This window comes from Colletotrichum higginsianum, chromosome 10 (assembly GCF_001672515.1).
Source record: "Colletotrichum higginsianum IMI 349063 chromosome 10, whole genome shotgun sequence".
Classification (NCBI taxonomy): Eukaryota; Fungi; Ascomycota; class Sordariomycetes; order Glomerellales; family Glomerellaceae; genus Colletotrichum; species Colletotrichum higginsianum.
In genome coordinates, this window is record NC_030962.1 from 2,383,125 (window position 1) to 2,445,076 (window position 61,952).

The 61,952-nt window shown below is 55.7% G+C and overlaps 15 protein-coding genes across 15 annotated transcripts; 6 read left to right on the top strand and 9 right to left on the bottom strand.

Annotated features, from left to right (window-relative positions):
• Positions 1–1,763: 1,763 nt before the first annotated feature.
• Positions 1,764–6,171, top strand: CH63R_14176 (Multidrug resistance protein; the record flags this gene model as incomplete). Its single annotated transcript, XM_018309150.1, is given in 7 exon segments — positions 1,764–2,191; positions 2,265–2,748; positions 2,949–3,060; positions 3,074–3,387; positions 3,448–5,415; positions 5,456–5,916; positions 5,964–6,171. The coding sequence occupies 7 exon segments, from the start codon at positions 1,764–1,766 to the stop codon at positions 6,169–6,171; spliced, it is 3,975 nt and encodes a 1,324-aa protein (XP_018151468.1).
• Positions 6,172–6,379: 208 nt separating this feature from the next.
• CH63R_14177 (Duf757 domain-containing protein) lies at positions 6,380–7,076 on the bottom strand (the record flags this gene model as incomplete). Its single annotated transcript, XM_018309151.1, has 4 exons — positions 6,380–6,480; positions 6,548–6,832; positions 6,912–6,936; positions 7,020–7,076. The coding sequence occupies 4 exons, from the start codon at positions 7,074–7,076 to the stop codon at positions 6,380–6,382; spliced, it is 468 nt and encodes a 155-aa protein (XP_018151469.1).
• Positions 7,077–8,413: 1,337 nt separating this feature from the next.
• On the bottom strand, positions 8,414–10,139 carry CH63R_14178 (Pyruvate kinase; the record flags this gene model as incomplete). The annotated part of the gene is made up of 3 exons (XM_018309152.1): positions 8,414–9,581; positions 9,662–9,879; positions 9,942–10,139. 3 exons carry the CDS (start codon positions 10,137–10,139, stop codon positions 8,414–8,416), a joined length of 1,584 nt encoding a protein of 527 aa, XP_018151470.1.
• Positions 10,140–14,433: 4,294 nt separating this feature from the next.
• Positions 14,434–15,726, bottom strand: CH63R_14179 (Autophagy-related protein 28; the record flags this gene model as incomplete). The annotated part of the gene is made up of 1 exon (XM_018309153.1): positions 14,434–15,726. One exon carries the CDS (start codon positions 15,724–15,726, stop codon positions 14,434–14,436), a length of 1,293 nt encoding a protein of 430 aa, XP_018151471.1.
• Positions 15,727–18,024: 2,298 nt separating this feature from the next.
• On the top strand, positions 18,025–20,979 carry CH63R_14180 (WD repeat domain-containing protein; the record flags this gene model as incomplete). Its single annotated transcript, XM_018309154.1, has 3 exons — positions 18,025–19,764; positions 19,825–20,422; positions 20,480–20,979. 3 exons carry the CDS (start codon positions 18,025–18,027, stop codon positions 20,977–20,979), a joined length of 2,838 nt encoding a protein of 945 aa, XP_018151472.1.
• Positions 20,980–21,555: 576 nt separating this feature from the next.
• On the bottom strand, positions 21,556–22,699 carry CH63R_14181 (Zeta-crystallin; the record flags this gene model as incomplete). Its single annotated transcript, XM_018309155.1, has 4 exons — positions 21,556–21,606; positions 21,679–22,332; positions 22,388–22,495; positions 22,652–22,699. 4 exons carry the CDS (start codon positions 22,697–22,699, stop codon positions 21,556–21,558), a joined length of 861 nt encoding a protein of 286 aa, XP_018151473.1.
• A 774-nt stretch (positions 22,700–23,473) lies between these two features.
• CH63R_14182 (Transcription elongation factor SPT5) lies at positions 23,474–26,833 on the top strand (the record flags this gene model as incomplete). Its single annotated transcript, XM_018309156.1, has 3 exons — positions 23,474–23,764; positions 23,910–26,142; positions 26,199–26,833. 3 exons carry the CDS (start codon positions 23,474–23,476, stop codon positions 26,831–26,833), a joined length of 3,159 nt encoding a protein of 1,052 aa, XP_018151474.1.
• A 913-nt stretch (positions 26,834–27,746) lies between these two features.
• Positions 27,747–29,726, bottom strand: CH63R_14183 (Oxidoreductase molybdopterin binding domain-containing protein; the record flags this gene model as incomplete). The annotated part of the gene is made up of 1 exon (XM_018309157.1): positions 27,747–29,726. The coding sequence occupies one exon, from the start codon at positions 29,724–29,726 to the stop codon at positions 27,747–27,749; it is 1,980 nt and encodes a 659-aa protein (XP_018151475.1).
• A 999-nt stretch (positions 29,727–30,725) lies between these two features.
• CH63R_14184 (uncharacterized protein) lies at positions 30,726–36,489 on the bottom strand (the record flags this gene model as incomplete). The annotated part of the gene is made up of 4 exons (XM_018309158.1): positions 30,726–31,478; positions 31,559–34,080; positions 34,146–35,957; positions 36,018–36,489. The coding sequence occupies 4 exons, from the start codon at positions 36,487–36,489 to the stop codon at positions 30,726–30,728; spliced, it is 5,559 nt and encodes a 1,852-aa protein (XP_018151476.1).
• Positions 36,490–38,414: 1,925 nt separating this feature from the next.
• CH63R_14185 (Transaldolase) lies at positions 38,415–39,724 on the top strand (the record flags this gene model as incomplete). Its single annotated transcript, XM_018309159.1, has 5 exons — positions 38,415–38,493; positions 38,577–38,770; positions 38,836–38,944; positions 39,021–39,252; positions 39,322–39,724. The coding sequence occupies 5 exons, from the start codon at positions 38,415–38,417 to the stop codon at positions 39,722–39,724; spliced, it is 1,017 nt and encodes a 338-aa protein (XP_018151477.1).
• A 1,110-nt stretch (positions 39,725–40,834) lies between these two features.
• On the top strand, positions 40,835–42,870 carry CH63R_14186 (NCS1 nucleoside transporter; the record flags this gene model as incomplete). The annotated part of the gene is made up of 5 exons (XM_018309160.1): positions 40,835–40,939; positions 41,012–41,457; positions 41,550–42,045; positions 42,140–42,434; positions 42,485–42,870. 5 exons carry the CDS (start codon positions 40,835–40,837, stop codon positions 42,868–42,870), a joined length of 1,728 nt encoding a protein of 575 aa, XP_018151478.1.
• A 663-nt stretch (positions 42,871–43,533) lies between these two features.
• Positions 43,534–47,111, bottom strand: CH63R_14187 (Proteasome/cyclosome; the record flags this gene model as incomplete). The annotated part of the gene is made up of 2 exons (XM_018309161.1): positions 43,534–46,900; positions 46,972–47,111. The coding sequence occupies 2 exons, from the start codon at positions 47,109–47,111 to the stop codon at positions 43,534–43,536; spliced, it is 3,507 nt and encodes a 1,168-aa protein (XP_018151479.1).
• Positions 47,112–49,556: 2,445 nt separating this feature from the next.
• On the top strand, positions 49,557–52,306 carry CH63R_14188 (mRNA-capping enzyme subunit beta; the record flags this gene model as incomplete). The annotated part of the gene is made up of 3 exons (XM_018309162.1): positions 49,557–51,524; positions 51,598–52,077; positions 52,133–52,306. The coding sequence occupies 3 exons, from the start codon at positions 49,557–49,559 to the stop codon at positions 52,304–52,306; spliced, it is 2,622 nt and encodes an 873-aa protein (XP_018151480.1).
• A 740-nt stretch (positions 52,307–53,046) lies between these two features.
• Positions 53,047–55,378, bottom strand: CH63R_14189 (Uracil-xanthine permease; the record flags this gene model as incomplete). Its single annotated transcript, XM_018309163.1, has 8 exons — positions 53,047–53,563; positions 53,626–53,690; positions 53,758–53,968; positions 54,019–54,136; positions 54,243–54,491; positions 54,564–54,671; positions 54,740–54,891; positions 54,966–55,378. The coding sequence occupies 8 exons, from the start codon at positions 55,376–55,378 to the stop codon at positions 53,047–53,049; spliced, it is 1,833 nt and encodes a 610-aa protein (XP_018151481.1).
• Positions 55,379–57,369: 1,991 nt separating this feature from the next.
• CH63R_14190 (uncharacterized protein) lies at positions 57,370–60,368 on the bottom strand (the record flags this gene model as incomplete). Its single annotated transcript, XM_018309164.1, has 7 exons — positions 57,370–58,573; positions 58,636–58,828; positions 58,890–59,026; positions 59,103–59,260; positions 59,319–59,778; positions 59,836–60,178; positions 60,275–60,368. 7 exons carry the CDS (start codon positions 60,366–60,368, stop codon positions 57,370–57,372), a joined length of 2,589 nt encoding a protein of 862 aa, XP_018151482.1.
• Positions 60,369–61,952: the final 1,584 nt, after the last annotated feature.

The window sequence follows — 61,952 nt, forward strand, 5'->3', positions numbered from 1 at the left end:
TGTCTGCAAGAAGAAGCGACAGCCAGCCAAGTTAGGCGATAGCCAACCCAAAATGTAGAGCAACGGGGGAAGCTGGGGAGTTGTACGTAGAAAACAGGTAAGAGGAGGAAGTCTGGGTAAGGTCGAGAAGAGACGAGGACCAGGGAGATGGACGAGTAAGAAAATAGAGAGAGGTATGAAGATGAGCAAGTCACAAGTGAGGCTTGGGCAGGAAGCAAACAGCCAAGGAGGGGGCAAAGTACGTCGATGTCGGATGAAAAACCACGACTTAAGGCAGGCACGATTCGGGAAGCAGGAGCATAGTGATTGCAACTTCCACGGCCGGTTCCTGTTCTCCCCCCTGATTTCTTCGTCTCGGGCAAACACTGACAATGTACACAAGCAGTACGTTGTGTTGTTCTACAGGGACATTTTGACGGTCTGGAGGACTTTTTCTGTTACACATACCTACATATGTATGCATAGGTCATGGAGAATATCACATCGAAAGCCCCCTACCATTCCGCTTCATGGCAATGCTCACCTGCTCCAGCTGGCCCTTGCTCTCCGTAAAGTTGGTCGGGAACAGCGAACTCGGCGTAACCTTTTGCTCCATTACATTAACCAAGGTCAATTATCCGCCAAGGTATTCAACAATAGAGGCTGAAGTACTCTTGGCCGATTTCCCCCTTTCAGAGCGAACTCATCACTGGCTCTCTGTCCCAGTTCCAAACACCTTCACGTCACCTATCCCGAATAGTTGCATATGATTGCAAGCACAAACGGCGGCAAGACTCACTCAGTCGACTTCCATGAGGCCTTATTGGTGATGAGTTGGGTTTTCTCTTCGCCTACCAAGAAGCTCGTGGCCTGCCCCGAAGGATGTTTGAGTTGGTCCAATCACAGACTAACGTAACGATGTTGGTCGGCCTGGCAGGTCCCCTGCGACAAGTCCCCTTGCCCGTCTATCGCAATATCAGTCTCAGTTCACGCCCTTTACTTCCCGTGAGATACGTCAGGTTTTGGCTGACCTAATACCCCGAGACTGTTGAGCGTGTCTCGTGCAAGACCAGTCAGTGCTGGTAGTGCAGCTCTCTAGCCACCCAGAACTCCTAGACCCCCGTCCATCTGCAGACAGCACTTCCTAATAATCACCCCTGCCTTTGGGAACCGCTCGAAAACAACTCGATTGATTTTCTCTGGCATATAGAAACGTGTGACAGGAAACGCCGGTCGAACCTCGCTTACGTCTTCTTTCAGGCGGCACAACTGTCTTTGAAACCCCAAAACCGACTCAATGGAACCTTTCAACCTCGACTCCTTATTGCACTCGGCCAGATCTTGTCCCTCTCTTGTTTCGTCGTCAGCTTCGAAAGGCATGCCGGAAAACCGAGCTTGGCACGTGCGAATGGCGCAATCAATCCTGGTTATAGGCCCAGCAAGACTTGCCAGTGTTCCCCGGCCCTCTTGCGCAGCGCTATTCCGGTCGGTAACATTCTATTCCTGTCCGCTGTATGCATGTCAAAGCAGTTTCTACTTGACAAAGAGGCACAGTAGTTACTTGAAGACGAGCACAGGACAGCGTCTTGACCGCAGGCCTTGCATCAGTCTCGACGTCACGCTGTTTGAACACCTGTCCCGTTTCTCCTTCATCCCCACGCTGCCTTGGATCATCTTCACAGGACACACTGCTCGTGAATGGAGACGCGGCTTCCACTGTTTCTACACCTCAGCCACTTCTGGTACCGACTGCTCCTCGATCCCATCATAGAGTAGTTGTCGTCATGAGAAAATCTCATTATTCGGTATCACATCGAAAACCATCATGGAAACGTCTCTTCGCATTCTCGAAGCTCCATCACCTCCCAACCCTCGTTGCCGGCATTTTTGCAACCTGTATGTGCGCTGATCTACGAACAGCGTTTGCCGTGGTCATCGGCCAGATGTTCCAGATCATTTCGAACTACGGCAGTGAAGTGTCTGGCTCGTCAGACACCATCACCCAAGCCTCGCAATTAAGTATTACCATCTGCTGCCTCGGAGCTGGCATTCTTGTAGGCAACGCCGTTGTCCTATCTAGCTGGGTAGTATTTGGGGAACTCCAAGCAAAAAGCGCGCGGACGAGTGTGTTTTCAAGGCTACTCGCTCACGAAATGAGCTGGTACGATATGCGTACGGACGGAATCCCCGGCCTCCTAGCAAGAACCGAAGCGTGAGCCATCCATTTCTAGCCCCCTGGCTTTCTCCCTCTAACCCGCAAAGACAAATACGGGAACTCCAGACAGCAACGTCCCAGGTCTTTGGGTTCCTTGTGGTCGACATTGCTACCTCGATTGCATCACTCGCCCTGGCCTTGAGTGTCACTTGGAAGTTGACACTCGTACTCGTTGCTCGGTCCCATTCGCCGCCGTGGCTCTATCCTTGACCAGTCGAGGACTCCATCCTGCAATTATGCAGCAAAAAGCGCATCTCGCCGATGCTTCCAAGCTAGTTCACGCCTGCGTCACAGGAATCGACCTAGTCAAGGTGTTCAACGGTTTCAGCCAGGAGATGCGGACATACAGCAAGTTCACGGATGGCTCTATGGAACTTCACCTGTTGCAAGCACGCTGCAACTCCATTCAGATGTCTGTGACTGGGTTCTGGGTATCAGCAATGTTCGCTGGGGGCTTCTGGTTCGGTCTCTGGCTCGTAACGAAAGGGGAGAACGCTTCAGCGATCCTCATCTCATTCTACGCAACTTTGACAGCTCTAGAGGCTATCTACAATGTGCTCCCACAATGGTTTGTGCTTGCCAAAGGCATGTCTGCGGGCTAAACACTCATGCAGATGATGGAAGGGCCATTGGCCGAGGGCCCGCAGGGAAAGTCTGCATGCGCTTTCAGCCCTGGATTTTGAGTTGGCGAGGTCCAAGTGAAACAATTGAGTAACCTTCAGACTACTAGAACCTGGCATGTTGACATCGTCAGGTGAGCTTCGCATATCCCTTTGAACCAACTCAGCTGGTTCTGAAGAGTTCGTCATTCCACTTCCCTGCCGGCGAGACGCGATTCGTCCTGGGGAGTAGCGGTTCTGGAAAGAGTACGTTGGGCAGTCTCCTGGTCAACTTTTACGGAGGCCCTTCTGGGCGAGATATTTATCGATGGACGGCCACTCAAGGCACTGGAAAAGGAGTGGCTGCGGAAGAACGTAACTCTCGTCCAGGAAGATAGCATGGTATTCAACAATACCTTGCTCTGGAACATTACCCTATACCAACAGGTAACAACGGACGATGTGAAAGCGGCTTGCGACATGTCGCTTCTACAGTCCACCCTCACATCACTCCCCTTCGGGACAGAGACCAGGATTGGTCCAGCTGGACACAGATTGAGCGGTGGGCAGGTACAGAGACTTGCTCTGGCACGGGTAAAACTGTGAAACCCCCCGATTCTGATATTGGATGAAATCACGAGCGGGCTGGACCAGGAAAGCAAGCTATTGGTTATGGACGCAGTCCGGGCTTGGCGAAGAGGCAAGACGACAATCATAATCACGCATGACGTCTCTCAATTTGGAAATAACGACTACGTGTATGTCATGGATCGTGGTCGTGTCATTCGAGAAGGCACCCGTGATGGTATATCCAAAGGTCTTGATGGCCGGTTTGCAAGTCTCATCACTTGCTCAGACGAAGCTGGCGGACAACAAAGAGCAAACGAAAATGTTTGTGGCAACGCCCCCAGCTCTTGCTCATTCAACTCAATTGTCGACCAAACAACCAACGCAATGCTACATCAGTCACGCTCGGGTGAAGGACGTCGAATCTCATTGGGGGTTTCACTCGGAGCAGCCCTCCTTTCGACAGACATTTGGGCGCAGAGTAAAGACCGCCAGAACACTGGCTTTAGAACTGAGGAGCCGGCCTTTCAGCACATAAGTCAAGGTGGGTTACAATCAAATCAGGTACCCGAGCCCCCTGTGTCTTCGGGAAGGACAAGTCTCGAGGCCATCCAGGCTGCAGGGCGTTTCGTACAGAGCACCAGGCAAAACAAACCTACACGTCGTCGGTGGCAGGTTGGTGGCCACGTGGAAGAGAGAGTCAATACGTGCAAGCGAGAGGAAAAGAGGACGATGAACGAACCGCCATATCTCGTCACCAAGTCTACATGGGCTGTCATCCAGACCGTATGGCCCAACTTGGCTAGCGAGAACAGAATCAGGCTCGTTATGGGCTTGGTGTTTTGCTATGTCGCTGGAAGATGTGCGCCTGCGTCATCGTTCTGCTTCGCTCAACTCCTTACTGTATTCTGGGCGACTGGAGATCGATTCACCGCAGGCCAAGAATGGGCCGTCTTTCTCATACTGGTTGCTGTCCTCAGTGGTGTATCTTTGTTCCTCGGACGATACTTCATGGAGCATGTTGGCCAGGTTTGGGCAAATACCCTTCGTTTGGAAGGAATGAAGCGTACTCTTCAACAACAAAGGCCATGGTTTCACGAGCCCGATAACTCGGCAAGGCACATTGTTGAGACGTTAGACAGACACGCGGAAGAGATGAGGAACTTGGTGTTACGGTTTGTGCCCATCTTTCTCATGATTATCGTCATAGTCACCATATCGACGGTATGGGCCTTGTTAATCTCGTGGAAACTCACGTTGGTCGCCCTGTCAAGGTTTCCGGTCGTAGTGGCTGCCCTTCCGGCTCTTTCGGTTGTCGACACCAAGTGGGAGGCGGTCTGCAATCGAGGGGCAGCAGAGACGGCATCTATTACGCAGGAGGCGCTCATCAACATCCGTGTCACTAGAGCTTTTACACTTGAGAAGTATTTCTGCACGCAGCATGCGCAGTCAGCAAAATCAACATACGGACTCGGGCTGCAGAGTGGACTACTCTTGAGGCCACTCTTTGGCTTCAGCCAGTCCATTGATTTCTTCGTTGTTGCACTCATTTGTTGGTACGGGATGTACCTGGTGGCGCACGAACTCGAGATGTCAGCCATCAATCTCCAGCAAGTCGCGAATCTGCTCCTCTTCTGTGTCGGCCAGACGGCCGCCTTGATTGGAATGATCCCCCGAGTATCGGCATCGCAAGCCGCCGCCACTCGCGTGCTCTTTCTCGCGACGTTCACAGATCAAAACGTCTTACCTACGGGGGGTTCCCGAAGGCCAACGTCCCTATTTCCGGTCAAGATGCGAAATGTTACCTTTGCCTATCCTTCGCAACTCACGCACCAAGTTCTGCGCAATGTGAACTTGTGTATTGGCAACGGGAAGTGTGTAGCAATGGTGGGACCAAGCGGATGTGGCAAGAGTACCATCATTTCGCTTCTTCTGAGGCTCTATGGGCAAATTTGGCTTGGTCCAACAGGCGGGACCAAATCGGGCCAACTCACTTTTGGGGGCATCGCCTCTGATCAAATCAACAAGGAGCAGTTCTGCTCACACATCTCCTATGTGCCGCAGGCCCCATTCCTTTTCCCTGCAACGATAGCAGAGAATATCGCTTACGGACTGCCAGAAACTTCGCCTTGGCGCCAAAGCACCAAACTTGATAAGGGCTGCCCGAAAGGCGGGAATCCACGAGTTCATCACATCCCTTTCGCAAGGCTACGATACGCTCGTCGGAGACGGTGGCCAGAGTCTCTCAGGAGGAGAGTCACAACAAGTATGCATAGCTAGGGCACTGGCAGGACGACCGCGGCTCGTGATACTAGATGAGCCGACAAGTGCTCTAGACAACGCATCGGCAGACCTGATCAGACGGACGATCATCGACATGCTGGCAAGCGCGGAGGATCGTGAGATGAGCGTTGTGGTCGCGACTCACTGCAGAGAAATGATGCGTATAGCTCAACGCATCGTCGTGCTAGAAGCTGGCCGCGTGGTAGGCGAGGGGACTTTTCACGAGCTGCAGTCTCACAACATGGCCTTCTCGGCCCTGGTAAACCAGGAATTGTAAGCAAGGAGACATTGTGTGAACAGGAGTGCTGTAACATTTATAGTATTCATCACATGCGTCGTGGGTCTGACGACATACGTCCTATGTATGATTTGTTGCCTGATGTGATGCTCCATCGGAGCGACATGATGTTGTCTGCCATCCAAGCCCGGGAAGTCCCACACTCGGCACGCGCTATAGACCTGTCATTTAGACGAGTACCATCTGCACAACGAGGCCAGTGGGGTCGTGCCATGCAGCCAACAGGGTGACCAAACCCGATCACCCCTTTCCCAGAATATTGGACTCTGGGTTCTGAACCACTCCATTCAATCGATCATGAGTCGGCTCGATGGCTCATGATCGATCGACCTCGGGCGAAGCACTTTCTGGCCGAGGGTGTACGTGAATTGCATCGCAAGTCGGGGCTGATTGGGTCGTCGTCACACAAACGAAGGGCTCGAGACAAGCGGGACAGGTTTAGCTAGAGCTCTTGGCAGCCTGTGCCTTCTCGTAAATCCAGTCGTTCAGACCCTTGCGGTTTCTGGCAATCTCGATGGCATAAAACTGCATCCGTGGGGCTAGGACAGGAATCAGTTGACGCTTTCACGGGAGAAAAGTAAGGATGAAAGAAGCGAGAGGACTAACCGAAGATGACCTCATTCTGGCCGTATTCGAACTTGGGGTTGGCGCGCACCATGGTGCCGAAGTTGTAGTCATCAACTTTCTTCTCGTAGGCCATCATAAACTTGCGCCAGCGCTCCTTGCCGTCCTTACTCTTCATCTCGTCCTCGTTGATGGTGGCGGCGGGGTCAAAATCAGGAAAGTCCTTCTGCAGGTGCTCGTAGATCTCGTCGTCAATCTTGGTCAGGCGCAGCGAGGAGCCTTTGACCTTCTCCAAGATGTTCCAGTAGGTCTCCATGTGCTGGACGACTGCAAGAATATGAGGCTGATTAGCTCCTAATCGAGTCCGAAATACCGCACTTGACGAGCAACAGCGTAGTATACACACCCTTGACGGCGAACTGCTTCTCGATCTATACGCCAGATGGGTCAGCGCGTTGTGTTGGCGGCCCATAGCGGGAGGCCGGAAGGGGGAACATGTAGCGTGATGGCTTACATCCTCAAGGTTGTCTGCATCCTGGGCGTCGAAGTTGCTGGGAACGGGAGCCGCCATTATGCCTGGTCCTCGTGGGCTTTGGGTGGTGGAGAGTTGTACAATGAATGGTTAGAGAAATGGGTTGGGCAAGGTGGTTACGAGGTCGCGATTGCGCTGTCGTGGATCATGGACGTATGACGCGGGGCTGAGGAAGCAAGACTTTTAGAAATTCCTGGCGGGGCTTGCAACCATAAGATCAGCACTGTGCGACGACGTTAGCATCGCGGGGTTGCTCTCCTAAAATTTTCTTGTTTTCGCGCTTCCATTCCATTCCCTCAGGTTGATAGGCGTTAGACACTGTGTGGGAACACAGTATGCAACAAACCATCCCGACTGTCTAAGCGTCACTTCTGCAATCATGGGCCGTTCTCACAATGGCTTCTTGTCGGATGAAGTCGTTCGGACACGTCGCTACCCCTAGGGTCACAAGTTGCCTCGAAAATGGTGCCCAAGGAATTAATAGAAGGAGCCGGCCGCATACCTACCGGTAGAACAGGGCGAGACTTTTGCGGGTTTCCGCTTTAACATATAAGCTCCGATAGAGATCTGTGGCCACCAATCAATCGATCGTTGTCAACGGTTCTCGTAGTTAGTCCATCTGTCTGCTTTTTCCTTGTTGGCGGTTTTCTCCTTTTTTCCCTCCCCCCTCTTATTCTTTCCTTTTGTTCTGGATGCTGGATATTTATCATCCCACCCACCACCCGTGCCAGGCCAAGTTTAGCTCCGGATCCGCGACCCACTCGCTCGCCGGACCGGCGAGTACGGGTCCGGGAGCCGGCGAAATTGACATGTTAGTTGGGGTTGCTCAGGGGTTTTAGTCGAGACCGAGGCGTGCTGTCCAATGTAACAAAAAAAAAAACCCCATCCTCCTAAACGTTCTTGTCAGGATTATCGACTAACGCCACGGCCGGCTAGGCACCCGAAGCAGTATTCGAAATCATCGAAAAATGCGAAAGATGCGAATTGTATCCCTTACTTTCTACTTTCAACCCCCCCCGGGGGGGGGGGGGCGCCTGAGCCCGTCATTCGTCCATGATTCGTTCGTTCCAGACGTTCCGTCTCAAGCTCGGAGAACAAGTTGTCAATACGCATTGTACGCGGCAGACCTGCTCTCCTGTCCAAACAATCACCCGTCGACTCATTTTCAGACGAATAAGTAAAATTGAATTGTCGGAAGCACACCGGCGACTCTTTGTCAAGATAAGGTTAATTTTATTCATTTGCAAATCATACTCGTGTCCTGGGCAAAGGGCCCGCCATCGTCTATCACAGTTAAACTAGGTACTTTGGTATCTCCCACATGCCGGCGGGCAGTCTTTTTTTTTTCTCCCACTCACCCACGAACTGCGGCTCATTTACAACGTTCCGATACCGAGGTGCTCAGGGTCGGCCTTGACAATACGCAGAGTGTTGGTGTTGCCCATGCCGCCCTTCCAGCCCTGGACAACGACGAGAGTGTCACCCTTGCTGACGACGTTAAGCTCCAGGGCGTGCTCGACGCCCCACTTGATGCGGCGATCGACATCCTCCTGCCAGTTGACCTTGCTGAAATCGGGCTTGGCCTCGGGAAACAGGAAGGGGTATACGCCGCGGTACAAGTGAGCGTAGCGAGACGCCGAGGCGTTTCTTGTGACCATGAAGATGGGGCAAACGGGGCGGTACTTGGATAACAGGCGTGCGGACTCTCCCGAGGTGGAGAGAACGATAATACCGCCGGCGTTGAGGTCGAGAGAGGCCCTGACAGCAGCCATGGCGCAAGACTCAACAACGCTGACGGGGCGCTTGACAAGGGTGCACATCTCCTCGAAGTGGGAGACGTAGGGAATGGTGTTCTCCGCCTTGAGGCAGGCCTCATGCATCTCAGAGACAGCCTCGTTGGGGTAGCTACCCTTGGCGGTCTCACCAGACAGCATAACACAGTCGGCGCCGTCGGTGATGGCGTTACCGACGTCGCTGATCTCGGCGCGGGTGGGGCGAGGGTTCTTGATCATTGACTCGAGCATCTGAGTGGCGCAGATGACAGGCTTGCCGGCCCTGTTGCAGAGGGCAATCATCTTCTTCTGGGCAGCGAATACCTCGGCGGCAGGAATCTCGATACCGAGATCGCCTCGGGCAACCATGACACCGTCCGTCTCGGCGAGGATCTCCTCGAAGTTGTTGAGACCTTGACGGTTCTCGATCTTGGCAATGATCTGAATGTGCTTGCCCTCCTCGCCAAGAATGGTGCGGATGTCCTTAATGTCCTGGCCACGGCGGATAAACGAGGCAAAGACCATGTCGACGTTGTTCTTTACGCCGAAGCGAAGGTCGTTCTGGTCCTTCTCGGACAAGGCAGGAAGGTCAACATCGGTGTTAGGCAAGTTGACACCCTTCTTGGAGGAGATGAAGCCGTTGTTGCGAGCACGGACCTCGACGGTCTTGTCATCCTTGACCTTGAGGACGTCGAAGGCAAGAACGCCGTCATCGACGTAGATGATGCGGCCAGGCTCAATGACCTTAGTGATGTTCTTGTAGTCAACGTACCTGTGAACGAAGGGAGGTTAGCGTACGAGGCGGGGGAGGCAGACAGCACGACAGGGGAGGGGGGGGGAGGGTTCATTTACATGTTGTCGGTGTCGCAAGCCGTGGCGTACTTCTCGTCGGTGGTGAAGTTCAGCACCTTGCCGGCGGCGATGGGGAGATCCTCATCATTCTTCGTGTTTCCGGTGCGGATTTCAGGGCCCTTGGTATCGAGTGCAATGGCAATCTGGCGGCCGGGCTGAGACTTCTCGGCAGCGCGGGCATTGTCGATAACGGACTGGTGGTACTCGTAGCTACCGTGCTGCACGATCGAGGGTCAACGAAATGCGGGATTTTGGGTTTGGATGATAGAATCGGCCTTACCGAGAAGTTCATGCGCACAACGTTCAGACCAGCCTTGCGCAGGCCGTTGATGGCCTCAACAGAGTTGGTCTTGGGGCCAATGGTACAGATGATGGAAGAACGGCGGTAGTTCTTCTCAGGCTGATAGGCGGTGTCGAGGCTGGAAAGCCAGGCAATCTTGCCGCCGACATCGAGGTGGTCCTTGGCAGTGGCAGCCATTGTGGGTGTCTGAAATGTGTTGGTGGTTTGGCGGAGATGGCAAGGGAGGAAAGGGAAGAAAAAGGTTGTCGTTAGGAGGAAGAACGTAAGCTTGGGAGGGATTTTTTTTTCTCTCTTTGCCTAACTGTTGGAGGTGGACGAGGCGGGACAAGGAGGGGGAGGGGTCGGTCTACTGCAGCTGTTGAATCCTGCTGAGAGAGTGGGGTGGCTGAGAAGGGATGCAGAGAGAATGAGAGTGCAAGAGGTAAGGTTGAAAAGTTGGGTAGACGGGGAGGATTTAATAAGAGATGGGAGAGAGGGAGAGATTAGAGATACGCACGCCAATAAAACAAGAAAGCCAACGACCAACGGGGCTGACAGGCGAATTCAAGCAGGACTCATGCAGAGACAGCAAGCCTCGGACAGGTATTTGTTGACGACCAAGACACGAGGCGGGAGGACGAGAAACAATTTGCTCCTGGTCCGAACGGGTGAAGCTACATCTTGGTGCCGGTGCCGGTGGTGGTGCAGCTGCGGTCGCTGGCGCGCTGGCGCGCTGGCTGTGGTACTTCCCACTTCTCGGCGGTCGTGTCGGTGTTTCTTTCTCTTCACTATTTTCTCTCTCCGCCCCTCCTCCTGGTAGCCCGCCGTTTTGCCCCTCGTTGAACTTCCCTGCTGCGGTGGGAAAGCTGCTGAGGGGACGTGGTCGCCCTTGCCCCTCCATTCAACACAGCGGTCTGTGCGTCAAGGTGAGGTATCCACAGTCTGGACTGAGTTCTCAATCCCAGTCCGCGGCAGGTGCGGGACATGCCCCCACCAGCATGAGGTGAGTGTGCTGAGAGCACCTCTCGTCGATTGCTCCTCACATTACCTCACCTCACTTCACCTTCACCTCACGTCTCACACATGACGAGAATGAAGAGGAAGAGGGACAGAGGCAGAGGCAGGGAGATAGGAAGGAGGCATCGCATCACGAAATACTCAACTCGCCTCGAATTTCGCCAAGCACATCCATCAGCTTCAAGCTGGAGCGGACGACCAACGGAAATAACCAGAGCCGTACAAGGTATACCGAAACAGAACAAGGTACATACATGTATGTCTGCATTTAGGTACACCAAGATATCACGAAACGTAGCTCAGGAGCACTGGGCCAGGCCAGAGAGATGACAGAACAAATAGAAACTTGTGAGAGACACTGGAAACAATAACAGAAACAGCAAGGGTAGATGCGACGCAACACAAACTAGCACTGACATCCGTTTGATCTACTCGCCTCAGTCGAGCTATCTATCGCCTTTCCAATGCTGAAGCGTGCCGATTGAGAGGGAAGAAGGGGTAGATCCGTTTTCCCCTTGACAACATTAGGCACCGATGACAGTAAAGTGAATGATGGGAGCTGCTGGCCCGTGCGAATGAGGAGGGATGTAGGACTTCCATCGAGCAATCAATTGCCTCATCAAGGTAAGGTATGTAGTCCGTTCTTTTCTTCGCCCTTTCTCTCTTCCTTATATCTCGTCATGCACTTGCACTCCAAGGTAGGTAGCTAGGTTCTCTGATACGGAGTCCCGGACTAGCTGCCGTGTTCCTTGGGCTCGGCGGGTTTTAGAGTGCCAAACGCTCAACAAGCCAGACGTCATGCTTTGAACACACACACAACCTGCATGTTATAATCTTTGCCTTTCGCAAGGCCAAGGAATGGTAGCGCCAAACCGGACCGCCAACCCCGAAAGGAAACGGGACGGAAAACCCTCCTCCCGCGGAACAGAAGGAGAAAAAAAGGAAGAAAAAAAGGGCGTTTACTGTTGGGTGGAGAGGTCCCTTAGCCCACTTGGCATGCGTGCTCTCATCAAAAACGGCAAATGGCAACAGTGCATTTGTGCATGACTCCCGCCCGCAAAAATCGACCGCTTAATCTGACATAGTCGCGAACGAAAATGCTGATGAAGCAGTGGTCGACCACTACAGGTAGGTGTAATGTCGGCCCTTCCAGCTCCCGTGCCGCGGAGGAGCAAAAGTCCAGCCAGCACAGATACCGTGGCTATGTAGCCAGCGATTGTGGGGTTGCGAAAAGTGTGGTGGTCCACCGTGCGCCCAGTCCCTTGACAATTGGCGTTGGTGCAAGCCAATCCGAGTTGTTGGTGACGCGAATCAAACTGTCTCGATAACTTAGACCCGAGTCGCATTCTAACATCCCCCATCCCTCCCGCCCTCTGTGCCTTATCAGGTCGAAGGGTCAGGGGGAGCGCAATCCCAATTAAGTGCTCAGGTATTATTCCCGCTCCAAAGGTACAGGTATATCTATGAGCAAAAGTGGATACCAGGCTCGAAAGAATTTGGTACACTCCTTTTCCACTCGGATCCGAAGCTTGATCAACAGCAAGCCGCTAAGTGTTGAAGCTTGGTTCCTACTGAGGCTACTGCTCCAGGCAGGTGAGATGGTGGGTAGATAGACCGGAACTTCAGCCACTTCGAGAGTCACCTGCCAATGTTTCTTATCGCTTATCGGGGATGATTTGCTGTTCGCGGCACGGTGGCAGCCTGAGGTTTGATAGGGAGGGGTGCACAGTCCACTTGGACCGCTGCTGGCAGCTGCACACACACTGGTGCTCCTTGTCAGTGGTCCGTGGCATGGGGTCCTCAGCCTTCGGTGCCCACCTCACCTCGCGTGTCCAGGCAAGCTTGTTCCATGACAATACCCAATCGACTTTCCGACCCTAGCCTCCTACGAGATCGACTGTCTCTTCGACACTGCCGCACTTTCGAACCACTCATCGATAAATAGCATCCCCTTGCGCGGGACGAAAACCAGAAAAGGAAAAAGACAGAACAAACCTTTCTCGGTCGACTTCCACCATGGTTGGTCCAGCCTGCCTCCTCTCGTCCGGCTGTTGGCGAGCCTGCTGTTGTGCTTCACTCGCTCGCTACTTAGCGCCGGCGTTGCTTTGCGCAGTCTTAACCTCGTCCTAGCTCCTTAATTTGCTGACTTTGTGCCTGTGGTCGAAGATTGGACGTTTGACACATTACGCATTCGATGCGGTGCTCTGTTGGTTTACCCTCTTTCTCCCGTGCTGCTGTGCTGTGTCGTGCGCATATCGACTTGTCAGCTAACACTCCATTTTCTCTCCAGTCTCTGCCTTTCTCGCTGGAATGAAGCGATCGACCGGCCTGACGTGAGTTGTCGTGCTCCTCGATGCGGATTTGCCCTCGAATGCAAGACAGACAAGATAGAGCGCGGCTGACATGTGCCCAATCTGGGAATCACCAGACCCAGTTTCAAGACGGACAGAGCTGCTGGCGAGAACAAGGACGTTTCGAAGTGGATCGACAAGTACCTCGGCGTTGGCGAGTGGGTGATGGATCAGTCGGTTGCCATCGCCGGCTCTAGCGGCTGGTTTGAACGTACGCGGTAAATCGACGTTGATGCAATACCCCGATTGACGAATTCCTCCGTCCTTTCATGGCGACGATTCGTTTTCGAAACCCTCCCCCCCCATCTCCGCACACGTCAACCTCGGTCTTCGCCGCAAGACAATGCTGGAATTGTTGGCGGCTGCTCGGAAGAAAGTGGTACAAGGACACCGCTCGGCGGTGTGATGTCTTTCGTCTTTGCACGTTGGGTGGCCTGGCTCTCGTGGGTTGGTTGGTCTGTTGCCGTTCTTGAACCTCCTGCTGTCTCGCTCTCGCTCTCTCTCTTTCTCTATTGGCGTTATGGGCGAAATTCGGACAATCTGTGGCTGCATTCTGTGGGTTACAAAGGAAATAAGAGTCGCCAGCCTGCAAGCTATTGGTTTTATCATTATCAGCAGCTTTTTTCGGCATAGGCCACAACTACGGTCTCCCCCGCGTGCTGCCCGTACAACCGGGGATTCTGGACTCCACTTTCGGGATCGTCTTCCGTGAGACATAGGCATAGCCGAGGTTACCGACCAATTCAGTGCGCCACAGTCACAGTTTCCTTGCGCTTTAGGCAACACACCTTTGATTACTTACCTCGCGACGACGTCCGTTACTGCAACGTGGGGAACAAGCCAGATCTGCATATGATCGTAAGTTTCGATTGACGCCGATTATCTGCGGGGTATCCTATCCCTGAGCTGCCGCTGCCGTGTGACTTTCCTGTTCCACCCTTCGATGCAACTGACTTGAGATTTTCCATGCAAATACGCGTTTAGTCACTAGCACATTGCCCATGCTCTCCTACCAATCCATGAGAGACTCGATACTTTTCACCTGCGCAATTTGCCACAACAGCGGTATCTTGGCCAACAATGCATTTGCCAAGACTGCACCAGTATTCGCCGGGCTAGTCAGTCTATGCGACGAAGTGGTCGTTGTGCTCCGCCAAGAACTCTGGCGGCACCTCATTGTAGCTGTCCCGTCTCGACGATGAGGTTTGTAGAGACCCGACATGGGAGTGACCATCCTTTTGCTCCTCCTGCCGCGACACTAGCAAATCGGCAGGAACCTCATTGTCACTCTCGTCGTGATGGCTCTCCACCATGCTTGTGCCACCATGCCCCGCTTGTGCCGTTGAATGCGGTTCACCATCAGCGTTATGCCAGGGTTCCTCGACATCTTCTATAGAAGCCGCTGCCTGGGGCTGTGGCAGACTCGCTCGAAGCAGACTCTGGGCTTCTTGGAAAGCCTCGAGCTCGGCCCCAATGGCACAAATCAAGAGATTCCAGCTCTTACGCTCGGCTGTCCTCAAATGTTCCCTCAGTTCCAGGATAACCTTCCCCATCCGTGGTAGCAGCGCCTGTACGCCTTCTTGCCGTGCTACCTGAGGTTGCTTGCCCACGGCTGCGGCACTGCCGCCGCCGCTCAATGTCCGGCGCAAATCGGCTTCAAATTCGGTGACAAGCTTGATCGTTTCCCGCCACAGCTCCATACCTTTGTCGAGCGCATCGTGATCCTTGTCGACCTGCGCCTTGCGCTTCTGCAAAAAGTCTACTTCGCTTTCCCACCAGTCCTTTGCCATGGCCAAAGTACGCCGCTCTGGTATCATACGGAAGAATTCGGCTCCTCCAGGGGGGTCCTTAGTGCCATTAGCTTTCCCAGATTCGCTGCGTGAGACGGCTTCGATAATTCCTAGATCCAGTGGCTCGATGGGAGGCCGGCGCAGGAGGGATGTAACTTCTCCTTCAACCTCTTTCAAAGCGCCCCTGTAGCCGCTTAGACCAGCCTCTCGGCGATTACGGACATCTTCCATTGTGCGCTCGAGCCACCGTTGACGGTTCCGCATGCCAACCAACTTCTCCTCCAGCTCGCAGATATCCCGGCCGATGGTGTTGTGTTGTTCCTCAAGGCCCCGGAGCTCCTTTGCCAGAGGCTCCTCTTCGTCGTCTGCCAAACCGTGGAGTTCGGCCGAAATGCTAGTCTTGCGAGTATCCATTTTATCCAGGTATGCAAGGGCCCTGTTCCTCTGGAAGAGGGACGACTCGATGTATTCGTTCTCCTCGGCTTTGAGATCGGCTAGAGCCGCCAACGCCCGTCGCAGCCCGCTACGGGCGGCATGGAGACCTTGCGGCCCTGGAGCCTTGGGCTGTCGCACAGGTATGATGTCGCCTCGAGAGGTGGCGCGCGCTGGCACGTCTAGGGATGCCATCATTCGTGATTTGGAAGTTGCCGTGGAGTAAAACGTGCCTGTTGGGGTGCTACTGCCAGAATCGCTCCATGTTTCAGGACCCCCAGTGCTGGAGTCGATATATTCACTGCCCGAGACCAATCCAGTGGCCTGCATGTCAAGCAAACGTTGGACTTCTTTCTGAAGAGACCGTTCTCGATGTTGCAAGCTGCGCCAAACCGAGTCCACGCGAGATGCGCTTGAATCATGAGAGCCGCGGTCGAACAAAATGCTCCCAAGCGTAACCCGGCCGGCCGCCATCGCCTTGGTGCTATAACTGGTATCTGTTGTTCGCGCCCGAGTACCGCGCCTGTTCTGCGAGGCAGACGGCTTTAGCAATACAGAGGCAGCTATAGGAGGAGGCGGACCGGCAAACAAGGCCTTGGGCTTCAACTTGGAGACGGAGCCGTCTGGGCTGAAGGGGCCATCGTCCCATGGATGTGTAGGGGAGGGAGAGCGTCGTTTGGACATGGTGATGGGCGGGTGTGGCGATTCTGGCAGCAACGGAGTTTCATCGGGTCTCGGGGAAAGGTCGTCAAGGTCGTAGTCATCGGAGCGTCGCGCGTGAGGCGTGTGTAACGGAAGAATGGGGTTTTGTTGACGTGTGGGCGAGAGTCGATCAAGAAAACTAGGGAAGCTGGGTGCCATCGGGAAGCGACAGAGCCGCTGATATAGCAGGCGGACGTGAGCAAATGTCAGCAAAGAGGTTGGCGAATAGATCACTGGTGCAAGGTTGAGTTCGGCTGTGGGAGAAAAAGGTCAACGATACGGCATCGAGATGAGTGCTGAGCACAAGAATACAGCGTGGCAGGGTGATACAGAAAACGGTTGAAATATTGATGCACACCCAGGTGAGAAATGGATGCAGGCAACTGATTCCTCCTAGGTTGGTAGGTAGGTACGTAGAAAAGGTGACGAGAAGTACACAAGTACCGCAGCGGACTACCAAGAGCTCACGAGCTTTGAGCATGTGCCGGCCGGCACGGGGCGGCACCTTAGGGGTAGAACAGAACTGGCCAATGCGAGACAGACGTCACCAGGCAGGGGGGGGTTTGGAAGCTGCTGACAAGCTGCTATCTACTTACCAGGTACAAACACATTCTACAGCATTTTTCATTGACAGTCTACTGTATAACGTACATACAGGTGTCTGTATTTTTCTACTCTTTCTCTTTCTAATCCTCTATATTCCATGTACAATGTCGCCAGTTCCTTGGCTTGCTTGATTCCCAGCGGTTGACTTAGTTTCCAGGCGTTTCTTCCTTTTAAGATCTACCGCGCCACATCGTGTTAGCCGGGGCACTCACTTGGTACAACTGAACGTATTCGTATGTATATAATGCACAGCGACGATTCTGCCGCCAATAGCCGGAACCTTTCTGTGTGTATTTATACACTCACGACACTAGTAGTGTAAGTTGAGGTGGCTGGCGATGGTGTGTATCGTGTCGAGGCCAAGGTCGGGCTGCTTGTTGCAAGATAACCAACATCTACGACAGGCGGCTATTTCCTACCCCCCTCCACCCCATGTCCTGCCCCGTGTATCCATGCTTCATCCCTGGCCGCGTTTGCACCCGCGTTTCCGTCTCGGTCCCTGCCCAGATCCACGTCCGCGCGTGTCCCAAATTCACCTCAGTCCCCAGTCCCAGACCCAGCCAGTCCTTGTTACAGTCCATTACCGTCCCCATCCCCATCCCCATCTCTATCAACCGGTTGGCTGTACATAGGGTAGTTGGTTGATTAGTGGCCATTAGTCAGGGCAATGCTTTAGAGTGGTTTTTCTTAGGTATGATGGAGACTCGGGGCATGTTGACCGCAGACAACAACAACATCAACAACAACAATACAGAGGGACAAGACAGCACGAGAGCCGGAGACAGAGAAGTCAAGCCGTACTCCTTCACACGGACGTCTTCGCTTCTCTGCATGCCGTCTTCTTTCGCATTGGAAAGGCTGCAAGTGACCCTGTCAAGGAGGATACAACGACGACGACGACGTCAACTATCTCCCGGCGGCACCGCGCTTCCCTTGACCTCCGTGAGCCGTTTGTTTCCAACCGTATCCTCACGCCTCTCTTTTTCTAGAACCCTTCTTCCCCATCCTCTCCCATCCTCTCCCCACCCTCTTCTTCTCGTGTTTTGTTTCTCAATCTAAACATCCCATCGTTGTTCGTCTGACCTTTAGCCAAATCATCTCAACCACGAGTGCTGCTGTGTTGTCTCGTCTCCTCGCGCTGTCCCCCGTCACCCGTGCACTCCGAAGCTCCGGCACAGAGAAAGAATGATGCACTTTCTGGGCCACCGGCGCTCGGCCTCGCAGCAGAGCATCGACCCAGAGACGCAGCAACAGCCGCAGCAGCAGTGGCGGCCTCATCACAAGCACCGGCTAAGCGCGTCGTCGGCGCTGTACCAGGCGGCACAGGCATTGGGCTCCATTGGCGTCCCTACTGCCGCCGCCACTGCCAACGCCGCCACTGCCAACGCCGCCACTGCCAGTGCCAGCCTCCCGGCGGATGCTGCCACTGCCAATTCAAACTCTTCCCACCCGCTGCTGCCCAATCCGGTGCCTTCGTCGTCTGCCGTGTCATCCCACTCTCAGTCTCAGCAGTCGTCGGCGTCGTCGCAGTACTCGCAGCCCTCGCCATCCTCTCCCCAGCAGCAGCGGCAGCACCACCGCCAGTCTGGGTACTTCCAGCCCAACCACAACCACAACCACAACCAACCTCCTCTTACTTCTGGCCCCGTTTCTTCTCCTCAAACCTCGTCTCTTCAATACACCCCAGGAGCCGCGAGTGCGACAAAACCCGCGACTGGGTCATCGCTTCCCAACGAACCCCCCGTCGCCAACTTCCGCTGGGACGACGAGTACTACAACACCAGGGACAGGGACGACACCGATAGAGACAGTAACCCGGCCGCTGCCACGACCGACTCCGCTTCCGTCCGCTCCCTCCAGCCTCACCAAGCCCATTCCTATTCCCATTCCCATTCGCACTCGTACGCCCACACGCATTCTCACATCTCCTCCAACAACACCCGCGCTCATTCTCGATCTCAGTCGTACTCTCAGCAGCAGCAGCGTGCCTCCATCCCCGCCGCTCTGCTTCCGGCCCATGGCCTGCAGCCGCACCGAGACTCAACCTACTCGCTGTCCGCACGCTCCACTGCGACTGAGACATCAGGGCCGCCGGGCCTTACCCCCTCCATCGCCTTGTTCCCGGACCACTCGTCTCCATCCCCATCGTCCTCTTCCGCTGCCGCTGCCATGAATCAACAACAGCAACAGCAGCAGTCGCCGCCACAATTTCAGTCCGGCACCCCGCGGCGCGCCGGCACCTACAGCTCCCAGCACGAAGAATTGCACATGCCAGCGGGCATGATGCAGCATGGTCAGCTGTCGCCCCGCGAATACTCATCCTCGTCCACCGCCCCCGCCGCTCCCCATATCAAGCTGGACCAGGCATCGCCAAATGTCCCCCAGTACCAAAACACATCGTCGGTGCCCAACGTCTTGCAACCTGGCGGCCCCGGTAACCGCCCGCCAGTCCTTACCGCCAACACGGCGCCTGCCTTGTCCACAATGCAGCCTCAACAGCCGCAAGACTACCAAACGCCTTCGAAGCCCCCGAGCTTGAGCTTATCCCACAGCTACTCCCGCTCCTCCCCCGCTGCCGGCTACGAAGGTGCCTCGACCTTTGCGCCCTACACCCCTACCACCCCAAGCGGTTCAGGATCCCAATTCATGTCTCCTCCAGACCAAAAGTATAATGCTCCCGGTTCGCAACGAAACATATCAAACACGCCCTTAGGCCTGGCCGATATCCGTCCCCGCGCCGATTCGAGCATGTCTGATGGCGTGCCGGGGAGCGTCGCCTACGAGCTCGCCAACGCCCAGCCGGGTACCAGCAATTACCTCGCTCCTTGGGCTCTCTACGCGTTTGACTGGTGCAAGTGGCCCCCACAAGGCCACGGTGCAGGGAAACTCGCCGTCGGCAGCTACCTAGAGGACGGCCACAACTACGTATGATGCCTTCTACATGCCGCTGCTTATTGGACCCCACTAACCCCTCTCTGCTTCCAGATCCAAATCCTCGATACCCAGATGGTGCCGACCCCCAACGATGTCTACCAACCAGGCACCCCCAAGTTCAACCTCGAATTTTCAAAGGTCGCAGAAGCCACGCATTCTTATCCCGTGACTCGCCTGCTCTGGGAACCACCCTCTTCTCAGAAACAGTCAACCGATCTTCTTGCGACGTCCGGCGACCACCTTCGCCTATGGTCTCTCCCCTCCGAGAGCCCCGTATCGCAGAGCAACTCGATCACCCGGCAGGGCAGAGATACCGCTGTCACGAAACTGACGCCTCTCGCGCTACTTTCCAACTCGAAGACACCTGATCATACGGCGCCGCTCACTTCGCTGGACTGGAATACGGTCTCCCCGAGTTTGATAATCACGTCTAGTATCGACACCACTTGCACGATCTGGGACATTCCGTCATTGACAGCCAAGACGCAATTGATTGCCCACGATAAAGAAGTGTACGATGTGCGCTTTTGCGCCAATAGCGTCGATGTATTTGTGAGCTGTGGACAAGACGGAAGCGTCCGTATGTTTGATCTGCGCAGCCTCGAGCATAGCACCATCATCTACGAACCTACCGGCAAGGATGATCGAGGTATGCCCCTCCCCATGTCGCCATATCGGATCTGATAAACTAACCTCATGTTACAAGACGCCAATGGCGGACGCATCAGCCCCACGCTCGCGCAACAAACCATGTCGAACCCTCCCCCCCTGTTGAGACTGGCAACCTCTCCTCATGATACCCATTTGCTGGCTACGTTCGCGCAAGATTCCAACGTTATTCGAATCCTCGACGTAAGGCATCCTGGGCAGGCGCTTCTTGAGCTGCGCGGTCATGGAGGCTCTCTCAATTCCATTGAGTGGTCGCCCACGAGGCGAGGAGTTCTAGCCTCAGGAGCAGACGACTGCCAGGTGCTGCTTTGGGACGTCTACAACAACAACCACTCGCTCAGCGGCGGCCCTCCTGCCAACGGTGCCGCCCAGCCGGATAACACGCGAAGCCCATATGCCAGCTGGCAGTGCGATTACGAGGTCGGAAACCTTGCCTGGGTCCCGCACCTCTCGAGCAACGACCAGGGGGAGTGGCTAGGAGTGAGTGCAGGCAGAGGCCTCTGGGGCGTCAAGACGTGTGGGCGGACCGGTGCCTGAGGGGCCCCGGGGAGGACAAGCAGCATTCGTCTGACCGTCTTGCTGCCCTGTTCATAGAGCTGGCGGGTTACTTGTGGTATATGCATCGCGAAGCCTGGCGTTTAGGGATGGACCCCCGGGCTGGCTGTAGGAGAAAACTATCTGCGAGTTCTGTGGAGTAGTCGGGGTGGGGGTTACTCAACGCCCTCCGAGACTCAATAGGGTTCCTCGGTCGGTGACGGGGGGGGAAAAACTGGGATGGTGGATGGCTATATCCGATGGAAATAGTAAGGAGACAAGAGTAACGGAATGCCGTAATCGTTGTGTGTTATTGGTGCCGCATCTAATCTATCTGGCTGGATATGTCATTCCTGACCTATCGAAGCATTCACCGCATTTGGCTCGGGCGTGGTCGTCCTAGATTCTGGCCCGAGATGTGCCTTCCATGCTGTTGCCCAGGGTGACGACTGCTTTGCCCCAAATCTTTCGGTTTGCCATGTCTTTGAGGGCACGAGGGACTTGGTCGAGCCCGTGATAGCTGGTTCTAAAAATAGCAGGCTGTATCTTGTTGCTCTCTATCAGAGAATGCAACTCATCCTAAATCATCTTTTGCTCGCCCGGGCATCGTCGCAGGCTCTCACCGTACCGCTGTCGGGCTAAGATTAATCGATAGAATGGGGTTTAGCAAGTGAGGCGGCGCCCGGTAGGGCGAGGACTTACATAACCAATGAGTGAGGCCTGTTTCAATAGTACTCTATTCATGGCGATGTGCTCCATCTTATCGTCTATACCGGCAAAATCTATGACTAGAACCTTGCCTCTGTGAGCAATGCACTTCAGGCTTCGATCGACGAGGCCAACGGGATCGAAGACGACGTCGACCCCATTATGTCCGGTCAGTTCCAGTACACGCTCCCACCAGACCGGTTCCTGGGTGTAGTTCAAACAGGGCTGGGCCCCGAACTCTGCGGCTACGGCGCACTTTTCCGAGGAGCTTGCCGTTCCGATGGCTCGGCACCCCATGGCCGTCGCAACCTGGACAGCCATTAGGCCGAGCCCACCTGCGGCTGCGTGCACAAGAACAGTCTGGCCAGGCTTGAGCCCTGTCCGGAGCAGCGATGCGTAAGAGACAGGGAGCGCGGCAGCTATTCCGGCGGCTTCGGGAAATGTCCAATGTGACGGGATGCGGTGCAGCGGTGACAAGGCGGGAAGAGATATCACTTCGCTATACGACCCCGGGAAAGCTCCGAAGACTCTTTCGCCGGCAAGGAAGTGCGCATGCGGCGGAGCAGAAAGGATGACCCCAGCGAACTCCAGGCCTAGGACGAAGGGCGGCCGCACTAGGGCTCGGTTGTTCTGGTGTCTTCCTTTGGCCTACGTCGTGGGCATTAGAGCTCTAGGTGTGACAGAAAGACTGGCCGTCTCTTACATAGAGAATATCTACAAAGTTTACCCCCGCAGCCTTCACTTGGATCAGGTACTCGTCTGAATTGGGGAGCGGTCGGTCGACCTCTGATACTTTGATTTCATCCAGGTCCTGATGGTATTGGTAAGCACATAGCTGATGGACAAAGTCAACCAGACACAGCACCTTGCTCTGTCGCCTTACGGTATGTATCATGGAATTCGGAGGGACTGACAAAGACTACGACGAAGCCGGTGATCGCGGGGAAGGAAAGGATCAAAGACTCACAGTGACGGATTTATGCATGATGATTGCCCTCGTCTTGTGTTCCGACATGTTTCAAGGCTGGGAATCGGAGTACACCGGTGAGTTTTGCTGTGTTCAAGAAAAACAACAGTCAACTTGAAGTAGATGTCCCCGGAAGCCAATGGCCCTGGCTATATCTGGAATCTGGGAAGAGCTTAGGTGAAGCATGCTTTTGATGGTGCAGCTAGAACGAGCCGAGGCATTCATTCGCCGGTTAGATATCCAACGTTTGGAGCAACAGTGGTCTAGGTGTCGCCGCAAGACAATACAGTGTCGTTTGACATCCTCCATATCTTTCCACCTCCAAACCAGAATTTCTTGATTGACGACAAGTTTTGATGGGGTTGACTCTATGCCTTCTGCTGAAAAGAATGAAAAACAAAAAGGAAACAAGACCCAAATAGCAGGCATTGCATCCATTCACTCCCCTGCAGAGCACTGACAGCTGGTGCCAGTTGATCGCTAAGGCTGGAGCCGCTAGTCCCGATACAGACGTCTTTCGCGTTAACCTTGGCCTTCTGGTCGTGGGTTTGGCTTGCCTGTATACCTATCCTAAGCTTTCTACTGACTATTCTCCATCCTACCTCATTTCATCAATCCTCCGACGCGGAAGGAACCCCCCCGTGGCTCCTTACATCTTGGTTTCTTTCTACTGATCAATTCGGGTCTATACCTTATTGGCCAAACCCTCGCAAGAGGCATTCCTATTTACATTCTTGCTTGCTGTTCCACCCTCTGTCAGATTCGCCTCGGACCAACATCAACTGCTAACAAATCTCGAATTGAAACCTCCACGTCTTCAAGATGGCTTCCAGCGATCACAATCGCTACGATGACTCGGAGGAAGAGGACGACTTCAACCCTGCCCCCGCCGATCTGTCCGACGAGGAACCCGACCACGACGCCACCAACAAGCACGCACGCGACAGCAGTCCCGTTGCCGACGACGACCACGATGCCCCTGCACCTTCGAAGTCGAGAATTCCAGACGATGACGACGAAGACGAGGAACAGGATGAAGATGATGCTATCCAAAATGACGATGAAGAAGACGAGGAAGAAGAGGATGATGAGGACGAGGACGATGTACAACAGGTAAGTTCCCTCTCCTGTTTGCGCCGTCTCATAGTCTCCGCGTACCCTCCCACACTGCACCAGAAAAACCTAGCTACAAGTCAGGCGCGACTCAGACCTCTCGAACTGTGCGAGTATGGACTGATTCTGACGTTGCAACCTCAAGGGACATCGCCGCAAGCGCAGAAAGGACCGCCGCGCTGCCTTCTTCGATATCGAAGCCGAGGTCGACGACGAAGAGGATGGCGAGGATGAGGAGAAAGACGGTGAGGAGATAGAGGACTTCATCGACAACGCCCATCCCGACGATATTGCCGAAAGCGGAGGTCTCGATGATGACAGACGTCACAGAGAACTCGACCGTCGCCGCGAGATGGAGGCGAGCATGGATGCTGAAAAGCAGGCCGAGATTCTTCGTCAGCGTTACGGCAACCGCCGCCCGAACAAGGGATTTGGAGATTCTGCCGTCGTTCCCAAGCGTTTGCTCATGCCCAGTGTCGATGATCCTACTATTTGGGCCGTCAGATGCAAGGAAGGGAAAGAGCGGGAGGTCGTTTTCTCCATCATGAAGCGTGTCGAGGAGAGGATGGGCACGAAGGATGAACTGGCCATCATCTCGGCATTCGAACGCGGTGGTCCAACTTCCGTTATGAAGGGTTACATCTACGTCGAAGCCAACCGTTCCACCGATATCATGGTGGCTCTTGATGGCATGTTCAACGTCTACCCCCGCTCCAAGATGATTCTGGTCGACATTAAGGATATGCCCGACTTGCTCCGTGTCACAAAGACACCCACCCTTGAGCCTGGCGCCTGGGTCAGACTTCGGAAGCCTGCCAAGCACGCCGGCGATCTTGCCCAAGTCATCGACGTTACCGAGAACGGCCTCGAGGCCAGAGTCCGCTTCATCCCCCGCCTTGACTACGGAATGAGAGACGACGCTCTCGCTTCCGCCCTCACCCTCGATGGCAAACGAAAACGACCCATTGGCATGGCCGGACCGCGGCCCCCTCAGCGTCTTTTCAACGAGACTGAGGCTCGCAAGCGGCACCCCAGGCACATACAAGGCAATCCGACCACCAAGGTATGGAACTACATGGGTGACGAGTTCGAGAATGGCTTCCAGGTCAAGGATATCAAAATCCAGCAACTAGTGGTTACAGACGTCAACCCGACCCTGGAAGAAGTCACCAGATTTGCCTCTGGTGCAGAGGACGGTACCGAGAACCTCGATCTCAAGGCCCTTGCTTCCAGCCTCAAAGACAGCAACATCAATGTCACTTACTTGCCCGGCGACATCATTGAGGTCTATGAAGGCGAGCAGAAGGGTGTTGTCGGAAAAGCCACCAACGTCCAGGGTGACATTGTCACGATGCAGGTCACGGAGGGAGTACTGGCGGGCCAGGTCATCGAAGTCCCCACCAAGGGTCTGAGGAAGCGGTTCAGAGTCGGAGATCACGTCAAGGTCACCAGCGGCAGTCGATTCCGTGACGAGGTCGGTATGGTTGTCAAGATCTCAGAAGACAGGGTTACCTTCTTGACAGACCAGACCAACACGGAAGTCACGGTTTTTAGCAAGGACTTGCGGGAAGCAAGTGACATTGGCGGACAGGGCTCGCTGGGCCAGTATGAGCTCTTTGACCTGGTTCAGTTGGACCCAACCACGGTCGGTTGCATTGTCAAGGTTGACCGCGAATCTGTGGTCGTGCTCGACCAGAATGGAGATACGCGGCAAGTTATGCCGTCGCAGATTGCCAACAAGCTTCCCAAGCGGAAAATCGCCGTTGCTGCTGACAGGAACGGCTCCGAGATCAGGCTCGACGATGTGGTCCGAGAGTATGGCGGTCAACAGCGTCAGGGCAAGATCATTCACATTCATCGCGCCTACGTCTTCTTGCACAACAACGACAGCAACGAAAATGCCGGCGTCTTCGTCACCAAAGCTGGCAACGTTAACACCATTGCCGCCAAGGGTGGACGCGTACTTTCAGCTGGTCCCAATCTGGATCAGATGAACCCTGCCATGAAGCGCAACCCTAACGGCTCCGAGAGCAAAATGGCGCCGCCCAAAAGTTTTGGAGGACGAGATCGTGCGATTGACAAGACCGTCATCATCAGGAAGGGTGGTTACAAGGGCCTCCTGGGCATCGTCAAGGACGCTACGGATACCCACGCCCGTGTGGAGCTACACACCAAGAGCAAAACCATCACTGTACCCAAGGATCACCTCAGCTTTAAGGACAAGATCACGGGTGCGAAGATCGAAATTAATGGCCGGGGTCGTGGTGGCCACAGTGGTCCTCCCGGGGGCGGTCGTGGTGGACATGGAGATTGGCAGGGAGGCAGAACGCCAGTCGCCTCCAGCAGTTCCGAGAGAACGCCCGCTTGGGGTTCGAGAAGTGAGTAGAAGCCCAACGCCACTTCCTTCGTTGAGTGTGTTGCTAACATAGACAAGCCCCCGCGCCGGCTAGCGGCCGTACTCCGGCTTGGAAGTCGAGCGGCCCGGATTACTCCGGGTCACGTACACCGGCCTGGGCCGATGGGTCCCGAACTGCCTACGGCGATGGAAACCGTACCGCGTATGGCGGAGGATCGCGGACGCCGGCATGGCAGTCTGGTGCCAAGACACCGGCTCACGATGCCTTCGGGTTGGGATCGAAGACACCTGCATACGGAGGAGGGGATGCCTGGGGCTCTGGCTCCAAAACACCCGCATATGGTGGCTCTGCACCGACGCCGGGTGCCAGCGGAAGCGACTCGTGGGGATACACGCCCGGACAGTCTGGCTACGATGCTCCGACGCCCGGCGGAGCCCTTCTTGGTGCGCCAACGCCAGGCGCACTCAATGCCCCCACGCCTGGTGCCTACTCGGCGCCAACCCCGGCGGCCGCGAGCGCCCCAACCCCCGGCGGCGGATGGCAAGGCGGGTGGGGTGCCGACTCGGCCCCGACTCCTGCTGCAGGTGCGCCTACTCCCGCTGCCAGTGGCTTCACCTCGTCATCTGCCTATTACGGCGCGCCTACACCTGCAGCATATGGCGCGCCCGAGACGCCGGCAGCAAGTGGGCCCAGATACACCGATGATGACTAGACGCGAGCGCTGGAACATGGTTTCTGATGCTCGCTTGTTGGCTCGAAGTTGTATTTCACACGGGGAAGTGAGCAAGGTTGTATATTACTCGGCGTTCATGTAGAAGAGGGACACGCGTGATAAGTTAAGCGCACTTTAAAAAATGACACAGTTGGCCTCCCGCATTGTGCCTTGAAACGATGCTTTCAATGTTCCCCATCCTCTTAGTGTGAGATAGTTCGGATCAAGTATAATCCCGTGCATGAGAGCACAGGATATAGCTTCAACGCTCTTGTTTAACCCAAAGGACCCAGACTCGTGTTGTGGTGACGAGGTAGAGTCAACTGGGTTTCTCTTCGCCTCCGCTGCCGCCCGGTATCAGGATTATATGCTGCGAACAGAATTCTCCAACCATTCAACAGCCTTGGCCTGTCTCGAAAGTTACCACTACAATCTCCCTGCGGTCAGCGAGCAATATCGGTACCGGCTGTGATGCGTTCATGCTGGGCCGTACAACCCCTGCCTCCGGAAACATATACTATGCCATGGCCACCCACCATTTTGACAATTAGTTATGACCGAGTCTCACCATGTTTTTTTCTTGCCACTCATTCAGGTGACGTGACATAGTAAGAGATCAAGCATGAGAACACACAAGCATATTTATTTCCGTCTCTCTCACAATCCGGATGACCCATTCGAACTGTGCAAAACGAGTTGTATTCAAAGTTGGTATGAGGCTAAAGTGAAGCTGGCCCTGGCCGCAGCCACGGGCTCTGAACGAAAAGAAGAAGGAAAAGTTGACCATACGGCCCCGCTGCGTAAACTCCACGACACGCCCCTACTGCCTCCGACACACCGCCAAAAGGGACAAGCCGTACTTCTGTTCTCAAAGTAAATAAAATTTCGACCCCACCTCTTCCGTATCTCTCTTTCAGGATTGTGTGGCCTTCTCTGCTGGCAGCGATTGTGGCTGGTTGACGCACTCGGAACAAATCCTTAGGCGATGCCAAGCGTTTGCAAGGTTACCTCGCTGGTTGTAAATGGCCTCATAGCTCTCAGGCTGTGAGTTGTAGGCATCGTCTGTCGCCTTGACCAGAAGAGTAGAGCATTTTTTGCTTCCTACCCCGGGCTCACCCAGAGGCACGATGCCCTTATACCTCCAGCGCTTCCAGGCCCAAGACTTGTGGCCGGCCTTCGGTGGAAGGGTTTCGTTTTCGTCGAGAAGCTCAGCCTGGTCCCAGGTTTTGCCGTTGTCGAGGCTCACATCGACGCGCACTATCCTGCGACCGCCGCCAGAGTAGGCATATCCCATAAGAGAGGCCTCGCGGGCGTCGCTAGTCTTCGCATCCGACGCCGGGCCCCTGGTGGATTCCTTCCAGTCACCTAGCCGGACGGTTGTAATGGCGCTGGTGATGGGCATCTCTTGAATTGGCGCTGCGCGATCCCAGTCGGGGCTTGTCTCATTTGGACCAAAGCACTTGTAGTCTTTGCGCTGCCACTGGCTGTGACTCTCCTCGTCGGAAATGGTGATCTGGCTCAACCACTTGACGGAACGAGCGGCGACGTGGCCGGGCACAAGAGCACGGAGGGGATAGCCATGATCTCGCGGCAAAGGTTTGCCATTCATCGAGTAAGCTAGCAGAACGTCGCCGCGGGGGTCCAGGGCAGACTCGATGGGGATGGATGCGCCATATGCCTCCAGAGCCGAGAACTGAACGTGCTTTGCTTCCGAATCGCCCGTCATAGCTTGCTGAACAGGGAGGCCGGCGTCGGCGAGTACGTCAGAAAGCCTGACGCCCTCCCATTCAGCGCAGGAGATGGCGCCTACGTTCCACTGGAGCCCGTTGGTCTTCCGAGCATTGCGCGTCATGTCACTTCGTCGATTACCGGAGCACTGGAGCACCGCCACAACGGTCGCAGGCTTGAACTTGGTCTTGAGGTCATCAAGGGTGTACTCCTTGATGGATCCGTCCAGAAGCTCAATCTTGAGGGTGTAGTTGGAAGTGTCTTCGACCTGAGGAACCCACATATGGTTGCGTACGTAAAAGATCTCATTGGGGGTCAGGTAGCTGTCAGCGAGGCCTTCCACTGGCGTTTCCGCATTGCGAGGCTTGGGCGTCAGGGTGATGAGCCTCGGGTCACGGCTTGGGTCGTGCTTGAAGGGGTCCTCTATCTCCTCAGCGGCGGGCTTTCCATCGACCAGGTCATTGGGATCGATGAAGCCAATGTGGTACTGGTTCAGAATTTCGTACACGTGGGGCGATTTGTGAATGGTGAATATGTCCCAATAGGGATCGATGCTCCCTCCGGCAGCACGGAGGATGACATCACCTCCGGGATGAGCTCCAACCCATTCGGTTATGTCGTAGACCTTGTCGCCCTGAGTAACCCATGGGCTCTGAGACTTGGCATCGTGCTTACGGACCTCGGAGAGGGCGAATCGGGGGAGGGTCGGGTCGCGGTCGTCGGTGATGGCTGCCGGGCCGGAAGCATCCACCACATCACCTTCGTGGGGGTGAAAGGGCTCCGAGAGGCCGACAAAGAGGGAGAGGAGCCCGCCACTAGCGAGGAGAGCGTGGACGGTGGCCGGGCCCTTGCGGCGTGGGGGCTCGCGTCCGCCGTCACGCTGGGTACTTGCTGGGTGTCGAGGGCCCTCACGGTGATCGGTCGAGCGCGTCGAGCAAGAGGAGGAGGGCGCGGATGTCGGTCGAGAGGGGTGTCTCGAACAAGCCGAGGCGTGCAAGAGACGGCATCCTGGTGGAAGAGGAGGAGGAGGAAGGGGGCCAGCAGTCGCACAGGCGTGTAGGGCGGTTGGAGGGCGGAGAAGGGGCAGGCCAGGAGGGCTCAAAGGGACGGGCCGCCGGGTCGAGAGCTGAAAAAGCCCGCTAAACAGACGCCGCGGCGCTTGCATTTAGAATATTGACAAGGTGAATGGCTGGATCGGGCGAGATGGTGCTTCGTTTTGGTGGACGACGACGTTGAGAGCGCGGCTCTGGTGTGGAGCTTGGACGATGATGTGACTGACCGGGGCGATGGCGTGATTACGCCTTTTTTGACTGTATGGGCCTTTTTGTGCGAAGAAAAGTCGGTGGAGTGGAGACGCCGTCTTCATAAGCCAGTGTGTCTTGCATAAAATTGGTGCATAAGCTTTATGCCCAAACGCTACGTACTGCTGACTGTGCGGGCTGAAGGTGGGCCCGTGCTCGGTGTAGGTAGCCCGTACTACCTAAGGGGGAAAGAGACCGAGAAAGAGAGGAGAGAGAGAGAGAAATGGGATAGGCCTTTTCTCTCTTACTTACGTCCTGTGACAACCACCCTCTTCACGTTGACCGGGAACTCAATTTAACACTTATGGTCTCAACCCTCGCCATCAGGTTCTCACAGCCGACGGTAAACTCGAAACCAATGGCATACGTGCGTCGTCACACGACGTCTACACAGTAGGTATGTGTTGCCCGGAGGAGACCGATGACAGCCGCGAGTGCAGCCACGTGGACGCCGAATGCCCGCTGCAGGCCGAGCCCGAGCCTGATCCCCGGCACGTCTCGACATTTGACTCGGTCCCTGTTAGTCGCCGACGCGATGGAGATAGTGTCCTAGTTGTCTGCTCCCCCGCAACTCTATTTGAAGTTGGTGTCGTCTGTATCCAGCCGAACCTGCCGGGCTAACGAGGCAGACTCGACTACCTTGTATTCTCGAGATGAAATCTACCATGCCATGAAAATCTCAAGCAAGACTTTTACTATTTTTACAATACTGTTTGTGGCGGGTTGCTAGGCTAGAACCAATGTCAAGAGATTACACCGACCACCCAACGCACTCTGTGTGGTCTATAGCGACGTCAACCTGATCGCAAGGTTGGTTCTTAACCAATGTCCCCTCCTGGTCGCCGTCTGCAACACACCGCGCTCTACGACTTGCTGCCCTGGGCTTCCTCAGATACCCCGGCCTTCTTCCGCTCCTGTTCTTGGGTCTTCTTTTTCTTCTTGCCGGCTTGCCCCTGTCCCGATGGTTCTGTAGCATCACGCTTCCGCTTCCTGCCGCCGGATCCAGTGCTGCCCTCCCCCTCTCCTTCGCTTTCCGGCACCAACCCGCTTGCATCCTCCTCGCTCACGCTGTCCTCGTCTCCACTGTAACGATAGGTTGGATCGTGGGGCTGGAAACCCCGGAACTGCTTGCGCTTCTTCTTGCGGATGGTGCCCGAGTTGTCCTTGGCCCCATCACCGCCGCCACCACCATTCTCTTCTTCATCTTCTTCTTTCTCCTTGTCCTCGTCCTCCGCCTCGCCCGTTTCTTCATCCTCATCGTCCTCTTCGTCATCAACCACCACATAATCTTCCTCTCCGTCATCCTCTTCGCTGTCATCATCCCCTCGGTCTTTCTGACGTTTATATGGCATCCCCCAAACGTCGTCATTGTTTTCATTGTTCGGATCATGCACCCATCTTGACCATGGGCGTTTCCAGTGCATATCCGTTGGGCACATTGTTCTTTCGAGCTCGGGATTTAATCTGACAAAGGCGTCTCTGATTTCATTGAGCTTCAGATTGCCCTTTCGAATCCACCCGACTCTGCTTGGCAGAATAGGCTCTCCGTCGCGACTGAACCTGACACGGCCCTCTTGTGGTCGAATTCGACAGCTTCTCGTAGGATCCGAGTGAGCCTGCAAAACGGGGTAAGAAAGGCCATGTTAGCTAGCTGCTTGCCGATCACAACGGCGTCCAAGGGCCATAAAGTACTCACATCTATCTGCTCCTGCCTGCTGGGATCGCCTTCGGGGATCTTTGCCTTGGATACTCGATTGGGTGCCTTGCGAAAGCAACGTGAGCAGTACATGTTGTCCTCTGCATCAAAGCTTTGTGCGGGAGCCTTAATCTTTGGCTTTGTATCGGAAAATGACTTCTGGCCCGGTGACGGCTTGCTGTGTGGCTTGCTATCTGGCTTGCCTGGGGGTTTCCCCGTATTTCCCGTGTGTTTGCCAGTCTTACCTACAGTGGTTTTGGGCTTCGAGGCCGTGCTACTCTTCTGCTTCGGTTCGCTGGTCGTCTGCGTTTCGGGTGGCGCCTGTGGACGAGCACCCTCCGGACGAACACCCCGTGGAACATCTTCTTTGGGCCGAGTTCCCTCGGGATCAAGACCCTGGTCGGGAACAGTGTCGAGTCCCTGGCCGCCGGCCAGGCCTCCTCTAGCTCCAACTTGGCCCTGAGGCTGAACAGCAGGACCAGCAGTCGCGGGCTTTTGCCCGGCCGTTACTCCCTGCCCCTGCCCCAGCCCCGGCTCCGACCCCTTCGACTTGGGCACTGGGGGTCCCTGTCCTACCATGGGATGCTTTCCTTCGCGTATTCTCTGCTTTTCCCGCTCCTCAAAGGCAGCCTGTAGGTCGACCTTTATGTCGCGCGGCACTTGCGGCTCAAAGTCTTCGGCGGCATGCGCTATTTCCATGTGTTGGTTCCATTGCTTCTGATTCATGAAGCCCACCATGGCGCCACACTTGTCAAAGTGCGGGCACCGCTTGTCTCGTCGATCCAACGCTTTCTCGTTGTCGGGATCCCAAAGACTGTGGCCTGCGTAGAAGGGCTCACGGTTTACAATGGGCGGCGGCGGCCCCTTTTCGGTCAAGACGTCCCAAAGCTGGTAGACGTGACATTCCATATGCGCGACTTGGTCTCTCCTGTCCTCCCACTCCCCGGACTCAGGGTTATCCTCGCGCCCATCCTCGGGCCTCTTGAAAGAGAGGTGACAGAGCGGGCATTTCCTCTGCGGTCGGCCACCGTGGTTCGTCTCGAAATGCCCCAGGATCTCTGACGGCGTCAGACCGAAAAGGGGTTCCCGACAGCCGGGCAGTTTACATTCAGACGGCGGGTCTTGCGTCGGTGTCGGGCCCGGCTTCTCGTGCCACATCAGAGGATAGCTCAGGTAGCGAGTAGGCTCATTGGGCCGGCGCTGTTTCCGGACCAGCGCCGTGGACGCACCCTGTCCCAAGTATAGAGGGTCCGCGAGCAAGTCCTTGTCTTCCCAGTAGGTCTCCGGATAGATTTCGTAAGGAGTCGCCTTCATGGGGTCTCTCTTGTCGCACTCGGAAATGTGCTTCTTGATACTGTCGATTGGCTTCTGCCGCTTGTCCTCGACGAAGTGGTGCTGGCAGTACGGGCAGAAGCAGCCCATGGTACCGTAATAGCCTGCACAGTACGTCCGGTGCCTGTCAATGGACCCGTCTGTCATTTTCTTCAGGGAAAGACCACACTTGGTGCAATGCGGCTTGTTCTGATGAATGGTGCCGCGGCACTTGTGTGGATACTCGTCAAAGGGCGCGAATTCTTTTGCGTCTTGCTCCGTCTTCCATTCGCGATGCCCGCACGCCTCGCAAAAGGTACACAGGCCGGCCCCCTCGGCCAGTGGCACGCAAATCCGGTCGTGATGCTCCCGCTCGGTCCGGCTGCTGAGCTGAATGTGATCGCGGCCGCAGCGATCGCAGTAGCGGTAGTCTGACTCCTTCTCGTTGGCCTTGGGCGGCGGCCCTGGCCGAGGCAAAGGCCCGGCTGGGAACCGAGTCCGCTCCATGATCTTAAATGAAGACAGCGGCGGTGTCAACGGCGCGGCATGTTTGAGTGGTCTTCCAGGAGTTGAGGTTTGTAACGTTTGGGGACGCGAGCTTGGTTTTTGAGGTTGTTCCAGTATCTTGCGGAGCTGCTCCGCGTGCGCGCTCTTGTAGTGTTCTTCCCTTTGTTTGCCAGACCAGAACTGGAAGAGCTGGAGGTCACACCAGGGGCACTTTTGCCCGGCGTGCTTATCTTCCAGATGCTTCACAAGATTCTGCTCCTCGTCCACGCGGTAGGTGACGTTGCACCCCTGATATGGGCACTTGCAGATGCGATCCAGCACTAAATTGCGGGTGTTCCATAACGTGCCCTGCATCTCGTGTTGCTCCGTGGCCGTGAGCACATTCTTGGTGATCATGGGCACCCGGCTTCCCCCGGTCCGCAAGATTGACTCGACAGGGGGTGCGTTGATCGGGAAGGACGGATGGTAGATGCCTTTGTCGTAGACGCTCGGCTGTGTGGCCCAACTCCTTTTTCGAGGATCCTCTTCGGGTGCCTTTGATTCCACTCGGCTCGTCTCTCCCGGCCGCGTCTGGGCGGCGACTGGTTGGTTCCGAACAGGCTGAGCAATGGTAGGGAGAGACAATTCTGGACGCAGCGGCGTCACTTGGCCATACCGAGGGCCCCATTGGCTTCTGGTGTCCAGCTCGCTGGCGACGTTTTTCACTACAGTCCATCTGGTTAGTGGCTAAGTCATGGAGAACTTCGGGTGCACGATGTGATATACATACCAAAATCCAGTTCATCGTTCTTCCATATTGTGACCCGCATCGTTTTAGCGACAGAGAGTCGCTGAGCCATGACCAACTCCCAGTCTGGAGCATCCGGCCGGAGGACGAAGTGAACTGGGTTCCATTGACCGGAGCTGCCATTCTCGAAAATGGGCTCTAGGAGTATGCTGTCCTGTTGGGGATCAAACTGCACCCTGGCGTCGTGTTCGTACAGATGCTGGACCTTGGCTCTGAACTTGTCCATCGTGTCTGAGGTCACCTGGAACTCGGCTGAGCCATTCTTCTCGTCCGGCGTCTCTATAATGCACGTATCGCCACTCCCATTGAATGGTTGAATGACAAAAAGCCGACAAGGCTCCCTCTTGTTGTCGACAGAATTGGCGATGAAGTTAGAAAGAGCCCCTTGAAGTTGGGCGTGGTTCTGAACGGTGAAGTCCCGAGGGTTCCATGAAACCGGCTTGTGACCCCCCGACGGATTCTTGATCATAGGGTTGAAGTAGTCAACTCCACGCCAGAGACGATACGAGATGTTTGGGTGCAGCGCCAGACCTCTGGTCATCGCATTGACCTTTTCAAGTGCACTGGGGTAATGGTCCCTAGAGCCTGACTGGCGAAGGCATTCTCGGTCCTTGAGCGCAGTAGCCGAGCTGGCGACGCCCCCGGGCAAGTACAAGACGACCGAGTTCTCGGATAAGGGGTGGGTTTCAACCTCAAATGGCTTCCCCTTGGCAAAGATAGGATGCATCATGTCCAAGAGCCTTCGGTCCACTTCGATGCCGCCGTACCAGTGAGTTGAAAATGCCCCAGTACCTCCGTGTTCGGAAGAGATGATGACATCGAAATGGTTTGCACCAGGCCGGTCTGGCGTTCCCACCAGGACCTGTTGCGCCGTGGTAAGGAAGGGCATGTACTGGTTGACGCCCCAGGGCTTTGGCGAATGATATCTGCTGCCTGTGGGCTTGGGGCCAAAGTACAGTTCCCGGGACGGGATGTTGCAATACGAGACATTCTCATGTCCCTCGTCGTCGGCCTGGCGCAGCTTGATCAACGAGGTCGAGAAGCAGGAATCTTGGGGCTCCCATTCCGTTGGCTTCGACTCGCCGACGCGAAGCACGAACCAGGCGCAGTTGAGGTCGGACCTGGCTTGTTGTCTCATACGGTTCGTCACAGAACCGTCCGGTTTGAGCGGGATGCTGTCGTTGAGGCGCTTGGTGACACCTCTGGAGCTTCTGTCGAACTCGACGAGCACTAGATCACACGCATCGCATTTTCGGAGAGACAAAAGCTTCCTGGAAGCTGCTTCAAACGTGGATAGGTCGTCGGGCTTGAACATGATCCGACCCTGGTAGCCGTAGAGGGGGATATACTCATCCACCCGACGAGCTGCAGCTGGCTGTTGATCAAATCTGGCCCTCATCGTCGGCCTGCTCGCGGTGGACCCAGATACACTGACAACGTTCGCTCTAGGCCCTGGAGTTTGGCGTATCGAGCTGGCTGCTGGGTGCTGGTGTTCAACACCAGGTCCACTGACCCGAGTCCTTATATCGGAATGTGCAAGTCCTGTCATGGTGAGACTGCCATGGACATCGTCCACTTCGAAATCGTCGTCAAGTGCCTCGACAATTTCGGGCAGTCGTCGTTGTCCAGCGAATGCAGAGGTACGGGTATGCGACAGAGATCCCGCGTCTTTCATCTCCAGGTCATCGTCACCGTCGTCGTAGCCTCCACCTCGGAGGCTCAGGCCTTGGGTAGCGGTGTTTTCTGGCATCTGAGAATCCGGCACCGCGAAGGTTGTGAAAGAAGCTTCAGCTCCTGTAAAAGGAAAGAGGAAGTATCAGCAAGCTGCCCATGATGCGCGAGCCGTTCACCAACCTCTCATGTGATCGTGTCCGTAGTTTCTATGATTGTGGGCCGTGAGGAAATGTAACGGAGGGCGAACCTCGACGTCACATATCTCATCCCCGTCGTCCACGTCAAAGTCTGGCTTTGCATACTGAAACAGCGCAGACATGATGGGTTCAACCGGCAGACCAAAGTAGAGCATCGTGAGCTTCGTCGCGAACGAGAGATGGCAGTCTTTGAATCTACCAGCAATCAGGCTCCAGTATCGCCTGGTGTTGCTTTCCTGACAGTCCCTCAGACTCCGAGGTTCTGTGGCAGTCAAGAAAAGCTTCCGTTCCTGGGTTGTGAAGTACAAACTCAGTATGTCTTCTGTCCGCAGGGTGGGCTGGGCAAGCAGATCCTTGAAATTGTCGTGAACGGCCTTCCAGTCGTCGTCGCTTGGCTTAATGAGAGCATTATATCGTTCCTGAGGTTCGGGAACCCCCAGTTTGGATTCCGCCATGGTTGCTGTTGGGAAGTGCAAATGGTTGTAAAGCTGTTTGTAGCCTGATGAGACCTGGAGATCAGGGGCATAAGTTGAAGGGGGAACGAGGACGACTGATATGAGACGTGTGCTGTCGTGCTGGTAACGCTGTTAAGAAACGATGCTTTAATATCAGGGACTTGGCGACAAGTAACGGGCCAAGGCTATTTTCACGAGGACGAAACAAGGGATGGTGTTTATTTCGAGGATTCGATTCTTTGACCTCTTCCGAGGAGGTCGATAGAAGCCTCTGTCTTTGGTGATGGTGACCACCATATCCCCATTGTCCCTTGAAAGGAAGGTACGGAAACGGCCACGCCCAAGGGAGAGTAGAGAAGCAAACGAGTCGCCAGCCCTTTGAAGGAGAGAAAAAGAATCGGACGATCGAGGAGGCAGGGAATACGGCAAAATTACGCATCAGTTGGTGCTTTTCCCATTGTCCGCGCTGCGTTTGTTTGATCCAAGATGTACATTGGCGTCGCCTGGAAGCCCTTACGAGGCCAGGGACCGTTGATGCGGGCCGTTACGCACGGCTTAGTAGCCTTCTTGTTGGCTGACATGAAGGGGGCGTACTCAGAATCTCGGCTGACCGCCGAGATTAAGTCTGGGAGATGAGGGAGTCGCAGCAGCCATACACCCTCATAGGATCCTGGCGTCGGACGTGTCAACCAAACAACGAGTGGACAAAAGGCATTGTTCCCAATCCGGAAAGGTGGAAGTACGTATCCGTTCTTCCACTGATCTGGAGAACGGCACCCGTGTGGCTAATGACTACTCACGTGCCGGCAGCCCGACTATTATTTACCTATCTAGGTAGTCGGCCCTCATGTGAGGTACCTAAGGTAGGTTCATCTGTACTAAAATCAGAATCCTCAGGTATCCGGTAGGGTACCTAGGTGGTACCTATCCGTACCTGAACTGGGCACCCCAAATGTACAACAATATCATCGCTTTTGCTTCATTTTATGTCCCCTTACCGGCGTCCGTCTCACAACAGTGACTGCAGAATAGCCTACGGATTGCATAATGAACACGAGGAATAATTGACTAATGACGAAGCCTGCCGGGTAGAGTATCGGATTGCGATGCCCATCGATTGGCCTTAAACTGGGCTCCGCTCCGTCTACCTCACTTTACATAAGGAGACCATACCGAGGGACAGTGGATTGTCAAGGTGTCAAAGGCTTTCCGCACATTGCGCGTCGCCTTTCCTGGAAGAGAAAAAGGAGCCACGGGACCGGACCGGGCCCGAAGAGGGCAGGGAAAGAGAGAGAAAGCCAAGCCCACTTCTTCTGTCATCGGCAGACACAATTGACAACTGTTCGTGGTGTTCAGCGGCTGGACTGGTTCGCTCTGAGGAACGCAGAAGCTTCCGGCCACAGCTGCGCTTGCGTTTCCCACACAGGCGGAGGCGCATGCATGCCAGACCCCGGAGGGAAGTCCTACACTACCACAGCCCATAGTTCTGTGAACCCTTTCCTGTTGGCGTATACATGACTTCCACGCCGCATTTTGGGTTAACGCTTTGTATAGATTAACATGCTTCTCCCACCCACAATACCCATCTGGAGAAAAGTGCGGAGTTTTGGGCTGCCCTGCTCCCGTCCAACGCAATGCTGGCACCCACCCAGTTGCTCGAGTCGGCGGGGAAGTGTCTTTCCCTACCTTACCTAGGTACGTTACGTTACCTAAGTAGGTATATAGGTAAATAGGTAACATTTGGCTCACGCCTCCTGTTTTCGCAACTCGCAACACTGGCTACATCCTCTTCATCTTCCATCTGATTCAGACTGCCTCGTGTCTGATTGTATCGTTTTCTTCCAGCAAGGAATCGATCTCGCCTCCCGTGAACCCGCTTCCTTCTCCTGCCCCGAGGAGAACAACCACCCCGGAATTCGCACACCATGACTTCGCAAGACGGCTCCCTCTTGGATATGCTGAGGTCCGTAAGCCAAGTTGACTGTGACACTCTTGACGTTGATGGTATGCCGGACCTTTCCTCTAGCGCGAGACACTGACTTCGCAGGTGCCCATCGCATTCAACATCTATACTGACTTAACTACAGTCGCTGCGGAGCTGGGTCCCTTCAGAGACCACACGTCCAACCAAGCAATTGCATACAATGAGCTCTCTAAGACCACCTCAGACGGCAAGCTGCATCATGAGAAGCTCATACGAGACTCCGTAGAGGACGCCCATGGCTGGGCTCACGCCGCGTGGCCAGACATTGACCCTATTCTCTTGGCAGTCGACATCATGGTACCTAGTAGAACACTCAAAGACGCGCTGTACTGTTGTCTAGGGCTTCACTGACGCCCTTGTAGATGGTCCGGCTGTCCCTTCAATTCATCCCGTATTTGACGGGCTACTTTCACATTCAGACCAACACCCATTGGTCGTACTCAGTTGAAAAGACCTGCAAGAACGCCGAGAGTAAGTTCCGATATACCGATCTCCAGCAATAGTTCCATATGGCTTACCGCACCGTCCGTCCCCCTCCCCCAACTAGGGATTGTCGACATATTCAAGAAGCTGGAGCCCAACTTAGACACTGCAAGAATTTGCATCAAAATCCCTGCGAGCTGGGAGGGAATCTCCGCCTGCCGCGTCCTTGAGAAGAAAGGCATCCACACCCTTGCAACAACAATGTTCTGTATGGAGCAAGCTGCATTGGCTGCCGATGCCGGATGTACCTACATTGCCCCGTACGTCAACGAGCTCAAGGTTCATTTTGTCCCTGGGTAAGTTGAACAACCTAGTTAGCCCAAGACCTCCGTCCAGGCTGAGGCTGATGTACGAATGTCGTCCAGCTATGTGGACGACCACAAGGCCTTTGATTTCTGCAGGCAGGCGCAACTTTACTACGCCGAGACGAAGGCCAAGACGCAGGTACTCGCCGCCAGTCTGACATCCGTTGCCGAGGTGATGCAGCTGGCTGGCATCCAGCATGTCACCGTATCGCCGCCTCTTCTCCGGGCTCTCGCCGCACGGTCGGCGTCAAGTTGGACGGAGCAAGTCGGCGGGTATTTTGCGGCCGGGCCGGGCCAACCCTGGATCAAGGACTTCGAGGCAGCTCTCAAGGATGAAAGTCAGTGGCGCATTGCCTTCACTCGAAGCGGGAATGGAAAGTATGAGGAGAAACTCATCCAGGCCATCAATATCTTTTCGGACAAGCAGGATGCCCTCGAAGAGCTCGCGCGCCGCTTCGTTTAAGTAGGTAAATGCCTTCTATCTTTAGCCCACGCACATATTGAATTCGAACATACATCTTCCTGGCTCAGAGTGTCCCCCTGTCTTTAGACCAATCTTACTTACCGTACCAGCCTCACTAAGCTTGTATGAACCATGATGTCAAGGAGCCCACTACTTACCTTGTCTTACATGACGTTGCCAGACACATTCTGAACGGATGGAAATGCGATCGCGTGATAAGAGGAGGTAATCATAACTAGTGGATGATTGGAATAAGCGTTATTCAAGTTACTGTTCTGCAATACCTGACTCCTCTCTCTTTGGCTAAGAGGCGCATCGGATGAGTTCAACCCACAACGACGACAGAAAAAACTACATCTCACCCGCTCTACAACGGTATGTCGAGTTGTTGGAAAGCCGACAATCAGCTTGTCGAGGATCGCAGATTCGCGGCACGTATTTGTACATAGCTTCGTTAGCCTAACAACGCCGCAATCTCTCTTCAACCCCCGGCCTTCGCACGAGCGGGAGAGGGAACCAGAAGGGAGTTGATAAGGCGGCTGACTGCGATTGGACGCATCACCCACTCTGGTGCGTCGAACCCCCTGCATTCTATCTCGCTCTCCCGGTCTCTCTCTCTCTCTCTCTTTCTGCGCGCGCGCGGGCGTGTTTGTGTGTATGTGAGCGTCTGATTAATCACCCTGATAAACCTCCACGCCCTATCCCTCTTCCTTATCAGTCTATGATACCGCCCAGGCTCGCTATCTTCCTGACCTGCCTACCCCCGAATAGTCACTGTTGGCATTGTCGAATGACCGGCATGGCCGAATGGATACAGGCAACTGTCGATTGTGACCACGTTGCTGGCTACAGCTCGCGGACCTGGCCGCCGGTGGGGAAGTGATGGTGGTCGATGGGTTACACCACGCCCGCGTCGTCTGCTTGCGGACGAATACATAATGTCTCAACCCCCCGAGTCTGGTGTGGCTTGAGCCTCCACAACTGAGCCCAGCAGGGTCGTTGGCACATTTATTATCCCAAGAGACGTCCCCAGCGACAATTCGTCCGAGGCCAAGGACCACCAAGAAGTGTCCTACGCAAGGAGAAACCGTTACCCGACTTGCGACAAAGATGAAGGGTTTCAATCGAGACGAGTTGAGGCTACGATGTACCTCGGTCAAGGCATGGGAGCTTCCCCGGCACTCTAGCAGTGCTCTCGCGCCCGAGGGAGTATGGGTAAGCATTGTTGAGCCGTCGACCCCCCTTTGAACGGGATGGATGAGTATCGGGACTGATGTTTTGCTTCAGACGAACGAGGACATGGACCCTGTCAAGCCGGAGGACCAAACCTGGAGCATCTGGACCATCCTCGCTTACTGGAGCAGCGATCTCATGAACCTTTCGACGTTACAGACGGCAGGTTCAATCCTCGCGGTGGGCCTGTCGTGGCGAGAGAGCATTCCCATCATGTTTGTGGGAACGACCTGCATCGCCGTGGCCATGGTCCTCAACGGTGCCATAGGCAGCAGGCTGCATCTTCCTTTCAGCGTCATCGCAGCGGGATCCTTTGGCTACTGGTTCCGGTACTTTGCGATTGTGAGCCGCGCGGTTCTCGCCATGTTCTGGCTAGGCGTCCAGTGTGCCAACGGCTCGTATTGCATCACCATCATGCTGAGCGCCTGGGCTCCTTCTTACGCAAGAATCCCCAACACGCTGCCTGAATCGGCCGGCATCACTTCCATGGGGATGTGCTCGTGAGTTGACCCACCAGAGGAGACGACGACGTTTTGGTCGTGCCCATCTTGGCTGTTCTTTTGTCCTGCTCACTACGACTTACTCCCTCCAGCTTCTTCCTCTTCTGGATACTCCAGCTGCCGATGCTACTCATACACCCGACGAAGCTTCGTCCACTCTTCTACGTCAAACTCATCGCCACCCCGGCCGTCGTCCTCGGCACACTGGGCTGGGCGGTCAAGAAGGCCGGCGGCGGCGGCGAGATCTTCAAGCTGCAGCCCGAGGTCCCCAAGGGGACAGCGCAATACGCCTGGCTCTGGCTGAGCTGCATGTCGAGCGTCACGGGGCAGTGGGCAACCATGGGGGTGAACATCCCCGACTTTCTGCGCTACAGCAAGAGCCCCAACGGGCAACTGGTGCAACTTCCCTTCGTCCCTTTGGTCTTCACCCTGTGCGGCACCATGGGGATCATCACGACGTCGGCGACCAAGACGTTCCACGGAGAGTATCTTTGGAACCCGCTTGATATCGTCAGTCTCTGGCTGGAGAACGGTTCCGGCGGGCGCTGTGCCGCTTTCTTCGCCGCTTTCGCATGGTTCATCGCGACGGTGAGTAGATGGACGGCGCTCCCCCCCGAGCAACACCCTATCTCTATCCCCTTTGATACGAGTTCAACGCTGACCTGTGTACCCCGGCTCACAGGTGGGAACCAACGTGACGGCAAACTCCATCAGCGCAGCCAACGACCTGACAATCATGTTCCCACGCTATGTCAATATCAAGCGGGGTTCATTGATAGCAGCCGTGATCGGAGGCTGGGTCCTCGTTCCTTGGAAGATCCTGGCCAGCGCCACTACCTTTCTCAACTTCATGGGCGCCTACGCCGTGTTCCTGGCTCCGATTAGCGGGATCCTCGCAGCCGACTTCTGGATCGTAAAAGGTCAGAAATACGACCTGCCCGGTAAGTACTATCTGGCCCGAGCCGGGTTCCCGTTTTGTGTATCACAGGAAGACGTGCTGATGATGAGTCCTTTCTCTGTGTGCCAGGCCTGTACGATCCTCATGGCCGTTATAGATACGTAGCAGGGTGTAACTGGCGGGCCTTCGTCGCCTTCATCGTGCCGGTGGCCCCTAGTCTGCCCGGCATGGCCTTGGCCATCAGCGGCTACCCGGCGGTCCAGATTTCCGAGGGCGCACAGCATCTGTACAGCTTCGACTGGCTCTTTGGCTTCGTCGTGTCAATCTTCCTATACACCACCCTGAGCTGGCTTGCACCCGCAAAGGAGACGCTGGTTGAACGGACGATCTGGACGAAGGATGGGGCCGACGTCGAGGCGACAAGTCGTGGCAGCGATGTCGAGGACCCCAAGTTGCCGGAAAAGGGGCACACGACAGCGACACGTGTCATCTCGGACGACGACAAAGTATTGTAAGGCCGGCAGCAACACATGTGGTGGTTAGTAGAGTTCCATCCTACAGTGGCCCGTCCACTACCTGACGGTTGAGCAAAAGAGACAAGTCGTGGGTAAAATCGTCCAAAACATGCCCCTTGTTCGCAAAAGGCCTTTGCGGGCTCACGCGCCATCGTCGAGGAAAAGCCGAACATGTCTGCTCCGCCCCCCCCCCCCCCCCCCCCCCCCCCCTATGTTTTCCTTAGTATATTATATACATCCTTCTCCAATAATGGACAATGGAGACTGTACAAGAACACAAGAGCCGAAACTGGTGATGTTACTGGGCATGACAGATGATGGATGGTCCCTAGGGTCGTCGGCCTGTCCCTCATCTGCTGCGTCGACACATGCACGGGAACCACCGCACACCATGCATGTCCCGCCCATTATACCCGACTTGAACCACCCGGCTGGCATATTGTCGTAGCTTGCATGGGACCAAATCATTGAAATTGTAACCGAGAACTCGTTTGTTACACTACTGTACAGCCCGGCAAGTCGGTCATCTTGCCACCGACTGTCTCCCGTAGAGTGGCGATCCACCCTCGTCTTGACCTTGACGCCGCCTCCTTTCTATGCTCTAAAGACGGCACCCACACCGACCCCAAAATCTTTGGTTTGGTTTCTTGCTCGCGAAAATCCTCACTCCTCGTCCTCATCTTCCTCGTTGTCCGTAAAGTACTCAAAGTCTCTCGGCACATCAGCCTCCTCATCTCCTTCGCCATCCTCGTCTACGGCAGTCAGAACGCCGGCCGCAGCAGCCGCGCCTCCTTCGTCGGTCGCGCCAGCGAGGTCGCCTCTCCTTTGACGGCCGAGCAACTCGCTGAGCTCGTTCAATGAGCGGAGATCACCGCCATTGCCGGCTCTGAGAGCCTGGGAAATGAGGTTCTGCTGCTGGCGCGGCGTCAAGCCTGCTGATGAGCCACCCGCGTTGCTCTGGCCGGCGACAGGGGCCTTCTCCGTTGTCACCTTCTTTAGCTTTTCCTCGATGAGAGTTTTCTCTTCGTCTGGTTGCGTGTCCTGCAGGAGAAGAGGTCCTCCGGTGGGCTTTTCAACACTGTTAGCACTTTCTCGAGCCATGGTTAGGCGTGGAATGACTCTTACCTTCTTGACCGGCTTGTAACGGCCAGTGGGGAAGCTGATGAACTTGAGCTGCCCAGGGACCACGCGCGACAGGTTCTCCATCTCGTAGCCAACCTTCTCCTTCTCGACCTTCTTCTTGGTGTCAGCCGGGGCAACAGACGCCTCCTTCTCGCCACCCTCGCCCTCCTTCTTGTCTTTGCTCTCCTCCTTCTTCTCATCCACCTCCATCTTGTCGGAGACGGTAGGCTTGGCAGAGGAGTCAATGTCCATGCTCTCACGACGCTGAGCACGCTCCTTCTTCTGGGCTCTTCGCTTCGCTTGGGCAGTCGTCGACAGCACAGCCGTGGCGACCATGGTAGGGCCCTCCTCGGCCTTGACCTCTTGCTCGGGAGGGTAGTCGAACAGGCTGGGGCGGGTGGCGCAATGGAACTTGAAGCTGGGGATCTCGAGATCGTGGTCAAGACCAATTATGGAGGTGGGGGAGAAGGCGAGCGAAAGGAAGTGGGTGAAGGGGAACCAGTACCAGTACTGGGTAAAGACAGCCATGCCAACAATGCCAGCCATATTGAGGTTACCCGTCTGCGTCTGGAGGCCAATGGTGCAGTTGCGGCCGCCGGCGTCAATGATGCCCAGAGCGAGCGAAGCACCAAACTTGGTCATGGCATCCTCGTGACGATCACCGACAACCTTCTTCAAGGTCTTGCGGATTGCGGCAACCTTGGGGTTCATGACCTCATTCTGCTGGATCATGATCATGGCCAGGGAGATGAGAGCACCCTGGCGGACAAAATCGGTGGGATCCTTCATCATGGGCTCGAGCAGGTCGATGGCCTCGTCCAGGCCAGTACCGGCACAAGAAATGCCCAGGGCCATGGCGGACCCGTAACGCACGTGGGGGTTGTACGATTCGGAAAGCAGCTCGACCATGCGGGGAACACTGCCGGGCTTTCGGAATAGGATGAAGCCCAAGCTCATGACTGCGACACGGCGGACGTCGTCATTGACATCGCTGACGGCAATGTGCAGCAGCTTGCGAATAGCCTTGTTGCTGCCGGTACCGCAGTAAGCGAGAGCCACAGTCATGATACCGCCGTATCTCAGAGTCGGATCAGGGTCGTTGAGAAGACCTTCGATCATTGCGTCGGCGCCCTCTTGGCGGCCAAACATGATCAATGCCATACCAATGGCCAGACCACGGACAATCTTTTCGTGAGTCGTCTCATGAGCGTAGGTGATCATGTCCTCCAGCGCCCGCACGTTGCCGGTGCCAAGCATGATGAGACCCATGGCGAGGCCAACGGCCTCTCCGTTAAGGGCAGAGTCGGTAAAAAGAACCGTTCGGAGGTTGTCAAAGATTTCTTCGGAGCCGGTGCCCATACCGGCGATACCCAGGCCCAAAGCACCACCGTGCTGGATGACCTCCTCCTCGGCAGATGTGAACTGGATCTTGAGGTAATCGAGCGCATCAGCGCCGTGGTTGGCATGGATCAGGCCATAGGCGTAGAGAGCACCGCCCTGGCTGAAGATGGAGCCGCTGCTCAAGCCGCTTTGGCGCGGCAGGTAGGGCTCAAGTAGCTTTCGGGACTGCGTTAGGTTGCCACGGTGAATGACGCCGAGCGCGGCCGTCGCGGTAAACTTGGACCAGTTGACGGCCTTGCCGAGCCATTCGAGATTGTCGCGGAAGAACTTGTCGTTGGTAGTACCCTGGTTCATGAAGGCGTTGCAGAAGGTGACGGCGGTATGGAAGATGGAGTTGCGACCTTCCAAGCTATCGCGGACCTTGTTCAGGATGCTCAGGTCGGTGCGGTTGTTCCGGTAGAGGAATTCGAGGTTCAGCTGAATGGTCTTGCTTCCATCGAGGATGGAGCGGATGTTCTTATAGACCTTGGAGAGCTCGTCCGAGAGCTCCTCTCCGGAAGGCTCCTGATTCTCGAGCAGAGGCTCATCCTCGGTAGCATCGCTTGCTGGTGCCTTGGCGGGCTCACCGGACGGCAGGGAGTTAATAATCTTGCCCAAGAACTCCTGGGTTCCGTTGTCGTACAGGTCGAAGGCGATCTGGTAGGCATTGGCAATCGAGTTGCGGTCGCCGGTTGTGATCAACTGCTTGAGCATACGGGACGCCTCCTCGTCTGAGCTAAGATAGACGACACACTTGGCGATGGCGAAGTAGTCGGGGTTCGGGATGTCGTTCAGGAGATCCAGAATCAAGCGCAGAATCTCGGTACGGAAAGCGCGTTCCTGAACGATGTCCATACAGATGCTCAAGGCATACTCCATGAGCTCTTCGGCGGGACCCTGACCATCTGTTGACTTTGTCTTGGAACGCTTCTCATCATCGCTTGCGCGTTTGATGACACGGCGAAGGACCTCGAGGTTCTTGGCCTCGACGGCAATACCGACGACCTGTCGATATCTGCCGTCCTTGAGGCAAGCCTCGAAAAGACGCTCGACGATGCGCTGGAGCGCAGCCTGGGTTGCCTGGTCGTTGATGGGGGCGATGGAGCCAGAGCGACCCTCCTTCACGGGCTGAAATGTGGGATCGAGGATGGCGTTGTCGGTCGAGACGCGGGACAGGAGAGACTTGGACGGGAGAGTCGTCTGAGAGAAGGGGGTGGTCGGGGAAATCAGGGCAGACCCGTCGGCGGGGCCGGTCGCAAAAGTGGTTGCCAACGCAGGCAGGGAGTTGTCGCTCTGGGACAAGGTGGGGGCGGTGTGCTTGGCCGAGGAAGTGGCGATGTACTGGTCGATGCACTTGGAAATGATGGTATCCTCAAATTCACCGGGAGCATCGAGCTTGAAGAGGTCGCCTGCGGCGAGGGCAAAGGTCATGCTCTCATTGTAGGCCTGGAGATGATAGTAGACCTTGGCGAGCACGAGGGCTGCCAGCTGCCGTTGGGGAAAGGATTCGTCTTCGTAGAGAGCCTCGCTTTTGTGGTTGTCAATACCCAAATAGATAGATGGACTCGCAGACACGTTGGGAGAGGGAGAGCAGCTTACATCTGGCTCAGAGCGCCGGCGACCTCGGTCCAGACTGTGTCGATGTCATCGTTAAGAGTCTGGAGGGCGAAGACCTTGAGGTCGTGTTCCTCATCGGCCAGGAAGCCTAGGACTCCGGTAGCTGAGACCAGGCCAGGCATTGTCGGGGGTGAGGAGGGCGGCCACGGAGACGGGAGCTGAGCTTAGCTGTGTGTGGGAGGGGGGAGGGGACGTTTGCGCGGCCGGGATAGAATTGAGGATCAAAATTCGGTCGAGGTGGAAGAGGTCAAGCGGCGGCGCAGAACGGAACGGAGTATTGGGATGTTTTTAGTTTTGTTGGTTGGTGATGGAAGCTCCGAAGAGGCGTTGATGATGGAAGAAGGACGTCGAAAGCGAAGGCGCGAATGAACGAACGCAGGGCACGCTTCAGTATCCACGTCAGGCAAGTCTGCCTGCCTCGTCCTGTCCTGCCGACTCAGTGCCCAGGGTACGTACCTCCTTCGCCTGACCTCCCTTCCCAATGCACCCACAGAGAGTGCTGATTCAGCAGGCCGAAAATGGATTGAAGCTGGATACGACGCTTTCAGTAGAATGCTGACGTAACACAATCCCGGCTAGCTGGCTATTAGCAGCCCCGGCTAAATGCCAGATGTGAGCTTCTGGGGGTACAGACGAGCGAGAGACGGATTATCAACAATTCCGGGCAGGCCCGTCATGGCCTACCCTTCGACACACTCAGTGAGAGACAAGGTGGGACTGGCTGGCGGAGGGCAGGGGACACAAAACCAAATAAAATCCCCGACAGGTCGACAGAGGTCGGGCTCGGGCAACGCACCGTGGGTGTGGGACGCTGGACACACACAAGGCTGGCACGCTAGGTGGTGGTGGTAGTACGGACACTCACTGAAGCAACAATTGCGGTCTCTCTCTCTCTCTCTCTCTCTCTCTCTCTCTCTCGCTCACTACTCACTCACTTTCTACCCGTTGTTGCCGCCCATGTCGTCGGCGTTTAGAAGCAGCGACTTGTTAATATCTTGTACGATTCTATTGACCTAAGCATAAGAATTTAAGCACCAGGTAGTTAGATATAATGTACATTGTCTGGGACTTACAGAGTAGAAGCTGAGGGGGGGGCTAAACGATATCTGAGCACTCACTATCTATCTGTACAGATTTCCCCCTTGTCTGCTGTATCCTTACCCTCTACATAGTACCTCTCTAGGTAGATAGCCCCTAACACAAGCTCTCGCGTGAGCTCCAGCAGGAGAAGCTCCATACACACCAAGCACGACACCACCTCGACCGCAGCATAGCCACCAGCTGCACCTTATCAGGTAAGGTAGGCAGCATCGAGCCATCGCATCAGCGCGCCGGGGCCCTTACTAGATGTGTGCGATCGGCGCGCGACCAATCAATCCATTTCCGTCCTTTCTTTTTGGCTCCAAATTTCCCACCCTCTCTTCCTTCCACGTCCCCCAGCCGCGACAGAGGACAATATGTTTTTTCTCCTGAAAGTTATCGAGCCTACATGTCTGTAATTTTTATTCTGATTCTTGTCTCTTATTTTGCTCTACGCAACTCCTGTTCTCATCTTAAACAGGTGCCTCCAGCATCTTTGGTGTAACACCCACCCACCACCATTCACTCGTCCACATATCCACAGCCCCGATGTCTCTGCTGCAGCAACCTGCGACGACAATCACCAACCACCACAACATATAGACATCGACCCTTGTTGCTACTCTCCACCCATCGCCAACGCTCCCATTCGCACTTCGCGACGCCATTCTAACCTGTCGCATCTGTCAATCGACCCGCTCTTTGACAGTTGTTCCTCCTCCTCCTCCTCCTCTTCCACCTCCACCGCCGCCGCCGCTTCGTCTTCCCGTGTCCGCACGACCCCTACGTTTCGAATCGCGACCACTTCCTCTCTGCCTCAACCTCCATCAGGCATCGTCCAAACAAGCTCTCAACGACCCCTCCCCCGAGGATTTGCCTGCGTTTGCCCCCCCTTCCGGCCCGCAACTTGTCGTCGCTCGCCTCCTCCACTCGAGAGAATATCGCACACTCCCCTGGTTTCAATCCCGTTCCGGCCAACCCCAATCCACGCCCTTCTGCCGTTGTTGCGCTCCAGCTCCCGTCCTCTTCGGTCCCCTTTTGGACCACCACCCTGCCGTGTCCTGCCGCGCATGCTTCGCTTTGCCTGGTCGTAGCTCCTCCATACAGTCCAGTTCAGCCTAGTCCAGTCATTACCGGTCTCTTCGAACCCCGACACCGACGACGAGAGACCGACACCGACGACGACCACCCACTCGACCGGCTCTTCCTCCTGATCATGACGACGTGATGATTGCCGATTGCGCATCCATCTCAAACCACTAGAATTGCGACGAATTTGCACATCAAACCCTACGTCGCTATCGACACCTGTCCCGACACCGTACTGCCACCCGTTTCCCCCTTCGTCGCACACATGAGCCGTTGGAATTGAAAGGGCGAAGCCGAAACTTTGCACCCGAGCTGAAGCTGGACGGAGCGCTGGCCCAGACAAAGGAACACAGATCCAAGGCATTTCGGTAAATCACCGTACGCCTGCGGTAATCACGATGGATCTGAGAAGTTTGATGAACACGTCAGACGACGGGGACCGACCTCGAGCCGCAGCCGCCGCCGCCGCCTCAGCTGCTGCCACCGCCGCCTCCGCTGGCCCTCCGCCGGGCCATCCTGCTCATGCCCAAGCCCACGCTCGCGCTCACGCTTCTTCTCAGCCTCTTGCGCCGAAGCAGCAGCAGCAGCAGCAGCAGCAGCAGCAACCACAACAACAGCACCCACACCCGCACCCGCAGCATCAGCCGCATCTGCAACATCAATCGCATCCGCAACACCAATCGCCGCCGCAGCTGCCCTATCAACAGCAGCCTCCGACGACGCCTTCGCAGGCCACGACGGCCTACGCATTTAGAGAATCAGCCTACAGTCACGCCTTGCACTCGTCCCCCGGGAAACCGCCAGCTCCCCAAGAATACGCTGTTCATCCCCAGGTCACCACTCCGTCGTATCCCCCACAGTCGCCTTATCAGACTCCCGGCCCCTATCCCGGCCGACCAGCACCGCCGCCACTTCAGGCAGGCGTTGCCGCTCCTTACGCCGATGCGCGGTCTCCTCAGAGTGCGTCCATGTCCGGGCCGTCCCCGTATCGTCACACACCAACATCTTCAGTGAGCGGACCCGGCGGAGGCTACCCTTTCCCTCCCACTGGTCCGCCCCAGGAAGTTGCCAGCCCTGTGCAACGACACCAATACCCACCACCCAACGCGTATCCCCCGAGAGAGAGTTATTCTCATCCATCTGGTGCAACGGCGCCTTCTCCATACACTCAGCAGCAGCAGCAGCAGCAGCAGCAGCAGCCGCCTCCGCCTCAGCACATGCCCCAAACTCCGCCCATCGGCACCCCTGTCAGCGCACACCCGTACCTCCACCAGCGCTCGCAATCAACGCATTCAACCCCTACTCCTACCTCTGCCCATAGTCAACACCCGCAGCAGCTCCACGGTCAAGCATATCCTCACGGCAGTCCTGTGGCGACGGCGCATCCGCCGCCCGAGTACGTTCGGCAGCTTTCGCAGCCTCCTACCCCACTGGGCCCGCCCCCGACCGGGCCTCGACAATCCTCCACTGCACCGACCTTTGCGCATCCGCAAAGTCCCTATCAACAGAGACTGTCCGCCTCGCACCTCGCTCAAGCCACACCTCCACCACCGCCACCTCGCATCCCCAGCTCCCACAGCGGCCACGAACGAAGATCATTGTCACAAAGCGAACGCGACAGAAGTGTTAGCGTCAGTCCCAAGACCCGCATCCCGAGTTTGCCGAGCAGCGTCGGTGGACATACAGATTCAGAGGCGCGGCCGCATCTGAGTGTCGCCAACATGGTGGAACCCGAACGCGAACGCGCCACGACGCCCGCCAAGAGAAAGCTTGCCGACAGAGATTTGAGCCCGCGAGAACTCGAGCGGAAGGAGCCAAGGCCTCCGCCTGCCGAGGTGAATGGCGGCCCCAGGCTCTCCCGGTCGCCCATTATCCAGCGAAAGAGGAAAATCCACGCGACGCCTCCCATCTGGGCTCAAGCATGGAACGCCCGAGAAAATAAAAGGCTCAAGCTGGCCAATTTTGAGCTTCAAAAACGAGGACCACCCAGCATCAATGGCAAGCCCGAGCCTGCCAAGCAGGACAGCACCAGTCGACACACCTCGCCAGAGGCAGCGCGATCCACTGCGCCACCTGTTCAGGAACCGCCCAAGCCCGATAGTTTGCTTGGTCCGTGGGAGGAGAGCATTCTCGGCACTCGACCGTCCGAGGAGCTATCCAAAACGATTGCCGATTTTCTCTTCAAGAATGTCACGCTCCACCCCGACTCTGGGGAGATCCTAGGGCGAGGCGTGCAGTTCGAGATCGAGGCTAAAATGGGTCAGCTCATCGATAGAGATACCAACGATCGTGTCGAGAGGGCAATTGGCTCGGAATGTGTCCTGCATGACACCGGCCGTCTTGCTTTCAGAAGCAGCATGACGGAGGTACGTCCCCTTCGCCCCAATAGCAGGCTCCGTCCGAGGAAGTCCACATGGCTAACGTCTCTCTTTTTCACAGGCCCAGCACAAAGGCCTCAACGATTTCCTGAACAGCATGGTAGTCCAGACAGACCCGCGAAACCCCAACGCCCGAGGCCGAGTCCAGATACAATACAAACATCGGCGGGAGATTGACAAGTTTTACGAACTGCCTAATGCGCTGCAGGCTCGCCTGCCTGGCTGTGTTAGATCCCTCCTGTCGGGCAGGCGGTCCATCAAGGTCCGCGTCACATACGACCAGAAGACGCAACAAGTCCTGGCCAAGATTGTCAAGGCCAGAGTAGCCGATATCCACATACACCTGCCGACGTGCCCGCTCGACTGTCGTATCAGCATTAATCTTGAAATGGCATGGGATGGATCTGTTGAGGAGCTGGAAAGCATGGCCGTTGGACACGCGGACAAGTTTCCCGACCGAAACAAGGATCGCCTGAGTTACAAGCAGAATCACTATCAGATTGACTTGACACAGGTGACGCAGACGATGCCTGGTCCTGGGGTAAGTCGTAGCTCGCAGCAAAATGGCATAGAGGAATTTGCTAACCTGCCGGAAGAACACACATCGGATCGACAAAGAGCACGAGCTTGAGGTTGAGCTATCGCCAGATATCGTCATTGACCAACAACGCCGTGCCATGAGAAACGAGCCGCATCAATACCAACAACTCGTCGATGCGTTTGTTGACAACGTGCGCGTCCTCGCCCGGAAGAGTCGTGAATTTGTCTAGTACTTTCCCGGGGGAGAAGCTGCAGAGATGGTCTTGTTTTAGAGTAGCTTGGGTGGTTTTGATACCAGAAGATGATGGGGCTACCTACGTTTTAGGCGTCCCGGGCTAAAGCGGTGCGCATTTCGGGGGAGTTGCTCGTTTATTCATATCTGCCTTACCTTACCTAGCTACGTTTGGGTACATCGTTCCCGGGCTTTGGACGTCCTGCCCGGCAGATAATTCTTGCATCCGCGGCCTTGATCAATGCCAGAACTTCGGTTGTCGCGGTCTATCACTGTCTTGTGCACCGTCCTAACCATCGTTTATGCGGCTAACATGTGCCATGTGAGATGTGTTGCGAGGCTTTGAGTCATGTCGACATGTTTGTTTCTTCCACAATGGCTTGAGAGACATTCCCGTGTTCCCCCTTAGCCCTATATGGAAGGGGGTAAAAGATCCAGAGGCATAGATGAAAACAGTAGAGCGTTGTTTGAATCGCGTGGCAGTTTCGTTGCATTGATGATACATGAAAAGCTCCTTAGTCCTCATCATTCATCACGTCTGACGAGTGGCTGTAAGCAAGCAAGCAAGCAAGCCTAGATAGAGACTAAGTCAAGGCAAGTGAAACTATTAAAGGCATGAAAGGACAACAAAGTCCAAGAGAGAGTATTTTGCACGGCGGATATTCAAGGTACTCGCAAAGCCAAAACATGTTTGATCAATTGTAACAAGTCCAATGTCCAAACCCGCGTTCCATCATCTCAAGACAGCTTCTCGTCGCCCTTGGCACCGCCAATGTGTCCAACAGGCTGAATGTCCTCAGAATCCGCCCCGCGGGCACTGTCTGCGCCATTGGCTTCCTTGGACGGGGTACTGCCGGCGATGGGGACAACGTCATGGCCCTCGGTATCCTCAATCTCCTCGGCGAGGACGAGGTTGAGGAGCATGCAGACAAAGGCCGTGATGGCGAAGCCCGTCTCCATGATAAGCACGATGGCATCGAGGAAGCCTCGGAGACCGCGGTTGTCGCCGGCGTAGGTAAAGACGTTGTCGAAGTAGGTCGGCACGAGCGTGGCGCCGTAACCGAGCGTCAGGCCGGCGGTGAGGATGAAGCGGTTGCGGCGGTTGAAGGGCACGCCCTTCGTAATGATGGCCATGCCGGAGACGGCCACGGCGGTGAAGAGGAAGGAGGTCATGCCGCCCAAGACGGAGGAGGGGATGGCAACGAGCGAAGCGGCAAACTTGGCGAAGATGCCCATAATGACGAGGAAGAAGCAGCTTCTCAGGTCGTTAGCCGATGGGAAGAGGAACCAGAGAGACGGCGATCCGGAAGAACATACCAGCAGTAGCCAGCGCTACGGTTGGCGCAGCGAGTGAGGGCAATGACACCGTTGTTTTGGGCGAACTATCACTTGTGTGTAAGCCACAGTCCGTCGGCAAGGGTTCGAAAGATGCGGCGGCAATGAGCTTACGGTGGTCATGGGCGTAATGGTCATGAGAGCGGCGAGAACACCGTTGATGCCATCGGCCAGCACACCGCCCTGGATGCGTGACTCGAAGAGACGACCCTCGACCTCGAGACGGGAGACATCACAGGTGGCCGTGATGTCCCCGATGGCCTCGGTGGCGCAGATGATGTACACTGCGAGCAAAGGTCTTTCGAGTGTGGTCAGCTCGACAGCTCTGCCGGTGGTTGACGGCATGAGTTCCCGGGGAGGGGAGGAGGGGCTTACAGGATGAGTGGACCGTAAAGAGTGAGCTTGAATGTGTGTACCCAGACGAAGGAAACGGCGGGGGCGCTGTCAATACCGGAGCGATCAAAGTACCCGCAGGCGGCGGCGATGATGCATCCTATTCACATGTACCGTCAGATTATGAAGAGAGAGAGAGAGAGAGAGAGAGAGAGAGAGAGAGAGAGGAAAGTTAGTGGATGATGGAGGGTTCAGGGGCAACTCACCAACAAGCAGACCGATGACGACAGAGGTCGACTTCATAATCGGGGCGCCGAAGCGCTCGCAGAGGATGATGGTGATGAAGACGGAGAACCCCAAACCCAGGTACTCTGCAGAGCCCCAGGGAAGAGCATGAGGGGCGGCGATGTTGGGGCATCGGGCAAAGAAGTCGGTGGTCGGGTTTGCGCAGGGGCCGGAGCCGCCCATCCAGTTCTGGAAGCCGCTCTCGACGAGGTGGATGCCGATGAGCATGACTGGACGAGAGTGTTGGAGATCAGAATCATGTTTTATCTTGCGGTTGGCCGCGCCAGGAGATGGTCACTCACCAGTCGGGCCGGTCACAATGGGGGGGAAGACACGCAGCATGACCTTGGGCGGCATGAAAGAGATGGCAATTTCAATGAGGGCGCAGAGAGCGCTGGAGCCGATGATGGCTTTCGATGGGTACGTCAGTGAGCACGGAGACAACAGGCGCAAGGAAATGAGCTAGGGACGAGCGCACCTCCGTAGCCATCGGGACAAGGGAGCTTGTTCCCGTCGGCGTCTGTTGGGCAGAAGCCGTTGGCATACATCTGGGCGAGAGCGCCCTGGGCGACAGGAATGATGGCAAAGGAGATGCCGACGACGGAGATCAAGCCGGTGCCGACGTAGTAGCTGTAAGAGAAACGCGCGAGACGTGTGAGTTGCAAGAAGGCAACAAGAGGTGTTTGGAAAGCAGGCAATCTTACGAAGTCTTGGGGACGTGGAACCTGGTGATCTGGATGGTGGACAGCAGGCCCGAGACGATGAGAGCCGTCGACACGAGGTACTGTTGCATCTCGCCAGTCAGGTTGGCGCCGGCGGCACCGCTCAGAAGGATGGGAGGCGTGATGATGCCGGCCAACATAGCGAGGGCATGCTGAAAGCCCAATAGTAGGGCTAGTAGTGTGGGCATGCGGTCGTTGAGGCCGAAGAAGGGGGCGGCTCTCAGGCTCTTCCTCATGAAGGGTAGGTTTGGGCGGAACAGGAAGGCGTAGTCGTAATCACCAACGAGGCCGTCTTTGGTGAAGAAGCGGTTCTTGGCGCCGCGGAGGCGGTGTCCCATTGTCCTCTTGGGAGACGTCTCCGGGACGATTTGCGATGGTCCCTGGTCCTCGTCCATTGTGGGCAGTTCCAGGTAAGTCGTCTCACGTCGTGGGCCCCTTTGCCTGAGTGGTCAGTGGAATATTCCAAGTGGCGGTTGTGTTTGCTGACGACGACGGCGGAGAGCAAAGGCAAGCCAAACAACAAGAGGAGCAAGTCGTCTCTATTTGGCCCGATGGGTAACGACCGAGTCGAAGTGGACGGCCATCAAGAGCGGCGGTTATGGATCTCGCGCTTTTATATATCATTCCCTCATTCTGACTCGAGCTTGGTCGGCATGGGGGCGAGATCCTTTTAGTTGATGGTTTCGAGCAATCAACCATGGCCGCTATCTGTGGGATAAGGAGCTTGGGGCGACGTGAATGGCTGGCGATAGTAATGGCGGGACATAGAATAATAAAAAACCCTCCCAAAAATGGGAATGGGGTGCGGGGCCGTAGCGTGGGTAGCTGAGCGCCGTCTCCGGTCTCCGGGGACGTACGGTACGTATCTCCATTCCCGCGTGGCACACCAGGAGCATCCCGTCCCACGCTCACACACTCGTCGGGCACATCCTGCTGGCGAGAACTACAACTGACCGGGAAGATGCGGCGAACTGCGAGTGATACACATTAGCCGGAGCTTGGGCCAGTCAAGTCTAAGTCGACCGTTCTCTCGGTCGAGAAGGCAGACATGGGAACTTGAAGCAGCCCGAGCCATTTTTGGCTTTCGGCAGCACCCGTTGATTACATCCAGAGCCTCCCCGATGCCACGGGACGACGGAGCTTGCGAGTTGCGGGCTTTGAAGCGTTCGTCGGGCCACCCGTGGATTCCTGTGGCGGCGGTTATTCTTCTACAGATTAGTGAGCAAGAAGGAAAAGGAAAGACATTAAAAATGAAAAATAAACCATAGGCGGAGGCTCCCTTGAGAAGTCGACTAGGCCATTGCAGCGACTGCTTTCTAGGGAGAGATTGCAAGGTTGACGACTTTGATAAGAGTCGTTCACAGGGAGCACCGCTGACCACCGATGCCAACCACGCCTAGATGTACCAGTTGCCTCAGGCTCTCACTCGCTTCAGTACCTAGGTAAATAGTGGTAGGTGCACCTGGACAACTAGGTAGGCACAGCACAGGTGCCTATCTACCTACCTAGGTACCTAGGTAAGTACCTACCTACCTAGGTAGAGACTGCCTAGAGCTCTTCCTTCACCTCACAGCAACCGCCAATACTACCATCACAATTTGCTATCTCAACGCCACTTTCGCGACCGTCCTTTTCACACCTGACATCGAAAGGTATTGGATGGGCAGACGTAGCTGTTCGCGACGCTCTCGAACGGCCGAAGCACCCACCTCCTCCTCCCGACCCAGGCTCCCGGTTGGTTCCCCAAAAGATAAGACAAAGACAGGGCCATCTAAAACCCCATGCCAACGCCACGCATAGATAAGAACGCGTCCGAAAAGAGTCAAGGATGGGGGGTTGCCAATACCCGGCATCATTGGCCTAGCCTGCTGTCTGCGATTCGGAGGTGCAGCAGACGAATGCAAAGCCGGTTTACTTCCGCCTTCCATCTGTCTCCCATCGCACATGCTCACGGGCGAGTCTCCATCTGTCATCGGCGAACTCCGCTCGTGACGGAGAGCCGTACTTCGAGGGGCTCGCCGCGGAGACGTCATAGAGACCTGCACATCAACAAGACTGATGTCGCCTCCGACTCGGCCGGTTGGCGGTTGTACAATGGCCAGCAAACACTCCGGCTCACCTCTGTCTCGCATGGTCGGCCAATGTGTGGGAACCCGGCACACGATACATGTACGTACAACATCATGTCGTCTATGGCAGCTCTAGCTATCATCGCTCATCCGGTCTACACCCCCTAGTCCTGACGCCGCCACGGTTCCTCATCATGTATCCGTACTTACATACATACCACTGTTCTAACGCTCAATGCCGGATCGCTTTCATACAATTCAGCCCTGTCATTCATCAAAGACTCGCGCCAAGCCGGGCAGCGCGCCCTCCTAGCCCGTCATCGATAGTCGTCTCTCATCCCGCGAACCACATCATGTTGCGACCCGAATCTGGTCCGATGGTACTCGTTGAGCTGCTGTCGACCCGATTCCCTGACGAGTCCCAGGAATCCTTTGTGCATCTTTTTGAGGCACTGGCCCAGCTCCGCCTCCGTTCTCGTACTGCACTGACAGTTGTTGGGCGTTCCTCCGAATTTGGCTCTGTCTTCCGCAGTCGGGAACATAATGCTGATGCGTCGGACGTCCTTCCAAGCCGCCGCGGCGTGCTCCCTTTCCCCTCGCCGACCGAGAGCCAGCTTGGCCAGATTCCAGTCCACGTCGCCATCGTGGCTTTCGAACCGTCGCACCGACATCTCCACCTTACCCCGGCTCTGTTCGATGGCGGCAATCTGGCACGATGACCCGTCCCGTCCTGACCGCCGACAGTTGCACCGGTCCGGGTTGACCTCAGTGTCTTCGTCAATGTCTACCGTCACCATCGTCAGCGCACCCGTCTGCGGATTCCGTGTGAACAACACCAGCATGGGCTTGGGTGGACGCCGGTGGACGGTCCCCGTTGTGTGTCCGCCGATGCTGACAGTCGCCGTACGCGCTTCGCTGCCACTCGAACTGTTGTTGGATGGCGACGTGGTTGTTGATATGTTGCTCGACATGCTGAACGTCCTGTCGGCGCGCGTGTTGGTTGTTGATACGGATGGCGCCCTCGATTGCCACGACCCCGGAAACAAGCTCGACGACCGAGGACTGGTTGGCGATGTCGAAGTAGTTGCTTGCCGGCTACCACTAGGTAGTGACGCCGCCGTCTGCCTGCTTCCCGAACCCACCGGCCGGCGCGGGATAGCCATCGGAGACCGAGCCCCTGCCGGGTTGTTCATCGCCGATGGTGGTGAAATCGACGGGCTCCGCGCTGCAGATCCTGTTGGCGAACCCATACTGTTCCACATGGACACCGTATCGGTCGGGCTGGTCGTAAAGGGGTTGGCGGTGTCCCAGGGCCCACGAATGGTGCTCTGTCTCGATGCTGTGCTGGTTGCCGAAGATAACACGGATCCAGACCTTGTTGAATTGGTTTTCTCGACCAAAGACTCGTTGTTTGTGACGAGCTGCCCGTCGAGCTGCTTTGGAATCCACAGCTGTATGCAGGCGTTCTCAACAATCGGTTCTCCCTTGCCTGAGACGACGAAGCTGACCATGGCCTTGTACCTGACGACAATCCTGCTTAGCATACGAGCTGAAGCATCCGGCGGGGGGGGGTTCTCTCTTACTGGCTATAATTATCAAAGGCCTTGAAGCCAGTGACAGCTTGCTGGAATTTGACGGCGTCCTTGAGCTGCATGAAAGCCAGCTTGGCGACCCGCTCGTCCTTCCGCAAGATCATGTCCCATGCGCCGGAGTTTGACGGAACGGCATATAATGGGTTGATGATGACGGTCGTGATGTCGAAGTCGATGGTCTCGGCTGCAAACATGTCAGCAGGATGTCGTGTATCGACCTCTCTTCTCGGGTGCTGCAAGCATACCTTGGCGACGCGAATTCTTACTCGTGCCTCCTTGTTCCACGCCGGAGATGTTGATACGGAAGCGCTTCCCGTCTGCACCCATTCGGCGGAGCAGTTGGAGTTTTCTTTGGACGTTGGCGGCGGCTCCTTGCAATGGTCTGAGCATCTCGTGTGTAAGTGTCTGCCTATATTGCTGGTGGCTCCTGCCTACGGGCCGTACTGGACTCGACTTACATGTCCAAGACTTGCTCCATGAGCGCGTCCCTTGTCACCACATCCACTAGCTGCGCCAGCTCCTTCTCAGGCCAGATGCCCAGCATCTCAGGCGTCAAACCGATCAAGCTTGGTGCCACGAGGTCGTGCCTGAAGCGATCGCATTGAGAGCCGAGGTCCTACATCGGTCAGCTTTTCCGAGTTGCACCTAGTAAAAGCGTCGGTGAAGGCACATACGTCTTCGAGCTCTTGAATGTATGAAGGCCAGTGTGACAAGCCGGTGGTCGATTGGTGTAGCTCGGGCGATTCGCGAATGCGCTGCATCACCCAGACACACTTCAAGAGGCTCACATACTGCTCGAGCTCGGGGATCCTGTTCTCCACGAGGATGCCGGCGGTGAAGTTTACCGTGGACCTGTGGTAGTGGAGGACGAAGGCATCTGCCATCTCCCGAAGACCTGGATCCAAACCATCCTCCGGCCTCTCTGCCGTCCACGAGTGTTGGAAGCCCTCGGCAACAGTGGCTGGTATCTCAAGTTGAACTAGCTCTCGATGAGCCTGCTGAGCAAGAGCTTGCTCGAGGTCCGGAACCAGAACTCCAATGAGGCGGTGCAAGTCGAGATGCACAGCGTTGATGCGCTGGGCAAGATCCTGGTGTACGAGGCGAATGTCCTCCCTGACCCGGCACAGCAGATCGCTGGTGTAGTAAGTAAGTATTATGAAGAAAGCTGGTTATGAAGACGGACGTACTTACATTTCAAACGGTTTCAGCACATGGAGGACTTTCGAGTTGTGTAGTGCTATACGCGCTCGTAGTCGATCTGCGGAAGGCGCTACGAGAACATTCCACTCGATGTTCCTGAGTGGGCCACTGCTGAGACGATAACGATGATTGTTCTCGATTAGATGGAAGCATTCGGTGAGGGTTTCCTCGTAGTCCCCAAGGATGTCGTCGAGGGACGAGCGATCCCAGCGCAACGGCTTGAAGGCTCCTTCTTGGCGCAGTGATTGGTCCGCTTTGTTCACCACGCGACTTAGGATGTCAAGGTTCTCGGCGAGCCCTCGTACGTCGCGGCCGAATTCAGAATATTGCCTTGCTGCCGTGTTGTTAGTTGATGATCAGGAAGGCGGGGGCTCGAAGGAATGAGGGGTTTTGGGGACGTGTCATTCCTACGACGGGCGCCCAAACTTACTTGCGTTGAAGTCGTTATCCCAACCGAATCGATAGACGTCCCAGGCGAGCTTGCTGAAATTGATGACATCCCCCAGCTGGATAGGACCTGCCATTGGGGGAAGCGGGAAAGGAGGACGACCGTAAAACCCTCTGTCGAAGGCGCCTTATGAGATGATGGGCATTGGATGCGCGGCGGTGTTAAAAGTTCATGAGAGAAGTCCAGCAGCGATGACAGACGGGAACTTTCACAAAAAGTGGGCTTCACGTCCAAGACTGCGCGCAACGCAGATGAGGGGGAGCGAGGTCAGATTTCAAGTAAAGCCCGGCCGTGGGGTGGCAGCACACGACGCGGCGGGTGTGTGACCGGTGACAGACAGGTGTGGCCGCCACTGGGTACGCAAGATTTGCATCAAAGACAGGGGGATGGGCCACACAGTTGGAATACGCGGACGGGGTGGGTTGAAATGTAAAGACCTCACTGATGTGGTGTGTGTGTGTGTGTGTGTGGATGAGTGAGTGAGTGAGTGAGAGAGAGGGAGGGAGAGAGGTAAATGGGGACGGAAGTGAGGCTGATGGGCATGTTCCTTCGGACCAGCTCGTGTGAGCATCTTTTGCTGGCCCAGGGGGTGGGAAGCAATGCAGACAGGCAGCAGGGGGCACAAGACATGCCAACTGCTGCATTCACCCTGCTCGCCTGAAGGTCATCGGCGGCCTGTCCTACCTGGACTCGTGGTTGCATGCGCCTACACGTACGAAAGATACACACAGAGATAGGGTTGAGCCACGGATGTGGTATTCATGGGCAGCCGAGTACACCGCATTGAGAGCTGGTCTTGGCAAGAGTTGAAGGGGATGGATGTGATTACGATGGATGTTCGTTTACTGTCGAACTCATGGGAAGGGGGTCCGAATGTTTTACTGTAAAAAGGCCCTTTCACGACTCCAGATCTGGAGTCAGCTCGATCGTTTCTAACACAGACACATCAGCCAACGGGCGGATCCACCCGGTCCATGAAGCCCAGATCTCACTTCAGAGAGGAAAGAGGAAGTGAGAGAGTGAAGGGGGGTTGGGTAGTTGAGATGAGGGGTGAGGGGTGAGCATGAACATGGGAAGAGCATAGTACATACACATACATGGAACGAGGAGAGCAGCCTGGAGGAGGAGGAAGAAGAAGAAGAAGAAGCAGAAGACGACGACGACGACGACAAGGTTGTCACGCGGTCTTGGCTACCCGAGACACCCCCTCGCAGACGCATCCAATCCCGTTGAGTGTGTGTGTCTGTTGATGCTCTCGGTTAATGACATGCATGTGCGCGGCACGAGATGAACAAGATAAGCTCTTGACACCACCGCCATTGGCTCTTGGGACACTATTAGGTGCCTAGGCAGATGGGCACTTGAGATGAACCAGTCGTGTATATGCTTATCCACATTATCTACATCGAGCTAATTCTCATTTGGGGGCGGGTTTTGGGCAAGGTTCCTCCAGGCGACTCGACTGCATAAGCTTCTACACCGTAGACGCTGTCGGAGATCGTCACTCAGCTCAGCCCAGCTGCGAAATGCTGGTGGCGGTGGCAGTGAATCAAACACAAGGACAGTCAGGGAGTGTTTGGACGAGTGTCACCCACCCCAACCCAACCCCCCAAACTTCCCCGGGTCTCTTCCCATTCGTGCCTGTCCTGCCAGGCCCATC